This window comes from Taudactylus pleione, unplaced genomic scaffold (assembly GCF_031769625.1).
Source record: "Taudactylus pleione unplaced genomic scaffold, aTauple2 ptg000268l, whole genome shotgun sequence".
In the NCBI taxonomy this organism is placed as follows: Eukaryota; Metazoa; Chordata; class Amphibia; order Anura; family Myobatrachidae; genus Taudactylus; species Taudactylus pleione.
The window spans coordinates 4535151-4607239 of record NW_028284670.1 but is presented as its reverse complement, the minus strand read 5'-3'; the positions used below and the strand labels follow the sequence as shown (position 1 = coordinate 4607239).

Here is a 72089-nt window from a genome sequence, read left to right as displayed (position 1 = left end):
CAATACACTATGTTTGACACATATAATGGGTTACTGTGATCGCTGGTCCTGTATATGCTGGAATTATGGCACAAAATACACTATGTATGACACACAATACACTATGTATGACACACAATACACTATGTATGACACACAATACACTATGTATGACACACAATACACTATGTATTACACATATAATGAGTTACTGTGATCGCTGGTCCTGTATATGCTGGAATTATGACACACAATACACTATGTATGACACACAATACACTATGTATGACACATATAATGGTTACTGTGATCACTGGTCCTGTATATGCTGGAATTATGACACACAATACACTATGTATGACACATATAATGGGTTACTGTGATCACTGGTCCTGTATATGCTGGAATTATGGCACACAATACACTATGTATGACACATATAATGGTTACTGTGATCACTGGTCCTGTATATGCTGGAATTATGACACACAATACACTATGTATGACACATATAATGGTTACTGTGATCACTGGTCCTGTATATGATGGAATTATGACACACAATACACTATGTATGACACATATAATGGGTTACTGTGATCACTGGTCCTGTATATGATGGAATTATGACACACAATATACTTTGTATGACACATATAATGGGTTACTGTGATCACTGGTCCTGTATATGATGGAATTATGACACACAATACACTATGTATGACACATATAATGGGTTACTGTGATCGCTGGTCCTGTATATGCTGGAATTATGGCACACAATACACTATGTATGACACACAATACACTATGTATGACACACAATACACTATGTATGACACATATAATGGGTTACTGTGATTGCTGGTCCTGTATATGCTGGAATTATGACACACAATACACTATGTATGACACATATAATGGTTACTGTGATCGCTGGTCCTGTATATGCTGGAATTATGACACACAATACACTATGTATGACACATATAATGGGTTACTGTGATCGCTGGTCCTGTATATGCTGGAATTATGGCACACAATACACTATGTATGACACACAATACACTATGTATGACACACAATACACTATGTATGACACATATAATGTTTTACTGTGATCGCTGGTCCTGTATATGCATTAATTATGACACACAATACACTATGTATGACACATATAATGGTTACTGTGATCGCTGGTCCTGTATATGCTGGAATTATGACACACAATACACTATGTATGACACATATAATGGTTACTGTGATTGCTGGTCCTGTATATGCTGGAATTATGACACAATACACTATGTAAGACACATATAATGGGTTACTGTGATCGCTGGTCCTGTATATGCTGGAATTATGACACGCAATACACTATGTATGACACATATAATGGTTACTGTGATCGCTGGTCCTGTATATGCTGGAATTATGGCACACAATACACTATGTATGACACATATAATGGTTACTGTGATCACTGGTCCTGTATATGCTGGAATTATGGCACACAATACACTATGTATGACACATATAATGGGTTACTGTGATCACTGGCCCTGTATATGCTGGAATTATGACACACAATACACTATGTATGACACATATAATGGTTACTGTGATCACTGGTCCTGTATATGATGGAATTATGACACACAATACACTATGTATGACACATATAATGGTTACTGTGATCGCTGGTCCTGTATATGCTGGAATTATGTCACACAATACACTATGTATGACACATATAATGGTTACTGTGATCACTGGTCCTGTATATGCTGGAATTATGGCACACAATACACTATGTATGACACATATAATGGGTTACTGTGATCACTGGTCCTGTATATGCTGGAATTATGACACACAATACACTATGTATGACACATATAATGGGTTACTGTGATCACTGGTCCTGTATATGCTGGAATTATGGCACACAATACACTATGTATGACACATATAATGGTTACTGTGATCACTGGTCCTGTATATGCTGGAATTATGACACACAATACACTATGTATGACACATATAATGGGTTACTGTGATCACTGGTCCTGTATATGCTGGAATTATGGCACACAATACACTATGTATGACACATATAATGGTTACTGTGATCACTTGTCCTGTATATGCTGGAATTATGACACACAATACACTATGTATGACACATATAATGGTTACTGTGATCACTGGTCCTGTATATGATGGAATTATGACACACAATACACTATGTATGACACATATAATGGGTTACTGTGATCACTGGTCCTGTATATGATGGAATTATGACACACAATATACTTTGTATGACACATATAATGGGTTACTGTGATCACTGGTCCTGTATATGATGGAATTATGACACACAATACACTATGTTTGACACATATAATGGGTTACTGTGATCGCTGGTCCTGTATATGCTGGAATTATGGCACACAATACACTATGTATGACACACAATACACTATGTATGACACACAATACACTATGTATGACACACAATACACTATGTATGACACACAATACACTATATATTACACATATAATGGGTTACTGTGATCGCTGGTCCTGTATTTGCTGGAATTATGACACACAATACACTATGTATGACACACAATACACTATGTATGACACATATAATGGTTACTGTGATCACTGGTCCTGTATATGCTGGAATTATGACACACAATACACTATGTATGACACATATAATGGGTTACTGTGATCACTGGTCCTGTATATGCTGGAATTATGGCACACAATACACTATGTATGACACATATAATGGTTACTGTGATCACTGGTCCTGTATATGCTGGAATTATGACACACAATACACTATGTATGACACATATAATGGTTACTGTGATCACTGGTCCTGTATATGATGGAATTATGACACACAATACACTATGTATGACACATATAATGGGTTACTGTGATCACTGGTCCTGTATATGATGGAATTATGACACACAATATACTTTGTATGACACATATAATGGGTTACTGTGATCACTGGTCCTGTATATGATGGAATTATGACACACAATACACTATGTATGACACATATAATGGGTTACTGTGATCGCTGGTCCTGTATATGCTGGAATTATGGCACACAATACACTATGTATGACACACAATACACTATGTATGACACACAATACACTATGTATGACACATATAATGGGTTACTGTGATCGCTGGTCCTGTATATGCTGGAATTATGACACACAATACACTATGTATGACACATATAATGGTTACTGTGATCGCTGGTCCTGTATATGCTGGAATTATGACACACAATACACTATGTATGACACATATAATGGGTTACTGTGATCGCTGGTCCTGTATATGCTGGAATTATGGCACACAATACACTATGTATGACACACAATACACTATGTATGACACATATAATGTTTTACTGTGATCGCTGGTCCTGTATATGCATTAATTATGACACACAATACACTATGTATGACACATATAATGGTTACTGTGATCGCTGGTCCTGTATATGCTGGAATTATGACACACAATACACTATGTATGACACATATAATGGTTACTGTGATCACTGGTCCTGTATATGCTGGAATTATGACACACAATACACTATGTATGACACATATAATGGTTACTGTGATCACTGGTCCTGTATATGCTGGAATTATGACACACAATACACTATGTATGACACATATAATGGGTTACTGTGATCACTGGTCCTGTATATGATGGAATTATGACACACAATATACTTTGTATGACACATATAATGGGTTACTGTGATCACTGGTCCTGTATATGATGGAATTATGACACACAATACACTATGTATGACACATATAATGGGTTACTGTAATCGCTGGTCCTGTATATGCTGGAATTATGGCACACAATACACTATGTATGACACACAATACACTATGTATGACACACAATACACTATGTATGACACACAATACACTATGTATGACACACAATACACTATGTTTTACACATATAATGGGTTACTGTGATCGCTGGTCCTGTATATGCTGGAATTATGACACACAATACACTATGTATGACACATATAATGGTTACTGTGATCACTGGTCCTGTATATGCTGGAATTATGACACACAATACACTATGTATGACACATATAATGCATTACTGTGATCACTGGTCCTGTATATGCTGGAATTATGGCACACAATACACTATGTATGACACATATAATGGTTACTGTGATCACTTGTCCTGTATATGCTGGAATTATGACACACAATACACTATGTATGACACATATAATGGTTACTGTGATCACTGGTCCTGTATATGATGGAATTATGACACACAATACACTATGTATGACACATATAATGGGTTACTGTGATCACTGGTCCTGTATATGATGGAATTATGACACACAATACATTATGTATGACACATATAATGGGTTACTGTGATCACTGGTCCTGTATATGATGGAATTATGACACACAACATACTTTGTATGACACATATAATGGGTTACTGTGATCACTGGTCCTGTATATGATGGAATTATGACACACAATACATTATGTATGACACATATAATGGGTTACTGTGATCACTGGTCCTGTATATGATGGAATTATGACACACAATATACTTTGTATGACACATATAATGGGTTACTGTGATCACTGGTCCTGTATATGATGGAATTATGACACACAATACACTATGTATGACACATATAATGGTTACTGTGATCACTGGTCCTGTATATGCTGGAATTATGGCACACAATACACTATGTATGACACATATAATGGGTTACTGTGATCGCTGGTCCTGTATATGCTGGAATTATGGCACACAATACACTATGTATGACACATATAATGGGTTACTGTGATCGCTGGTCCTGTATATGCTGGAATTATGACACACAATACACTATGTATGACACATATAATGGGTTACTGTGATCACTGGTCCTGTATATGCTGGAATTTTGGCACACAATACAATATGTATGACACATATAATGGTTACTGTGATCACTGGTCCTGTATATGCTGGAATTATGACACACAATACACTATGTATGACACATATAATGGTTACTGTGATCACTGGTCCTGTATATGATGGAATTATGACACACAATACACTATGTATGACACATATAATGGGTTACTGTGATCGCTGGTCCTGTATATGCTGGAATTATGGCACACAATACACTATGTATGACACACAATACACTATGTATGACACACAATACACTATGTATGACACATATAATGGGTTACTGTGATCGCTGGTCCTGTATTTGCTGGAATTATGACACACAATACACTATGTATGACACACAATACACTATGTATGACACATATAATGGTTACTGTGATCACTGGTCCTGTATATGCTGGAATTATGACACACAATACACTATGTATGACACATATAATGGGTTACTGTGATCACTGGTCCTGTATATGCTGGAATTATGGCACACAATACACTATGTATGACACATATAATGGTTACTGTGATCACTGGTCCTGTATATGCTGGAATTATGACACACAATACACTATGTATGACACATATAATGGTTACTGTGATCACTGGTCCTGTATATGATGGAATTATGACACACAATACACTATGTATGACACATATAATGGGTTACTGTGATCACTGGTCCTGTATATGATGGAATTATGACACACAATATACTTTGTATGACACATATAATGGGTTACTGTGATCACTGGTCCTGTATATGATGGAATTATGACACACAATACACTATGTATGACACATATAATGGGTTACTGTGATCGCTGGTCCTGTATATGCTGGAATTATGGCACACAATACACTATGTATGACACACAATACACTATGTATGACACACAATACACTATGTATGACACATATAATGGGTTACTGTGATCGCTGGTCCTGTATATGCTGGAATTATGACACACAATACACTATGTATGACACATATAATGGTTACTGTGATCGCTGGTCCTGTATATGCTGGAATTATGACACACAATACACTATGTATGACACATATAATGGGTTACTGTGATCGCTGGTCCTGTATATGCTGGAATTATGGCACACAATACACTATGTATGACACACAATACACTATGTATGACACATATAATGTTTTACTGTGATCGCTGGTCCTGTATATGCATTAATTATGACACACAATACACTATGTATGACACATATAATGGTTACTGTGATCGCTGGTCCTGTATATGCTGGAATTATGACACACAATACACTATGTATGACACATATAATGGTTACTGTGATCACTGGTCCTGTATATGCTGGAATTATGACACACAATACACTATGTATGACACATATAATGGTTACTGTGATCACTGGTCCTGTATATGCTGGAATTATGACACACAATACACTATGTATGACACATATAATGGGTTACTGTGATCACTGGTCCTGTATATGATGGAATTATGACACACAATATACTTTGTATGACACATATAATGGGTTACTGTGATCACTGGTCCTGTATATGATGGAATTATGACACACAATACACTATGTATGACACATATAATGGGTTACTGTGATCGCTGGTCCTGTATATGCTGGAATTATGGCACACAATACACTATGTATGACACACAATACACTATGTATGACACACAATACACTATGTATGACACACAATACACTATGTATGACACACAATACACTATGTTTTACACATATAATGGGTTACTGTGATCGCTGGTCCTGTATATGCTGGAATTATGACACACAATACACTATGTATGACACATATAATGGTTACTGTGATCACTGGTCCTGTATATGCTGGAATTATGACACACAATACACTATGTATGACACATATAATGCGTTACTGTGATCACTGGTCCTGTATATGCTGGAATTATGGCACACAATACACTATGTATGACACATATAATGGTTACTGTGATCACTTGTCCTGTATATGCTGGAATTATGACACACAATACACTATGTATGACACATATAATGGTTACTGTGATCACTGGTCCTGTATATGATGGAATTATGACACACAATACACTATGTATGACACATATAATGGGTTACTGTGATCACTGGTCCTGTATATGATGGAATTATGACACACAATACATTATGTATGACACATATAATGGGTTACTGTGATCACTGGTCCTGTATATGATGGAATTATGACACACAACATACTTTGTATGACACATATAATGGGTTACTGTGATCACTGGTCCTGTATATGATGGAATTATGACACACAATACATTATGTATGACACATATAATGGGTTACTGTGATCACTGGTCCTGTATATGATGGAATTATGACACACAATATACTTTGTATGACACATATAATGGGTTACTGTGATCACTGGTCCTGTATATGATGGAATTATGACACACAATACACTATGTATGACACATATAATGGTTACTGTGATCACTGGTCCTGTATATGCTGGAATTATGGCACACAATACACTATGTATGACACATATAATGGGTTACTGTGATCGCTGGTCCTGTATATGCTGGAATTATGGCACACAATACACTATGTATGACACATATAATGGGTTACTGTGATCGCTGGTCCTGTATATGCTGGAATTATGACACACAATACACTATGTATGACACATATAATGGGTTACTGTGATCACTGGTCCTGTATATGCTGGAATTTTGGCACACAATACAATATGTATGACACATATAATGGTTACTGTGATCACTGGTCCTGTATATGCTGGAATTATGACACACAATACACTATGTATGACACATATAATGGTTACTGTGATCACTGGTCCTGTATATGATGGAATTATGACACACAATACACTATGTATGACACATATAATGGGTTACTGTGATCACTGGTCCTGTATATGATGGAATTATGACACACAATACATTATGTATGACACATATAATGGGTTACTGTGATCACTGGTCCTGTATATGATGGAATTATGACACACAATATACTTTGTATGACACATATAATGGGTTACTGTGATCACTGGTCCTGTATATGATGGAATTATGACACACAATACATTATGTATGACACATATAATGGGTTACTGTGATCACTGGTCCTGTATATGCTGGAATTATGGCACACAATACACTATGTATGACATATATAATGTGTTACTGTGATCGCTGGTCCTGTATATGCTGGAATTATGGCACACAATACACTATGTATGACATATATAATGGGTTACTGTGATCGCTGGTCCTGTATATGCTGGAATTATGACACACAATACACTATGTATGACACATATAATGGTTACTGTGATCACTGGTCCTGTATATGATGGAATTATGACACACAATTCACTATGTATGACACATATAATGGGTTTCTGTGATCACTGGTCCTGTATATGATGGAATTATGACACACAATACATTATGTATGACACATATAATGGGTTACTGTGATCACTGGTCCTGTATGTGCTGGAATTATGGCACACAATACACTATGTATGACATATATAATGGGTTACTGTGATCGCTGGTCCTGTATATGCTGGAATTATGGCACACAATACACTATGTATGACATATATAATGGGTTACTGTGATCGCTGGTCCTGTATATGCTGGAATTATGACACACAATACACTATGTATGACACATATAATGGTTACTGTGATCACTGGTCCTGTATATGATGGAATTATGACACACAATACACTATGTATGACACATATAATGGGTTACTGTGATCACTGGTCCTGTATATGATGGAATTATGACACACAATACATTATGTATGACACATATAATGGGTTACTGTGATCACTGGTCCTGTATATGATGGAATTATGACACACAATATACTTTGTATGACACATATAATGGGTTACTGTGATCACTGGTCCTGTATATGATGGAATTATGACACACAATACATTATGTATGACACATATAATGGGTTACTGTGATCACTGGTCCTGTATATGCTGGAATTATGGCACACAATACACTATGTATGATACATATAATGGGTTACTGTGATCACTGGTCCTGTATATGCTGGAATTATGACACACAATACACTATGTATGACATATATAATGGGTTACTGTGATCGCTGGTCCTGTATATGCTGGAATTATGGCACACAATACACTATGTATGACATATATAATGGGTTACTGTGACCGCTGGTCCTGTATATGATGGAATTATGACACACAATACATTATGTATGACACATATAATGGGTTACTGTGATCACTGGTCCTGTATGTGCAGGAATTATGGCACACAATACACTATGTATGACATATATAATGGGTTACTGTGATCGCTGGTCCTGTATATGCTGGATTATGGCACACAATACACTATGTATGACATATATAATGGGTTACTGTGATCGCTGGTCCTGTATATGATGGAATTATGACACACAATACATTATGTATGACACATATAATGGGTTACTGTGATCACTGGTCCTGTATATGCTTGAATTATGGCACACAATACACTATGTATGATACATATAATGGGTTACTGTGATCACTGGTCCTGCATATGCTGGAATTATGACACACAATACACTATGTATGACATATATAATGGGTTACTGTGATCGCTGGTCCTGTATATGCTGGAATTATGGCACACAATACACTATGTATGACATATATAATGGGTTACTGTGACCGCTGGTCCTGTATATGATGGAATTATGACACACAATACATTATGTATGACACATATAATGGTTACTGTGATCTCTGGTCCTGTATATGCTGGAATTATGACACACAATACACTATGTATTGCACACAATACACTATGTATGATACATATAATGGGTTACTGTGATCACTGGTCCTGTATATGCTGGAATTATGACACACAATACACTATGTATGACATATATAATGGGTTACTGTGATCGCTGGTCCTGTATATGCTGGAATTATGGCACACAATACACTATGTATGACATATATAATGGGTTACTGTGACCGCTGGTCCTGTATATGATGGAATTATGACACACAATACATTATGTATGACACATATAATGGTTACTGTGATCTCTGGTCCTGTATATGCTGGAATTATGACACACAATACACTATGTATGGCACACAATACACTATGTATGATACATATAATGGGTTACTGTGATCACTGGTCCTGTATATGCTGGAATTATGACACACAATACACTTTGTATGACATATATAATGGGTTACTGTGATCGCTGGTCCTGTATATGCTGGAATTATGGCACACAATACACTATGTATGACATATATAATGGGTTACTGTGACCTCTGGTCCTGTATATGATGGAATTATGACACACAATACATTATGTATGACACATATAATGGTTACTGTGATCTCTGGTCCTGTATATGCTGGAATTATTACACACAATACACTATGTATGACACATATAATGGGTTACTGTGATCACTGATCCTGTATATGCTGGAATTATTACACACAATACACTATGTGTGATACATATAATGGGTTACTGTGATCACTGGTCCTGTATATGCTGGAATTATTACACACAATACACTATGTGTGATACATATAATGGGTTACTGTGATCTCTGGTCCTGTATATGCTGGAATTATTACACACAATACACTATGTATGACACATATAATGGGTTACTGTGATCACTGGTCCTGTATATGCTGGAATTATGGCACACAATACACTATGTATGACATATATAATGGGTTACTGTGATCGCTGGTCCTGTATATGCTGGAATTATGACACACAATACACTATGTATGACACATATAATGGTTACTGTGATCACTGGTCCTGTATATGATGGAATTATGACACACAATACACTGTGTATGACACATATAATGGGTTACTGTGATCACTGGTCCTGTATATGATGGAATTATGACACACAATACATTATGTATGACACATATAATGGGTTACTGTGATCACTGGTCCTGTATGTGCTGGAATTATGGCACACAATACACTATGTATGACATATATAATGGGTTACTGTGATCACTGGTCCTGTATATGCTGGAATTATGGCACACAATACACTATGTATGACATATATAATGGGTTACTGTGATCGCTGGTCCTGTATATGCTGGAATTATGACACACAATACACTATGTATGACACATATAATGGGTTACTGTGATCGCTGGTCCTGTATATGCTGGAATTATGACACACAATACACTATGTATGACACATATAATGGTTACTGTGATCACTGGTCCTGTATATGCTGGAATTATGACACACAATACATTATGTATGACACATATAATGGGTTACTGTGATCACTGGTCCTTTATATGATGGAATTATGACACACAATATACTTTGTATGACACATATAATGGGTTACTGTGATCACTGGTCCTGTATATGCTGGAATTATGACACACAATACACTATGTATGACACACAATACACTACACAAAAAACACACACTGGACTTGCGCTTCTAGAAAATAATGACAATATTTAATATATAAATGGCATGGCCAAAATTGCACATATAAAATTGTTAAAAATAGCAATAGTTGCAACACAAATAAATAAACATACAATAAACCCCAACGAATATCCTAAATCTCCAGATGTATCTAATATTAGCTGAGTGTCATGACACTAGGTAAAATGCTGTCCAATTTCTGGTAATATTGTTCCTTGGAGGATATAAAGTGTCACTTATAGCTGAACAGTTACAATTGCTATAGCGTAATAACAATCAGAAACAAATGTCAATAGTGCTAATAGCCATAAGGCCGTCTGGACACCCGACAGTGAAAAATAGTCACTTGGAAAACCAGCCTCAGTGTATGTAACTCATGGTTGCAGAGTCAAAACAAGGATGTCCAGGTTTAGCCGTCTGATAACAGCCGCTGTTATGGCCGGAGAGCTCTCCCCACATAGGCATGCGTCCAGCAGGTCAGTCCACGATCCAAGCAATCATTTTTTTACACAATAAGAACCAACATTAAGTGGGACAATGGCAAGTTGTATATATTTAATGTTGTTGGTGCTCCCGAGGGCTTGTATTACTGGACTATACAGGTAGGTTTTGACAAGAGAGCAATTCAAAAGGAAAAAAGCTCTTTTTGGGGGGCACTCTTATTCATAATTCAATTTAAAATAATATTTTTATTAGGTATACATTAAAAAGAACAAAGTATATATAGACACACAGAAAATCCTTCTCAGTATCCTCCTTGGATGTACAATAAGGCAAATAAATCTTGTATTATAATAGGGTTAATTTCCCAATAATGCTCTATGTATGGGCAAGAATATTTATTAACAACAATGCTATAATGCAGGTGTTCATATATGGTAATACCATGGCACGTATAGTTAATATCTTTATTAATATACAATGTTTTTTTCACAGGCAGTCAAAATTATCCTTCTGCCATGACAAGCAATAGAGACCTAATTGAAATACAAATAAGCTTTAATCCAATAGTATTTTTCTCGTAAAAATACAGCACATTGATGAGACAATTTATTATGTGTCACTAGTAAAAATGTTACTGTTGTTTCTGATATGTGCCCATTAAAGCAAATGGCCACACAAGTTGTAGCTGGATGTGGCAAGAGCCATTCCACTGACGTGTAGACCAGCACCCAATGTCAGTCCCATCGAGAACATGGGTAAAATGAATGTAATGCTTTTAGGATAAAAACAGATGCTACAGATGGTCACAGAACTGCCCTTACAGCTCCTCAGGATGCTTCGGGCAATGCTGTAATCACCGGCGGTTGTGGTCCCGTCCTGTGTGACATCACATGGAGGAAGCGTGGCCTGCACCGGGCCCGCAAATAATGTTATAAATATTAAAATGGCCCTCGGAAAAAAAAAGGTTCCCCGCCCCTGCTCTAATGCATGTGCTTTCCTGTGCAATGAGACATAATGGCTTAAAATAGGCAAATTAAGTTACAAAACAGTATTTCCAAAGCAATAGCGTGATACTTTCATGGCTCTTAAGAGAGCAGGAAATTCTTTGGGGAGTGATTGTGGCCCTGATTCAGAGCTGAACGCTCTGAGCAGAACGCTCGCTCTGAATCAGGGCCCTCCTCCATGAAAATGGAGCGTCCTCCTGGACGCTCATATAGCTGTGGGTGACCACCCACAGCTATAGCGAGCGTCCATGATGATGGTCACGATGGTCAAAGACCATCGCGACCATCGGGCTTGCGACGAGACCCTGCGGTAGGGTCTTGGTGCCACAAGCACAGGAGTGATTTTGGCTCTGTCAGAGCCAAAGTCACTCCCACTGACATCATTACTGATTTCAGTGGGGCCGGACTCAGACGGTAGGAGCTCCCATGGGAGCGCCTCCGTCTACCCGCTACGCCCCTGGCACGTCCACCAAAGGGGGCGTGCTGTCAGTCACCATCGACAGCACACCCCCTTCTAGCGAGACCCCGAGCGACGTATTTCTCGTCGTTCACCGGGACTCGCGCATGCGCACAACGGAGCTCCCTCCATCATGCACATGCGCAGTCTCAAAACATCGACCCACTAGCGAGCGAACTTTGCTCGCGAGCGGGTCTGAATGACCCCCTGTATGCTTCCAGTTGGGCAGGAATGTGTAACATTAATGGAAATTGTATCACCAAGTTCCATCACCATAGTGAATGCAAGTGGTCAGGGATGAGATAATGTCCACTTGCATTTACTAAGATTTGATCCAGAAAATTTACTGGTGAGAATTGAGCCTCAATCCTTCTCTTCTCACCGTGTATTTCCCAGAACCTGTTTTTAAAGAGTAAAGAAATATGTCTGTAACATTATTTTTGTGTGAACTATATTTGTCAGCTCTTTAACAAATAAAATCTAAAAATGTTCCAGGCAGATGTGTCCTCTTGCATCTTTGCTGAGTACACGGCAAATCACATCACGCATGATGAAAGGCATGCGTCTATGCTTGGATACACATGCTGCTTCGTACTCATGATCCAAAGGATTGCATGGTGCGATTGCAGGGTGGGCCATAGCGTTTTCTTCTGCAGGTAATCACATGGCGGGATGCGTGCACACGTTTGTAGCACGATCGGCAAGGATATAACATGACACATCTGTACATTTTCTGTACAGTCATTTGCTGGGTTCTTTTCTGTTCTTGACCACTAGGTGGTGCTAAGCTTCTTTCAAATGACCAATGGGAGAACACAATGATTTAGTATGCACCCCATTACACAAATGACTGATTTCTGCCTGATCTATCTACAGTTAGCCAGACTTATTTCAGGACACCCCTACGTTATGTACTGGTCAAAGGGCTCATATGTCCCTCTGTGCTATGAGTTCATTTGGGGAAATCAGAACATTGGTGGCTTAAACATGCCAATTGCACAGCTGTCACTGTAGGAACAGATCCTCATATAGCAAAATTGGGGCCTGATTCAGATGCGCTCGCAAGCGGGTCGATGGTGGCCCAGTGCGCATTCACACGACGGAGCCGGCTCCGTCGTGCGCATGCGTGAGACCCGGATAGCGACGGCCAAGCCGTCGCTCCAGGTCTCGTACCAAAGGGGGCGTGCTGTTGATGTTGAGTGACAGCATGCCCCCATTGGTGGGTGGGGGCGTGGCTGCCCAGACGGAGGCTTTCCAATGGGAACGCCTACCATCTGGGGCTCTGTTAGAGACAAAAGCACTCTTGGGCTTGTGGCAACAAGACCCTACCGCAAGGGTCTAGTAGCAAGCCCGATGGTCGCGATGGTCTTGACCATCATGACCATCATCATGGCCGCTCGCATAAGCTGTGGGTGGTCGCAACAATAAAAAAAAAAACGCCTTGATTCAGAGCGGGCACTCGTTCAGAGCGTCCGGCTCTGCGTTCGGCACTCGTTCAGAGCGTCCGACGCTCGTTCAGAGCGTCCGGCTCTGAATAAGGCCCTCTGTTTGAAAGGGAAACTGTCTGAGGTAAGGAAGCAGCACTGTGTCCACCCTTTCACATACGATATATAATTTATAAGGAAGTATGTAGACAAGTCCTTCCATGTGAGATATTAGATGTGGTTAATGTGCAGGACACGGGCAGGCTTCTCTCACCAGCTCAGTCTGGGGAGTATACCCAATATTATTTCACTATGGTAAAGAACAGAGGGACATATTAAATTAGGTGCAAAAAGTCACATTTGGCGAAAAGCTTTCGCATGGCGAAGTAATTGCCGCATTCACAAAGTTTTGATGCAATATTTTTGTGTACTTTCTCAATGCGCGCTCCCGCTTTTTGCCCTATCCAATTGCAAAACACACAAAAATGCATACGTGCAAAAACTGCTCATGGTGAAACAAGCGAAAAGTACAGCACATTTTGGGGAAATCAGTCTGTACCTCATAAAAAGCCTAATTGAACCTGGAATGGCTGTTAAATGCATTTTTGTGGAAAAATTATATAAAGTGATTCTTAAAATATTGCAGCAGTTAAATTGGGGGAACATTAAAATGGGCGCTAGTGTTTTTTTGTGTCTATAAAGTGCTGTTTTAAAAAGTGTTAAATATACACCTGCTGCAGCCGCCTGCAATCCTAAAATCACCTGTCCCATCCATACAACCCCCCAAAGTACCTGTCCCATTCATACAGCCCCCCAAATACCTGGCCCATCCATACAGCTCCCCAAATACCTGGCCCATCCATACAGCCCCCCTAATACCTGGCCCAGTACTTTATACCCATTTTCCAACACTTTTTAAATTTTCACCCCAAAAATTATGTCATTATTTGGGGGAATTAAGCTAATTTAAATGTTATGTTTGCCTAATTAGTCTTTAGGGGGGTTGTCCAAAGGGTTCTGATCCAAGTCGCCTCATTTTTAGCCAAAAATAGAGATTTTATCACGTGTTCTGAGATGGTGAAAACTTTTTGCCGGTTTCTGCCTATGGAGTTTTCGTACATTTGAACACTCCGGCAATTGGATAGCGCGATACACACGTACAGTATGTGCGAAAAGTTTGCATCGGCAAACATTTCTCGCCAAACACAATTTTTTGCAGATAATTGAAAACGACCCTATGTATTAAAAAAAAAAACAATTATAAATGTGTGCAGAAGAACTTGTTCTTTGTGTCCTTTCTGTTTAAAATAATTCTTAAAATGTCCCTTTCTTTTATGCACAGGTTCATTACAGAGCTAAGACCTCCCACCATACACCCAGCAATCTGAGGAAAATGATTACAAAGTAGCAGATAAGTTTTGTACTGTACTTACCTCATGTCCTCTCCCATCCAGTACAAAAGATACGCTAGGTACAGTAACATAATTTAAATATTGTCCATTACTGTGATACTTGCAGTACACAAATGTTTTGCTTTACAGGACATCAGGAAGGAGCAGATGACACACAGAATGATGCAGGAACGATTCTCTATTTTGTCAAAAAGCAGTATGTCACATAAAAGATGGTCCGCACCCCCAACAGCTCGCTCCTCCATCTATCTTGGAGTGGGGTATGTATTCCTATTAATCTTTATACCCTAAAGTTGCTATTTAGCATTGCAAGTCGCACAAGAAATAATTGCTTTCCAGACTTTGAGTGTGGTTCCAAAGCACAAATATATATTATTATATAAAAAGCACTCACTTACATGCCTTGATCTAAACACAATTTAGCGCAAAAGATTATACATATGCAGTCGATACATACGCATGCGCTCTGGATCCAGATTTCCCGGCATCAAATGTGAAACCTCCGCCAACAGAAAGAAAAAGATGACTAACCACCAGATCTAGAGTGCTTGCATATATACCCTTACAGAGATAGGCAATACAATAGAACGAGTTGGCATAATCCCATTGGTTCTTCCTCCTGGTTTTTCTGTTACGATACAGTTCATAGGTCAGTTTGTACTCTAGTAGTTCAGCCCTCCAACGGCTCTTTGTGTGTATCTTCCCGCCGAAAAACAAGTCTAAACTGGCTAATAAACATTATATTACAGAGTACATATCAATGCCTATCTGTCTATGATCCATAACTTGCAGTTACATGTTGCGATCTCCTTGCTGATGGAACCGGAGATCTGCAAATAAACAGTCATTTAGAATGGCACCAAACATGGTCTGCTTATCATGTATTAAACCTCAATTACCAAATATATGTATTTCACAATAGAGTTGCTAATGAATAAAACCTTTAATATTAACCTTAATGCTAGGGAACCTTTCTGTGTAAGTATGCAATGTGTCGGTGTGGGGATATTAAGAAAAGACGCTAGTATGCATTGTGCATCTACGTGTTTGTGGAGTACACCGTGCTACGTGCTTTGCTGGGTTGTTCATATTATGTGTATCAATAAATGTATGTATTTGTGTAATCATGACTTTTAACAGTGTACTATTGTGTGGGAAGCGCACTACGCTATATAACAACACAGTGCCTTATATTACTGATACTGTATGGGAAACGCAAAATAGCGCTGTGTAGCCATAGGCAAAATGGAGTCGTGTAGCCATTTGCAAAATGGCATCGTGCAGATATTATTGTTACAATTTAGGTCTCAGCCAATCATCCTGCTTCGACAGTCCACCCTTTGATAGCAAACAATTCGCTATCACACTCTGGTCTGAAGTTTATTTTTTTAGTCTTACACAATGGCATATTATTTAATGTTATTTTATGGGATGGCACAATGTGGTCATTAAACCATCAATAATGTGTCCCAGGGAGGGACATAAAACTACCCTTATATGCACAACACGGATCTTGAAAGATCATGGGAAAGATGTGGGGATGCACCTAACCTATAAAGGCAGTCTTGAAGGGGGATAGGGGCTTACATTATTTAGGATGTTTAAAATAACATTTAGTAATACATTTCATACATGGCTAAATCTATACATCATCTGATAGTACACTCTAATTCAGGATTGTAATACAGTTCTTCCTTGACCTTGGTATCCATAATATCATTGCTCATCACCATCATCTTGGTTTCTCGGTTCGCCCTTGTGCATTTTCCAAACTTCAATACATTAGGAACACACCTGACACATTAGCCAATTATTAATATGACAATCAGTATAAGGATCAGGAGCTTACCCACAGTGGCAACCAGTTCCTGGACCCATTCTCCTTGGCCGGAGAACCATTTCACAGGGTTCAACCAAGTGAACCACTCTTCTACCTTTTCCTCAAATTCAATCAGTGAAGCATTATGGTTCTTCCAAAATTCCCATTTTAGCTGCAGAATTTCATCCTTCTTCCGGTCTATCACCTCCCTGGGGTCACTAGTGTTATTCGTGATATACGTGCAGCACTTGATACCAAATTGGGTGGCCAAAGTCACACAGTACCCTCCTGTGACAGCTGTTAAATAATTTAACACTAGCCTATGCTGCACAAGTTCTTTCTTATAAGCTTGTAATTCCCTACCGGTACACCTGAATGTGTCATCATTCATCTCGGTGATATTATCTATTGATTTAGCAAGGTCTTGAATATACCTGAAATTTAGAGTACCCCGAGCAATCCTGGTGGGATCCAATGCTACTAAAGCTTGAAAGCCAGTTGTTTCACTAATCAATTGTGTGGCTTTATGTACATCACCAGGTATCATGTTTCTCTTGTCACGGTGTTCATAATGTGTATGAAAATATGGGGATGGTGTGTTTTTATGGATACCAAGCATTTCACCATGTATAAGGGTCATAACCTCTGGATCTACTATTCCTAGATAGCATAAACCTTCTGAACTCGGAGAGAGACACATACGCTTTCCTTCCACATATAAAATACACATCATCAGGGAGAACGTAAGGAATAGAATACCTCAAAATCATCAAACACACTTCCCTAGCAAGTGATCCTATCTCAGGTTCTCCCATTTGACTCATACAAGTTTCTGGTTGTATAACCCTGGCACAGTACCCTTCTGGTACCCTACCAACCATTTCCTTGGTGGAACTAAGTGTATATTTATATCAGAAGTGTCTTCCACCTAGTCTAATTGTGCGTAAAAGTTCAAAGTTTATAGGTTCATTATCAGCTTTAGTGAGAAGGTCATCGTCTGGCTATTCCCAGTCACCTCCCAAATTCCTGGTTTGTTGAAGTTGGTGATATTCAAACATAAAAGTGATCTATCTACCTAGTACTGGTGGAGTTTAAAATGAGGTGGTTTGAACATAAGAAATTTTCCATCCAGTGCATCCCCTCTTTGCAATTTTAAAACCTACATTATGCTGTCCCTGAGGCATGTGAGAGCACACCCAACAGTCAGTTTGGTTCAAAACTGTGCCCACCATGGAATGGTAATCCTCTAAAGGATACCCACCGCAATATGGGTTATACTTAGGCTGACACCGTTGGATGCATCTCTCATCGACTAGGGACCCACAAAACTCACACTTACAATAATCCTCACATGATATACCTTCACATTGTCTCTGAGTTTCCAAAATAACAGATCTCTTAGCACTTACTGTACTGGGTTTGGTCAGATACTCACTCGATTGGTTTATCACTCCTTCTCCCAACTCCACGTCATCGATATCACCATCCGCTCCCCACTCCGTCATCTATCCTTCGTCACAGAAACCAGAAATCCCGAAACAAACTAGGATGATGAAAACTCTGGAAGAAAACACAAGCATAACCCCAACACACCACTCCATTGCTGGAACAGTGATCTACAAATTTCTTTAGCTCAGGTGTCTCACTGCAACTTTGAACTTTCCCAGAACAGGCTCGTAATTGACAGGTCTATGCTATCTGTCTCGACTCTGCCTCGTATCTCCACCGGTTGGTTGACCTTTTTGCAGTGAGTGGAATGGACCCAGGTATCTCTCTCTACCACTTTCAAGGAAGTTGTACTCATCAGCAACAGTTGATATGGACATTCCCACCAATCTGTCAGACAACCTGAACGTAAAAAATTTCTGATCATAACAAATTCTCCAGGTTTGACATCATGACAGTTTGTTTCAGGCATATCATGTGACAACAATTTCAGTTAGTTCTGTTGCTGCTTCAACTCTTTGCTCATTGTTATAAGATACCTTACAGTTACCTAGTTATTACTTTTAAAATCTTCCTGTGGACTTACAATCAACTGAGGTTGCCTACCAAACAGTATCTCAAAGGGGGACAGATCCTGATGCTACGAAGGACTAGCGGTAATGCTTCTGGCCATCCCAGTCCAGTTTCTGCCATGGTCTTACTTAATTTATTCTTAATAGTACCGTTTACCCTCTCCACCTTGGCACTGGCCTGTGGTCGGTAGGGGGTGCAAAGTTTACTATTAATACCCATCAACTTACACATGCTCCGGAAGATTTCACCTGTGAAATGAGTACCCCTATCACTTTCAATAATTCTAGGGATACCGTATCTGCGTACAAACTCCTGAACAATCTTTTTAGCAGTAAACACAGCAGTATTAGTGGCAGCTGGGTATGCCTCAACCCAATTAGAAAACACATCTGTACACACTAATACATATTTGAGATTCCTACAGGGTGGTAATTGGATGAAATCAATTTGTATTACCTGAAAAGGTCCGTCTGTCAGAGGAATGTGGGATGGCTTGGTTGGTATTGTTTTTCCAATGTTCTTCCTCAAGCATGTCAAACAGGACATTGCCCTCTTTTTGGCTTGGGAAGAGAAACCCGGTGTGCACCAGTACACCCTCACCAACTTGCACATACCTTGCTTTCCCAGGTGAGTCAGACCATGCGCTGCCTCAGCCAGGCTTGTGTAATATGCCTTGGGTGCCACTGGCTTACCTTGTCCATCTCTCCAGAGTCCAGAGGACTCTTGTCCATATCCCTTGGATCTCCAGACTGCCTTTTCCTGAATGGAACACAAATATTGCATCTCAATGAATTTCTGCATATTAATCGTTTGAAAAAGCATCATCATTTTATCAACTGGTATGTTAAATCTTAAACCTGCTGCCCATTTGGCAGCTTCGTCTGCCCTGTTATTGCCCAGTGACTCCGGATCATCCTCACATGTATGGGCTTTACACTTAATGACGTCCACTGCCTTAGGCATTTGGATCACTGTCAATAGTCCTTTTATATGTTTTGAATGTGTGACTGGTGTGCCTGCTGCTGTCATAAAATTTCTTGGATGACATAGAGCACCAAAATCATGTACTACCCCAAAGGCGTACCTAGAGTCAGTGTAGATATTAGCAGATTTGCCTTTTGCTAATTCACACGCTCTTCTTAGTGCCACCAGTTCCGCCACTTGGGCCGAGTGAGGTAGACCAAGGGGTTCTATGATGTCTTCGTCATTTACAACAGCATAACCTGTACATAATTCTCCAGTGTCAGTTTGTCTATGACAACTCCCATACGTGTAAAATGTCACGTCTACATTTTCTAAAGGTGTATCACGTATGTCAGGTCTTGCAGTAAAGGTCTGATTCAAATATTCCATACAATCATGTGCATCAATATACCTGCAGAACTCACCTCTCTCCAGCCTTTGTGCATCCTGAGGCACATATGGTAAATATGTTGTCGGGTTTAACGTACTGCACCATTTAATAATAATTATTATAATAATAATAATAATTTTATTTATATAGCGCTTTTTTCCCATAGGACTCATAAGAATTACATATGTTTATTACCTCCAAAACTTATCAACCTTGATTAGCTTACTTAACTTTAACTACAATTAAAGACACAGACACCATAGCTTGGCTAAAAAGGTCACAGCTTTTATTTATAATTGAATCAATTAACCTAACCGGGGTGGCAAAGAGATGCTGCAGACTCAGTTCTAGCTTTTTAACTTACTCCAAAATACTCAGGGGACAACTAACCTGTCCCCCCTTTCAGACGCACTTAAACCGTGAGGGTCTCACTTCCCTCCTGGGCCAATCCGAGGCGCTTCATGCAAAAACGCCCGGGTCCCCCCATGCGGAGCGGGACAATTTCGCCTTGTACATCGAGAGCAAGTGCTCCCAAAGTTATCTTGCGTCCCATAAAGCCACTGAGCTGCAGCATACTCCCGCCAAAGCCCGGCCCTAATAGAGACTGGCCCACCACCCAAAAAGAACTAACCAAGAAATGAAAACAAATCCTGCACAAAAAGATTCATACCCAGGCCGTTCAAATGCACGCCATCATGACGAAAGAAACGTACAAGAACACCCTCAAAAAAGCCATGACTCACGACCAAGCCACCTATAGACACGACATGCTTAGACACTGCCACATTCACCTTCCTCTGCATTCTATCCAAAGCCCCAAACTTTCTCACTCCTCTCCATGTCAAGCGGGGTGTCATCTCCGACCACACAATCTGAACGGATGGCCATTTCATACGAATCGTATCCACAATCTCACGCAGACTCACCATCAAACCCACACCTGTAAGCTGACCAACATCATTCCCACCAACGTGCAGAACCTACCATTCGGGCATTCCCCATTTTGCCACAGCAGAAACAATCAGAGCCAACACACCGTCCACACACAAACCTGACACTCCGATCCAACGCACCTTCCGCCTACCAAATGGCAAACCACTACTCCGACCCGAGACATGTTTTTCCGCCCAAAAAATGTAGGAGTGGCCTACCAACCACACCTGCCCGTCTTCTTTCACCAACACTGTAAAAGAAGAAACCCTGACCATGAGAAACCACACTAAACCTGAAACAAAACAACACAACTTAAGAACAACACATAGCAACTAACTAGCAGGGATGCCAAAAATGGGGGAAAACAGGAACCCGAGTGAAGAAGAGAAAAACAAAATCCTACCCATGAACCAAATTGGGCCAGGTCTTGGCTAACAGGAGGAAAATTAAAAAATCCCCTCACACTCCCAATTGTTGAACGCTAACCGTTCAACGATTGGCAGGTAAACAACGTTTTCGGGTTATCGCAAGGTGCACACCTACAGCTTATCGCAGCGCACATACTTCTTGTAACTCCCTGACTTCCAACGCCCCACCTTTTGAATGTCCAAAGGAGATGCCCCAGCAAGCGCTGCACAAGTGGCTGCCCCTATTCGAAATGAATGGGTGCCGTAAGCTGCATGGTCTAAACCCAATTCTGTTAAACCTCGTTTAAATACTGCAGAGAAACTGAAACTTTGTGAGAGGCCTGGAATCCGCATGAACCAACCATTGAATCCCCCCAACTGGGCGCACCATCATATACTGCGATGCTAAATGAACCGGGCAAATATTGCTATCCCGCTGCTGCGCAAGCGTGACCCATTTACCTCTACCTGTCTGATCCGTTTTAGAAAAGCGAAGCTTGCAAAGCACAGCTGCATCTCTGAAAACTGTCCTTGGACAACAACCCCGAAGACTCAGATGTTCTATTTACTGCCACTAATTCGCTAACCCTGAAAGCTCCAAAAAATGCAGAAGAAAAGGCCAAACGGAAAAGAGCAGCCTCAAACGTATCAGAAGCTACCTTCTCCATAATCCTAAGCAATGCTGCCAAAAGCTGGGTGTCCACCGGCCGACGGGAATTGGCGCGAGCAGGAGCCTGCCTCGCCCAACCTTTCAGAGCCTTAGCAAGAAGAAATGACTTGGTTGGGTCGTGAAAACCTTTAAGCTCGCAAAAAAGAGAGACTCCCGCAAGCACCGACCCTACGTAGGCCCTGGACCTCCCCTGTTGATACTTCTCCCAAACAAAGGATGACAGCAACTCCTTCGGAGACTTACCCTCCGAATCTTGGCGCGTGCAGTGACTGCTCCATTCCCGCCATGAAGCCGAGTACTTGAAGAGAGTTGATGGAGCGAGTGATTGCATCACCAAAGCCTCTAAGCCGGCCTGATGATGTGCCACACAAACGGGGGGCATATCAGACCAACAGCAGAAGCAGACGGTGCAAGCGCCCGAAAACGCTCAAATTGAAAATGAGACAATGCGTCTGTGATCTCGTTAGCAACACCAGGCACATGACGAGCTCTAAAGCGTATGTTGGCCTCTAAACAGCACAAAATTAAATGACGAAGCAAACGCAACACTAACGGAGAGGACGATTGCTGTTTGTTAATGGCGTGAACCACTCCCAAATTGTCGCACCAAAAAATTACATGCCGGTTACTCAGACGTGCTGACCAGAGCTCCACAGCAACAACAATTGGGAAAAGTTCCAAGAGCAACAAATTACTAGTAAAGCCTTCGTCGCGCCAAACTAAAGGCCAAGCGCACAATTCCCCATTGAAAAAAGCCCCAAAACCAGACGATCCAGCCGCATCAGTATATAGTTGCAATGACCCATTCGCTACCGGAGGAGCTGGCCAAATATGTTCGCCATTGAAATGAACCAGAAACTTGGTCCAAACACGAAGATCATCCGTAATCTCCGCTGACTAACGAATATGATGATGCGGCTGTCTCGACCCAGCAGTGGCCCTCTCCAATTTTCTACAGAAAACCCTACCCATGGGAATTATACGACAAGCAAAATTAAAGGAACCCAGCAGTGACTGCACCCCACGCAATCTGAACGTGTCCACTGCTAAGCAACTCACAATCTGCTCCAACAATCTGGCCACTTTGTCGCTCGGTAACCTACAATAACCCGCAACCGTGTCTATCTCAATTCCCAAGTACGACAGGCAAGAAATGGGACCCTCCGTCTTATCTCGCGCAATGGGAACCCCTAAAACGCGAAATAGAGCCTGCGCAGAAAAGAGGAGGTCTGCACAGACATCGCTCTCTCCTGGACCTATGAAGTGAAAGTCATCCAAATAGTGCGCCACGCCCGCTTGTCCTGTGCCTGCATGAACACGCCATTGTAAAAAAGAGCTGAATTTCTCAAAATAGGCACAGAAAACCGCACAACCCATAGGCAAACATTTGTCGACGAAGTAACCTGAATCTAGCTTGAATCCCATAAACTGCATAGCGTCTGGGTGTAATGGCAATAAACGGAAAGCTGACTCAATGTCTAATTTAGCAAGTAGCGCGCCATGCCCAAAACTGCGTACTAAACCTAATACTTCATCAAAACTTTGATATTTAACTGTACAAAAACTATCCGGAATGGCGTCGTTCACCATGCTGGATCAAACAAAACTTCCCAGGTGCCTTCTTGAGCACCACACCTACCGGAGAGATACAAAGATCCTGCAATGGAGGAACAGGGAAAGGACCCTCCATCCTCCCCAGCAGCACCTCGGCCCTAACTTTAGCCTACAAAACTTCTGGGTAGTCCCTGGCCGAGCGCAATTTACGGGGGGACCTGACGCATAAAGGACCCATTATTGGCAGAGAAAAACAGAACGAAAAACCTTCTAACAAAAAAGAAGCGTCCTCCTTATGAGGATATAAATCCAACCAGCAAGCCAATGCAGCTAAACAAATAGGCAAATTAGCCTTAAGCAGCTCATTTTGATCCCTCACGATCTTGGGTGGCACTAGCAGACCCTCTACGGCAATCTTTGGCCGGATGCTCCCCTCCACAGGGACGACAGGAGTGACAAAAATGACAGGCCGACCCCCGTGTACACCGGGAGTCGTTGAAAGCAAAACATTTGCCCTTCATAACTCCCATCGCACCTGGTTTACCAGTAGCATATCCCTTGCGAGGATGCATCACGTCCAAAGGGGGCCGACGCTGCTGCGATACCTCTAGCCACACCTATACATCCTTTGCTCTGAACGGAATAATCTTGCTGCCATCATGCTTTCTTCTAAATTGCACGTCATATTCACGCCATGCCAAGGCCCACGAATGGACAAACATGTCCAGAAATAAAAAAAATATATTTCACTATGTTTACATGTTCATCCACCTGCATCTCCAAATAGCACGCCGCAAATATCAGCATGCCCTTCAGCCAGCTGGTGAAATTACAGAAAGCCTCCTCGCCCATACCCCCCGCCTTCTTAGCCTGATCAAAAGCCTTTTTCATATCCTCAGTGAGTGTAAAGAAGTCGACAAATTTACCTTTGCGAATTCTCCCCCTCACACTTTTTCTCCGGCCGTGAAGAACGGCGGTGTTCGCACAATGCACTGAATCAGCCCCTGATGCCACTGTTGCTAGCTCAGCACTAACGCCCTGTGTAGCTGTACTCACTGACTTCTTGGCTAAATGCCTAGCAACCATTCTGGCTATTTTATGCGGGAGCACAGGGGAACCAGAAGAATGAGAAGAAGAGGAAGAGTCAGACATGGACGAACAAGACGAATCATGCTCACCAGCACCCGAGGGACCCGGAACAGCTTCCTCGACTTGCTCATTCGTCGTGGCCGAAGACTCGCCTGTCGGTCCCTTCTCCATGCCCACCAGATCAGCAGATGCAACATTGAATGGTTCGCTTGAAGGAGCCTCAGTCGCCCTTCGATTATCTGCAACTGGAGTAGACTGATGAACAGCAGGACCGGTAGGCACTACTGCCTGCGCGGGGGGGTTGGCAATGCTGGGCATAGGAGGAAGGGGTGCAGGCGCGGTTAACAGATGAACCGGAGGAACCAGCGCATGGTCGCGTGCCGCGGGCACACTGGTGGAGGTTGGACTGTACATGACAGGCGGTGCGGAAGGGAGCAGCGGCATGGGGGCCGTCGCTGCATTCTGCTGTGAAATTGGCAAATAAGGGAAATAAAGCTGCGGATGAAACCCTGAGAAAGGGTAATATCCAAAAGTGGCCCTAGAGTAGCTGGGATAAAAAGGTGAAGAGGACACAACTGAGGTGGAGGGATAAACGGGGGGAGCCATGATGCCTGATCCCAGGATGGGCCGGCTACTGACAAGGGGGGTGCATTATAAACAGGGGGTGGGGCACTGATGGTGGGGAACCATTGGGACTGATAGGTGGAAGGGTGTATACCACCTATGGCCCCTGAGACAGCTTGTCCTGGCCAACAATGGGCAGGGAGATGCTGACTGATTATGGGGCTGTGTGCCTGCCAAATTGCCGCAGGGGTGCTACTTAAAATGGCCGCCGGGGTTAAGATGGCCGCTGGGCCCGACAAGCAGCCATGCCGGCGGGACCACCCGTTCCCCGGGGACCGTAGCCTGATGCCCCCACATGACCCACAGCGCTAACTGCCGGCGGGACCAATGCAGAGTACCCAGCGGGATACGCGAGCACTCGCGCTCCCGCTGGTGCAGCGTAAGCGGCAGCCGCCACATGGCTGAGAAGCACCGGCAAGGAGCGTCCATCGGATGCTCCCGCCGGAGCTGCATGTGGGGTGTGCCGGCCCGGGGAGGCTGCCAAGGGCACAACCTCCGCGTGACCCGCAGCGCTAACTGCCGGCGGGACCAATGCAGAGTACCAAGCGGGAGACGCGAGCACTCGCGCTCCCGCTGGTGCAGCGTAAGCGGCAGCCACCACGTGGCTGTGAAGCGCCGGCAAGGAGCATCCATCGGACGCTCCCGCCGGAGCAGCATGTGGGGTGTGCCGGCCCGGGGAGGCTGCTGAGGGCACAACCTCCGCCAGAGATGCGGAACCTGCGAGGACCACTGGTGCAGCCGCACCAGCATGTCCGGGTGGAGGGGGAGCCTCCGGGGAAGACGGCTGGACCACTGGAGACATAGGGAGTGAAGGAGGACGCGAGGAGAGAACAGGTGGGGAAAGGGGGGGTGCGGAGGTGCAGGGGGCATGCTGAGCGGGCTGGTGTAATCAGCCAGCTGCCAGGGAGGGGGAGCAGAACGACGGGGGCGAGGCATGTTGTGTTGGGGGTTCAGCAAACTAAGCTATATGAAAATTTGAAACAGGGGCACTGATACTTAGTTTATCCAAAAATTCATGCAAAGAGGTTGATCCCAAGGTCCACAGGCTCCTAAATAGGCTGCCCTAACCACTCCCCCAAACTATATTACTGGCCCTTAGAAGCAGCTGATCACATCCAAGCTAAACTCAATTTACCCAGCAACAAGGCTGTCAATCAAACACAGTCAGTAAAAAAACAGTAATCTTAACACTCCTCTATCCTATTCATATTTCGTCATCCAAAGTCGCTTTACAGACATCAGAAAACATGTTTCATTGTACAAGGATTTGGTGTTGCAAAAAAAAAAAAGTAGAAAACCACACAGATAATTAAAATCAACCGAAACCTAGAGAGCACAATAAGCATATTGCAGGTTTGGTGCAGACATTTTGGGAAATAACTTCAATGGGTTAAATATTCCACACACAAAAGGTACCAAATGAGGCAGCTGTCTTTGGCGCACTACATAGGATTACCCTGGGTGGAATAAATGGGTGTGGATGCAGCATCCTGATGCTGGAGTAAGGTCCCACCATAATAGTCAGGTCCTTGTATTTTTCATCCCATCCATGAGTGTACCAGGTGAGGCAGCCATGGTGAGCGCACTATGAAGATTGCACTGTGGAAGATAAGCCATAAAAGAACCCAAGGCATATATGGGAAATCTGACATGTGTGGCAGTATGATATACCCTGTGTGAGTAGATCCACATAAAGTACATCCTGCCCATGGAGGATTCAGATCAAGCAGCTAATGAAACTGAAGTGGGCCAATTACCTTAATAACATCAGCAATGAGCCACAGGTCACCAACACTCATACCAGCTATACAGACCAGGTGCATACCAGATAGGGTGATGCCACTAATCCCAGTAGGGTTAATGAGCCAAACATTAGTAGTACCCAAGTGCACATTGATGGAGAGTGCCCCTTGGCCAATAAAAGCTGCAGCAAGGTGGTCACTGGACTGGTATTCTTTCCCACCAAGATAATGGCCAGTTATTAGTGATGCCATTTCAGTAGTGCAAATCAAGCATCCAATGAAACTCCAATGGGACAATTGTCTAGTAACAGAGATAAGGAACAGGTCTCCACCCCCATACTAATGACACATACCAGGCACATTGGGTGAAATCACCCCCCAAACATGTGTCTTAAAGAGGATCATATCTGGACTAACCAAACTACAGCAAGATGCCCACTGTACCGCAATTCTTTCCCACCCAGAAACAAATGCTACAAACCAACAATACAAAGAGGGGGGAGGGCAGAAAATTCAGGGATAAGGAGGCCTCAGCAAAGGTGCTAGTAGCCTATAAACCATTAGCCCCACTCTAACTCCGCTCTATTAGGATAACCCAACTTTTTGTTACACACAGGTACGGTTTTATATATATATATATATATATATATATATATATATATAAATATAAATAAATACACAGGTCCGGCACTCCAAGAAAAATAGCAGCCCTGGCCGGTACCCTCACAGCAAGAAGCAGTACACATGGAAAGCAGGTGCGGCACTCAGCACAATAAACAGGAAGAGACACAGGAGTCAGATGTCAATGTTTCAGTGTTAGATACACTATCGTCCTGACGATAGTGTATCTAACACTGAAACGTTGACATCTGACTCCTGTGTCTCTGCCTGTTTATTGTGCCGAGTGCCGCACCTGCTTTCCGTGTATATATATATATATATATATATTTACATGCAAAAAACAGCGGCACTCACAGGACTTTGTAAAGAAGACTCCAGACTCCCAAGGTCAAGTTCAACGTTTCAGTCAAACGACTTTTATCAAGTCGTTTGACTGAAAACGTTGAACTTGACCTTGGAAGTCTGGAGTCTTCTATACAAAGTCCTGTGAGTGCCGCTGTTTTTTTGCATGTATATATTTTGGCCTGTTTTGACCATCAGAGGGCACCCAGGCATTTGTATGTTATTTTACCTGTGGAGTGCCAGCTTTATTTCAATATATATATATAACCCTATCTCACTTCCCTGTAGCTCAACTGTAAGTGTTATACCACTTTTGAAGAATAAAGTCTGTTTATAAAAGTCCCTGGTGAGTGCCTTCTATTACTTTCTTTTAGATTATATTTGTGGAAACCCCAGTGATGACATTGGGTTAACTGATTTTTTTGTGTACACTAAATAAAAATACACCTTACCTTGGTGGTGGTTTCTTTGCAATGGGGAACTTCTGTAGAAGTTGATCCCCTCTGGGCAGAGAGTGTCTTTAGTTGGTTTTCATTCAGGTTGTCATTCATGTAGCAGTTCACATGGCCTGGAAGATGCCTGTTTTTTAGGAATGTAACCAATGTCATTATCATACAACAGAGGTTCAACCAGACTTTTTCCCTGTGTCACCTCCTGCTCCATGTCCTCTCCAGTCTCCTTTCCCCTTTTACTCCTGCACCTTACTAAGCCTCATGCCTCCTGTCACTCTAACCTCCTGCCCTATCAATCCAGCCTCCTGTCTCTCTATCCTCATACCCCCTGTCATTCCACCCTCCTGTATTGCCACAATGGTACAACCAGACTTGTGCCCCCTGTGTCACCTCTTGTCCTGTGTCCCCTCTAACCACTTGCCCTTTGTGTTTCTCCAGTCTAATGCCCTGTGTCTCTCTAGCCTTTTGTCTTTCCAGGCTCCTGACCCCTGTTACTCCAGTCTCTTTCCCCATCACTCCAGCCTCCTGCTCCCTATCACTCCAGCCTCCTGTCTTTTCAGCCTCTTGCCCCATCACTTATCTCCTGTCATTCCAGCCTTATGCCACCTGTCACTCCATCATCCTGCCCACTGTCAATACAGCCTCCTGTCTTTTTTGCCCCCTGTGTCAAATTTTGCCCCATTTCCCTTTCAGCCTCCTGCCCCCTGTGTCTCTCTATTCTCAAGCCCCCTGTGTCTCTCCAGACTTCCATCTTTCAAGGCTCCTGATTCTTATTGCGCCAGTCTCTTGCTGCCTGTCACTCATACTCCCTGCTACTCCAATCTCCTGCTCCTTCACTAACCTCATGTCTTTCCAGCCTTATGCTGCCTATCTCTCCATCCTCCAGCCCACTGCCAAACAACCCTCCTGTCTTTCCAGCCTCCTTCCTTGTCACTACAGCCTCCTTCCCCATCACTCCATCCTCCTGCCGCCTGTCACTCCATCCTCCAGCCCACTGTCAAACCACCCTCCTGTCTTTCCAGCATCCTTCCTTGTCACTCCAGCCTCCTTCCCATCACTCCATCCTCCTGCCGCCTGTCACTCCATCCTCCTGCCCCATCTTTTCAGAGGACTTACCTATGTGGAGAGCCACTGGGTGCTAGTGTTCAGGACTGTTTGCAGGCACTAGTCTAGGTAAGAGACAGCAGCGGTGCTGGTGGGTGACCTTGAGCCACCTCATGATAACACGACAACAACAAATGTCCCAAGACCACCAAACTGACATTAATTCCAAAATCTGTTTCAGTCTTGGGGTTAAAGGGTTGTCAGGCTTAGGATCAGCCATCCAATCATTTATATCCAGGCATTATTTAAACTTAATTATAAGGGTTTTTTTCTTTTCTTTTTTTTCATTTTGAGGCAACAGTTTTAATCTTTGTAATTATCAAATTCATTGTGTGAACTGTAGATCCCAGTAATATTGGCTTTTGAGTATTTTACTTGCATTAAGATGAGCCAGTCTCTGACCTCCACTAAGTAGAAATCTGAATAATTTTGTGGATAGTGTCAGTCTGAAAATAATAGTGAAACTCCAGCAATGCAAATATTCATATTTAAGTATCTCATCCAGCCCCAGGAGTTTGCCACTTTAGAAAATAATGCACTTCCCATTAGTTACAACGTAGTAGCACAAATGATATTGATGTACAGAGGTGGGGAATCTGCATCTCTTTTCTATACAGTAGGAATCATCTCAAGTTTTGCTAAAAAGAGGAAGAGAGGCATCCAGAATCCTTTCTTGGTGAAGGAGGAACAAATAATTTTCTCTTGGGTGCAGGTTTTACCAAAGAGTAAAATATAGTTCAGTCTGGCAAAAATTAAATGTTATTAATAAATTCTGCCCTCCTGCTCTACCCAATACCACCCTACCTCTGTTCTGTTCTGTTTTACCCCATTGGCTGTTTTAATCCTCCCCTGCCCTGCATGGGTTTCAGACCTCCTGTCTGTCTCCAAACTGGACCTTCAGCTTCCTGCCTCTTACATATATAGCCTCTCCAGCTTCTAACATGACTCTCTCTTGGCTGTATCCTATAACACCATCTACAAATGATATTAGCTACTGGTAAATTGCACAATATTGCAGTCTCTTGTGTATATACACTATGGGTACTGCTTTTGCGACCAATGTCTTTGATATCTGCTGCTATAACCTCATTATAAATGATCCTGATGCTTCAACAATGTGATAAGCTTCCAAAATTGTCCCCTTTTTAAGGTTTGTCTGCAAAGAGTGTTAATAAATAGACTCCACAGTCACATTACCCTAATAGTGCGCAATATTATAATGACATAAATAATGTCTGGACAGTGCTGCTGATAAATGTGAAAGTTGTACAGGATGTCAATAGGTGTAAGTAAATAGGAATAGTACAGTAATTACATTTACATATCTGTTGTTGTACCCTTTAAGGGGGTTATCCAAAACCCCAATTTTTGGCTAAAAATGTTGGGACTTGTCGAAGAACTCCTTGGACAACCCTTTTTATGACTAATTAGGCAAAAACACATTTTTAATTGGCTTAATTTGGCCAAAATGACATGTCATTTTTGGGGTGAAAAATTAAAAAGTGTTGGAAAGTAGTGGGGCAGGTATAAGGGGGGCTGTATGGATGGGACAGGTGTTTTAAACATTGCAGGTACAGTACAAGTGACATGTGTATTTTTAACATCATTTAAAAATGACCTATAACGACACAAAATTATACTTACATCCATTTTAATGTACACGTAATGTGACTAACACATTTATTTATGCCAAAAAATATTTCTATCTATAATTTTTTCACTAAAAGAGAAAAATGCATATAACAGCCATTTGACACAATTTAAGAAACCCAAACCCTTTAATAATGGGCACTAACACACTTCTGTACCATTAGCCTACCTTAGTTTACCTTATTTTGGGGTACAGGCTGATTTCCCCATTTTCACCTGTACTTATGACCTGTCATCCATGAAAGAACTATCATGCAAATTAGTTATATCCAGTTTTTGAATCAGATAGCACGATAAACGGGAGCATGCAAACAAGTGACAAATTTGGGCGAATGGTCCGAAAAGTTTTCTCCTAGAAAACTTATCATTATTGCAGCTAATTGGATGCCCCCTAAGTATCCAAAGGGGTCTTATACTTGTAGTAGTCCAAATTTCAATTAAATCTTATTCTTGCAGTAGTCCAAATTACAATTAAATAGTTCAAATATAAGGCTGAGACTTCATATAATGCAGTCACAGCTTCATTGGCTAAAAAATTATTCGCTGGAGGAAATAGTACAAAATCAGCAAGCCAGAAGTAAAATCAACCAGCCAGAAGTAAAATCAGTCAGCCAGAAGTAAAATCAGCCAGCCAGAAGTGTAATCATCCAGCCAGAAGTAAAATCAGCCAGCCAGAAGTAAAATCAGTCAGCCAGAAGTAAAATCAGCCAGCCAGAAGAAAAATCAACCAGCCAGAAGTAATATCAGCCAGCCAGAAGTGTAATCAGCCAGCCAGAAGTAAAATCAACCAGCCTGAAGTAAAATCAACCAGCCTGAAGTAAAATCAGCCATCCAGAAGTAAAATCAACCAGCCTGAAGTAAAATCAACCAGCCAGAAGTAAAATCAGCCAGCCAGAAGTAAAATCAGCCATCCAGAAGTAAAATCAACCAGCCAAAAATAAAATCAGCCAGTCAGAAGTGCAATCAGCCAGCCAGAAGTGCGATCAGCCAGCCAGAAGTGCAATCAGCCAGCCAGAAGTAAAGTCAGCCAGCCAGAAATAAAATCAGCCAGCCAGAAGTGGATAGCTAGTGATAACAATGTCATCATCATACCCCATGACGATAACCCTCCAGCATTCACAATGAGATACGTTTTCTAAGAGTTGTACCTGCAAATGCACCCACATCTAATTGTGTAACAAATACACTCTTACAGTACTCAGCTACGCTTATTGGCAATAATATAAATCACAATCATAATTGTTTATTTGCATGATACCTCAAATTACTCTACACTGGATAGTCAGCATACAAATATATGAGCACAATTTAAGCATAAAATGGATATGGTATAAGTATGAATTACATACAGTAGAGACAATGACAAGTGGCACATACAGTACAGATTCCATACGTAAAAGCTTAAATAAAATATGAATATGCTAAATGGGTATTCAAAATATGCATTTTAAGATTAATCTACAGGAAGAAAGCCACGTTGGTGTGGACCCACCACCTGCAACATTCCCCATTAAGGACCTGAGATAGATGCAAATCCTGGTGCTGCAGCAGCTGTATGCAAACAAGCAAATGTCTCAGCCGCTGGAAATTCTGTCAGTATGCCTATCAGCGACATTGCAGACCCTTTGCTTGTGTACTAGGATGCAACCATCAGACGCAAAATGGTTGATCATCAGACTACTCTGTAACCCTATAGTTGTGCAGACCTGCATACGGGATTGCAGTTGCAGGATGTGACATGCCCCCAAATATGGTCTAGCGTTGCCTGCGTTTGAGTCGCTACCCCCCCAATACTGGCCGCAAATGGACCCTGACTATCAATCACTTTGCAAATAAATGTTCTCAGCGACCGCCGTCACATGACCATCATGGCACAGTGTCAATCCAAGTCATGTGCACTATAAAGAACATTGCAGGCACAACATGCGGAATAGTGTGCCTAATTTGTGTTGCCTGTCTTTTGAGATCTCTCGAACCACGTGCAGCATAAGGGATTATGGGAGTTTTTTCTGTATTTCTGAAAACATTATTTTTTTAATGGTATATGACGGCTTATTTACTATAATTAAAGTGTGTAGAACTATGGCATCTAGTCAGAGGCGTATCTATAATGGGTGCAGGGTGTGCGGGGCACACAGGCCCCTGGGTCCAGATGGGGCCTGCACCGCACACCCTGCACCCATAATATACTTACCTCTCTGGAGTCCCACGTTGGCGAAGGGGGTCCAGCGCTGTAAAAACATCTGGAAATGGGCGCCCTGGCCATTTTCCCGGTGACCTGCGCTTGCGCTATAGACTCGGGCGCACTCTAGTTCCCAGAGTCTATAACTCCAGCGCTGGCCGCGCACAGCTCAGTGTACTGCCGGCTGCCGAAAGGAGAGGAGGGGGCCCATGTTGGAGACTGCACGCGGGCATGGATGGGACCAGTGGCTGGAGGGTATGCTGATCCTTGTGCCATGTTGGAGAATCCTGGTGTGCCTCTGGGTGAGTTGGCTATCAATTTTGAAATACATAAATGTATGATGCTATTATCATGTGGCGTAGGACCACCAGTAGCAGAGACGCCTTGTCATGGCTGGTGGCTTAACATATGTTTGCAAATGTATGTAACTGAGATTTCTGATTTACTATTATTGTGTAGTATGTTATACATATTTTCTATTAGACTGCCGGGTCACCCCCGGGACTATGGGCCTGATTCTGACCCGCTCACGAGCGCTGGATGCCTAAGTGCGCATGCGCACGACGGAGAGAGCTCCGTCGTGCGCATGTGCCACGAGACACGGCGAGCGACAGGGAATCCGTCGCTCGGGGTCTCGCACCAAAGGGGGTGTGCTGTCGATGGTGAGTGACAGCACGCCCCCTTTGGTGGGCGTGCCGGTGGCGTGGCTGCCAAATGGAGGCGTTCCCATGGGAACGCCTACCGTCTGAGTTCGGCCCCACTGACATCAGTAGTGATGTCAGTGGGAGTGTGATTTTGGCTCTGATAGAGCCAAAATCACTCCAGGGCTTGCGGCAGCGAGACCCTACCGCAGAGTCTCGTCGCAAGCCCGATGGTCGCGATGGTCTTTACCATTGCGACCATCATCATGGACACTCGCTATAGCTGTTGGTGGTAACCCACAGCTATGCGAGCATCCATGAGGCCGCTCCAAGTTGAGGTAGGAGGGCCTTGATTCAAATAGAGCACTCTGGTCAAAGCGTCCGGCTCTGAATCAGGCCCTATGTTCACAAGGTCATTCTGGGTGAGATCGGGCTGAGGCCTCGGAATTATGTGATGAGCCAGTGCATGGAGATGATCTATCTTACTTATGTAGAGAATGGGAATCGGGTCACATCGACCCAGGTTACCCGTTCACACTGTATCCTGAGCATGGTTGAACATGCGAAACCCTTCTCGTGACCAGGGTTATTTCCACCCTGCCCTTTCACACTGCACATTAACCCAGGTTATTGCTGCTAGTGGAAAAGGGGTATAAGTCACTTTTGCTGGCTCACTGCAGTGTGCTGGGGGAATTCTTTGTTTGTTTTTTGCTAGTCTAGATTCAACTTGTTGGTGGTGGTTTTTGATCTAGTTGATGGGGAATCCCCTGTGTTCCATAGAAGATGCACAATCAACTAGCCCCATTAACCGTCATCTACACCTCTCCCTTATATACACCTGTGATGGATCAATACATTGACTTGAGGAATTACCATTCTGTGAATCATACAAAAGATCCATAATATCTATAAGGCTGGGCATACATGCTACAATTATCGGGGCGATCCGCCTGATATCTGTGTATCGCCCCAATAATTGTAGCATGTATGTTACAGACTCAGGGCCTGTTTCTTTACAGATCACTATTGCAATCGCAGCAGCTATTACGCATGCAGACTCACTGCAAAAACATTCTAATATCTGCGATTGCAATGCCGGCGCAGTCTAACATAAGGTCACCCACATCCCCTTACCCACAATACATTGCAAGTCTGCAAAACCATCGGTAGCATCGGGTAGCTTCAAGTACCATCGGTGCCTCACGTACACTTACACAAGATCTGACTTTACTCAGAAATTGCTAACCTCATCTCACACAGCTAGAACTCAGGCTGCATATGACATCTCAGTGGCTAATTTATGACATGCCAGCTATTTGCCGACCCCCCCTTGTCACCTCCCTCAAATGGTCACTTCCTATCAATCACTCTGCAATGAGTCTGCATAGTCGCTGCGATCCCAGTACGATCGCAGTGGTTCCTTTGCACACTGCGATGCTTGAGCAGTACGCAACAATTGGCCATTTGCGTGCGTAATCGCAGCTGCAATCTGTAATACGTCATGGTCTCAGATCACTGCACTGATGTTTTACTCTTTGGTCTCCATAACTAAAAGGAGTATAGATAATCTCCAATGATTCATCAAGACTGCAGTGACCCCTTATCCAACATTCCCTCCTCCTCAGACATAGGAACATCTTGGGCAGTTTCCTCCTAGGAGGATCATGCTTTCCACTTTGAATACAGCATTTATAATATTTTTTTTAATAACCCAAGCAACAAAGTGCAGCACGTATGTCAAAAACACGGACTTCTACATCATATATGTTTGGAGTATCTTCCCTCCTGCACTGCATAATAATCTCTGAACATTGAGCAGGATAAAGCCTGGACTACACACTTCTATGCCTCCTCTGGAAGCATTATATGCATGTTGCAGGATAGGAAAGGTGTTGGCTCACTCCCCACACTTTGGCTTTCTATGCAACAAATCTTCCTATTTCTTCTACTTAATATGAGCGGATGGACTTTGCAGCACCCTTGCCGATATTGGAGTCTTCCTCTCCGGAAATAGCCCAGGGAGGATAAACAGGTGGGAGTTGTTGGGGAGGGGGCTGGATGGGTCATTAAGCCTCGTCCCTAGTGGCACATATTTAAATAAGAGGCAGAGCCAAAATGACGCTATTCTCATAGAATCACATCATTAGGTCACGCCACCTACTCGCGGATCCGCGGATTTGCTGTTATCACTGTGGAAGACAAATTTACAAGAAACATATTTACATAATTCCATATTTACATATGCTGTATGCTTTATAGTGATTATGGCTTTTGCACAGCCATTTAAATGGAGAAATTAGGTAAGGTGTCTCTAATGCAGCTCCCAAGGAAAACTGTTTATCTGAAAGAGTGTACAAGAGCTTGTCCATTTATGTATAATTGTGTGCTAGAGAAATTTAGTGAAAGAGTCACACCAAATATAGAGATACTGAACCATGATCATCTCATAAAGGAATCATTTTCTCTTTAACTGCCAAGCACAGGAAGAAACTATAAGACCATAAGAGCAAACTTTGTCTATCTGATAATGTCAGTGGGGGCGTATTACCTGAAGATTGTAATAAAGTATAAATACTCTGTAACAATGTTAATGGGGGTTGATTGCTGCATTAACCCTGAGAGATATGTTCTCCCAGATAAGGGCTAGATCTATTTATTTAATTAATTAATAAAATGACAAATTCTTAAGTATACTGGATTGGACTTTATTACTATATGCAACAATGGAACACCTGATAAAAGGTAGACTTATACAGCTGGAGGCACTGGCTATTTCTTTGCAACATCTACCTGTGCACCTGTCAGGTTTCTTCACTACCTCAACAAGGGGAGAGGAGTGGCTGTACCTGCTGTCTGGCCAGCAGCTGGGACATCCAATCTCCCAAATCTTTGTGAGTATAAGAATTAATTATGTATATACATTATGTGTGTGTATATATATATATGTTTCTGTGCTCCGAGATGTTATTTAAGAGTGAGAGTAAACAGGTGACCAGTGGGTGTAGCTAAAGGTGAACTCAGAAATGATTTTATATTGTGTGTTGTTGCATTTAAGTAATATTGCTAAAAATAGAGTTAATTGTTTAGAGATGCTGTAATAATTTTAGACTGTGGATTGATCACCCACAGTTCAGGTTAAAAAGAAAACAATTATTTAAACATTATGTATTTAATATTTGTGTAGTGAAGAATATAGGAATCATGAATATATGAAATGTGGAGATGTACCTGTATTTCATTAGACAGACGTGTCGCAAGAGGTAATACAGGCTGTACAAATCAGTGCTGGTATTTGCTTGGAGAAAAACAGGTGATCATACAAAGCTTATTCTGTTCTATGAATGGTGTTAAAATGATATGAGATGATAAAATGTGTATTCCAGTGGATGGAAATAAAAAGCGCAGCATAAAGTGTGAATTTTAATGTTTACATAATAGGTATAAGTAATTCTAAATTAAGTGCAGAGATCAGCCCGCGCGCTTGTGTAATTCATGTCCTTAAACTCTACACTTTCTTAAACAAATGCATGTTGTTGGGACGAGCACAGCAGACTGCAGGCTGCTGCTATTCCTATGATTGTGTCTGTAATGTTTAAAAACAATCTTAAAGTCCTTAAAATAGTGTTATCAGATAGTTATAGAGACGTAGTTCCTGTGAAAACACTGTCACAGTATCTGCATCAGTGTAAGTTAAAGTTTACATGGTTAAATAGAAGAGGAGAGGAGAGAGAATATGCAGGCTGAATTTAAGATATTGTTGCCAAGAAAAAAGTGCTTAGAAGTTCAGAATGTCCCAGACAAAAGATAGAGTTTACATAAGAAAAGAGCTGTATATACTGTACTTAGAAATTTGTTACATTATCATTGTTAGATGAACAAATAGAGAAAGTTAGGAAACAGCTACTTTTTAGTAATGTGATTTTTGAGATAAATAGTGTTGATATTATTACTGACCATAAGCCAAATGTTTAATGCTACGTTATACCAGACTAAATAAGAAATGTTTGAGACAGTTGCTGATAATCATAAAGGATTCAACAACTGGAGAAAGAAGAGATTATAAGAAAAATCTTAAAGATTACATAGGTTGCTTACATGGTTTGTGGACTTTTTTAGGATAGGTGGAATGATGCACAACGTAATAGAGTAACATTTTAATATCTAGAGTGAGAAGAACTAACCTTTAACATAATTGTTAACTTTAAAAGTGAGATGAGAGTCGCAGATCTTGTGCAGAGCGGAGATGTTGGATTGGAAAATATTGTGAGATAAGTGAAGAGATGTATGTTGGTGTGGTTTGGTTAATAGCTTTATGTGTGAGTGTAAGTATTTTAATTTGAATACGGTAGAAGACCGGCAGCCAATGGAGGGACTGACAGAGTGGATTAGCAGACACTGAACGTTTGGTGAGAAGGATCAACCTCGCAGCTGCATTCAAAATGGATTGTTGTAGGGAAAGCCTGTTTTTGGGTAGACCAATAAGCAGACTATTGCAATAGTCAATGCTGGAAATAATGACTGCATGTGTTAGATTTGTTGCAGTGTCTTGCATAAGATATGGTGGAATTTTGGCTATGTTTTTTAGATGTAAGTAACAGGATTTTAGAGACAGATTGAATGTGGGGAACAAAAGACAGTTCGGAGTCAAGGATCACACCTAGGCAGCGAGCTTGTGGGGTGGGGTTGATTGTCGAGTTGTCAATAGTTTATAGAGATATCAGTTGGTAACTACTATTGGCTGGTAGATATATCATTAATTCTGTTTTGGATACATTAAGTTTGAGGTGGCGAGATGACATTCCAAAATGAAAAGGCAGAGAGACAGTCAGTGGCACAAACCAGTATATATGGTGACAATTCTGGGGAAGATAGGAAAATTTGAGTATTGTCCGCATACAGATGATACTGAAAACTAAAAGAGCTAATTAGTTTGCCTTGTAATGATAACTATTTAACTTGTTCTTTCAATATTTTCAGAGTGAGAAACTGTCTGTCTATGTGCTTTGTACGTCAGTGTGAGTTTATAACTCTCTCTGTATACCCCTCCCAGATCGAAAAATTGCTCCGAGAGGAAAAAAAAAAGTTTTGTTTCAAGTAGAAATGCTTTAACTATCTCAGAGCATGAGACTGTGTCTGTATTCTTGTATCATGATTTTCTTTTGTACATGAGCCAAGAATACTGATAAAAGAAGGGTATGAGACATACTTTTTAGTAGATACGCTGTATCTACTTAGTGTTTTAAAAAGACGGGTAATATTCTAAATAAAAAAAATGTCACAAACAGTTTACAATATTTGATGAATAATCTTAATTTTTTTTATGTTCTTACAGATGACTCAGGGCCTGAATCAGAGCTGAACGCTCTGACCAGAGCGCTCGCTCTGAATCAGGGCCCTCCTCCATGAAAATGGAGCGGCCTCCTGGCCGCTCGTATAGCTGTGGGTGACCACCCACAGCATATGCGAGCAGCCAAAAAGATGGTTGCGATGGTCTTGACCATCACGACCATCGGACTTGCGACGGAGACCCTGCGGTAGGGTCTCCCTGCCACAAGCCCTGGAGTGATTTTGGCTATATCAGAGCCAAAATCACTCCCACTGACATCACTAGTGATGTCAGTGGGGCCGGCTTCAGACGGTAGGCGTTCCCATGGGAATGCCTCCGTCTGGCCGCCACGCCCCCAGCATGCCCACCAAAGGGTCTTGCGCATGTGCACGACGGAGCTCCCTCCGTCGTGCGCATGCACAGTGGGGAACATCGACCCACTTGGGAGCATACTGCCACTCTTGAGTGCGTCTGAATGACCCCCTCAGTCCTTATCTAACAGTGATCTGTGGTTATATTCAAAGTTATTTTAAACTTCATTAAGAGATACTAACAAACAATTGTGTTTCTTTTGCAGAAGCAAATTAAAAGTTTAATGGGACAAAATCCAACTGTATACTGATAATTTTAAATATACAGGACGTTGTTTTCCAGCAGGTCGAAGACATTTATATCCTTAAAGGGTGGCATTTATTGTTAAGTTGAATTGCATCTATTTGTTTTACATACTGTTATTCAGATATTTAATAATACTCAACTTAAACATGTTCCTACAGCCAGATTTTCTCGATAGGGGATAATTTTTTAGACTCATATCAATCTAACATATGTCATATTTTGAATTGTGCTACATTGATCTTCTTTATCCTCAACAGGGGGGAATATGGTTGATTATGGTTACTGGTAAGGAAAATGGAAGACAATGAACATGTTTGCAATAATGAAATATAAAAATATTTTCAGTAATGGAAAGTTCATTAGATAATCATGACTTAGTTCTCTTTACTGATGATAACTGTTACAGACAGATACATAATGTTTTTGGTTACAGGGAATGCATTACAGTAACTACCACATTCAACGTAGTTAGCTGGATGTAATTTACAGCATTGATTATAGCATAAGGGTTACTGCATAGCTCCTGGGAACTACAATTTCACATGCATAAACAGTTAAGGAACTGAAAGAAGTGATATGTTTACTAATAATAAGTTGTAGTAATTAAGTGTCGGTCACAAACTAAAGAGATTGATATTATTTTCAAGGGTAACATATTAGCTGACAGGGTTGTATGAAAGGTAATTTTAAGTAAATATGATGAATCAGTTATAGAAACTCAGTTGATGTTGTTTAGGAATATTACAATTTGACCAATTAAGACAATATCAGGAAAATACTTCTCACAATGAGGTCAATGTCTGGAAATTAAAGCATTGTTACAAGAGAAGATGGTATTTGAGTGGAAAACAAATATATATTATTACAAGTCTTATAGAGGGTGTTCATGGGTTAGTACATTTAAGAGCTGACTATATGAATCGCATTGTACAATCTTACTGGTATGCTCGAGTCAGAGATAAAGTGAAAATGTGAATGTTTATGTAATTTGGTTGATAAACAATGTAGAGATAATGGTACCTACTAAAACATTTTCAAGGTACTATTGATAATTGATTTTATTCAGTTACCAATGAAGAAAAAAGAAGGATTGAAGTATGTTGATTAAAAAGAAGGATATTGCAGGAGTGTGGACAAACTTGGTTGGCTTTAACCAGGACCTCCTCATATAGGGATGAGTATATGGTAGTGAATGAGGTGTCCAAAAGTGATGACACAATGAAGACAGTCTATTTTATTAATAAATTGAGTTGAGAGATTAATAATCTGATTTGACAGAAGTCCGATATTGAATAATATAACTTGCTTTGACAAGAGTCCTATGTTAAATTACAATTATTTGATTTGACAAGTCTGATGATGAAGAACAATGACCTAATTTTGATAAGGATTTGATGTTAAAGAATAAAAAGTTGATTAGTTGAGGATCCGATGATTGAAGAATAGTATTTGATTTAATGAGGATCCGATGATAATACTCTAATGTAGTTGCTCGTTGAGAACTGATAGTGATACTTAAATGAAGTTGATTGGTGAGAACCAAGGGTGAAACTTAAATGCAGTTGATCAGTGAGAACCAATGGTGGGTGATATTGGCTGGGATCGATGGTTGGTGATCTCGGCTGGGAACAATGGTTGGAGCTCAGCATAAGTCTCAATGAATAACCCAGATTGGAGCACAGATGGAATGTAGACTTGCAATAAGACTTGGAACTGGAATCACATGGACTGAAACCTTTCAGATACAAAGTACCTGGGAACTTAGCACAGAGCTGTAACTTCAGCAGAAGTGATAATGTACTGGCAATAGAGGCCATCAGGAAATGTAATTTATAGTGATGGATCACCAGGGATTGGATTCTGCAATCAGCTGGTCTGGAAGCAGCACTCTGAGTGGTGGAGGAGAGTCAGGTGATTGAATCCAACATAGCAGCACCCATACAGAGTGGTTGAGGGAACTCTGGTTTGCAGCCGCCTGAGTGTTAGCATGCTGAATAACATATTAAGAGCACAGTAAGCGTGTGGACAGACCTCATAGCCAGCTAGGTGCAAAGTACAGTGCAGGCAGACCTCTGTGTCATACGGGAGTGATGTGTGGTCACAGCGCGAGAGGACTCCAGTGCAAGCTGGAACAAAGAGGTAACAGAGGTAAAACATAGGAAAATATGGAAAAAATTAATCTGGATCGTGACATAGAAGTTGTGATCAAATGTTCAGGGAACATGAAAAATCTTTGACATATAAAATCAGGACATGATGAAGTATCAAAACAGAACTGCCAATAATTAGCATGAACAAAAAGTAACATCATGAACAAGCTAATAAAAGAAGACTGTTTATAAGCATGCAATAAAGTTATAAGAATTCAAAGTTTGGATAAAGAACAAATTCCAGAATAACAGACATGTTAGCCAACATCTCAGGTAAATCAGGGCATCAAATGATATATTATCTGGGTAAAGATCCAGAGCGAGATAAGTTAACACGTGCAACTGATATAACCTGGGAGTGGGAGGGGTCGGAGCTCTTTAGAAATTAAATTAAGAACAGAAAGACATAACAAACATTATATATACTGATATGGGAGAATCCTAAGATGCCAACTAATATAATATTTTAAACAGGATGATTACGTGCCTGATGTCTCAGATCAGAACAGGAAACCTGTAAGACATTGGACCACTCCAGGGTTGGAGCAGTGGGACTTTGCTGTGGTGTGGAGATCTGCTTCTGAATGGCCTCTGGAAAGTCATCAATGATTCCAAAAGTTTTGAGTAGATTGTAGTCTTGCGTAGGGGTTTTAACCACTTAAGTCCCTCTTTCTAGTGACAAGAAGTTGAAAAGGAAAGCCCCATTTATATCTGATGGAGTGGTTACGTAGGGCCTTGGTAACATTAAGAAGGTTGCAGCGTTTCTTGAGGGTGGATGGAGCAAGATCCTGGATAATTTGTAGCTGGGATCCGGAATATAAGATTGCAGGAGTCCCCATAATCTGTTCTTTTCACTTTGTAGTAGTGGATGCACAAGATAATGTCACATGGCGGTTGATTGGGAGAGAGTTTTGGACGCAATGCTCTGTGTCTAGGTAAAATAGTTCTTTTGAAATGTCTAGAACCAGTTGAAGAAATAGACCATCTAAGAATTCAGGTAGAGATTCAATAGAGACGCTCTCGGGTATATTGTGTAATCAGACATTGTCCCGATGGTTTCAGTTTTCAATTTCCTCAAGATAATCTTTGTATGTCTCAAATTCCGAGCAAAGATCTGCGAGTTCTTGTTCCGCTACACTTTGATACTGACAGACCTCATAAATTTTTTGTTCCAGAGTGTCTGTACGAGAGCTGAGTTCAGCGAATTCAGATAAATTCCACCAAGACTGATCTCATCTCTGATTGGATGGTCTTAGAATTTATTGCACTAATATCTTTTGTAGATAGTGGGATATCTGTAGGAGAAATAAAATCTGTAGTTGGTGAATGATGAGTTAAAGAGCCATGCTCACAAGATATTAGGCTTAGGAGCTGCAGAACTCTTGTGATTCCTTTACGACATGATAAATCAGTAGTTAGCAGAATGTAAGCACAGTAAATGAATAGAGGTAATTTGGTATTTTAGCTGCAATTATAATACAAATTTCTAGATCAGCAGGTCGCAACTTGGTTTAATGGATGATAACGATCTTTTCAGAGAGATATCTCAAAAATAAAAGTAAAATTGTGCTGCATAGTACAAGTAAGCACTTATAGGGAAGTGTATGAATTATTAAGGACACTTAGTTATCTTGTGAGGGCATAGGGAACTGTGCAGCAGTAGAGCTCTGTATATAATTGCAGGATATCAAAGATGGCCACTGGCCCTTAGCAGTTCCAAGTTCCCCAATTGAGTGGAAATGATCTCCCCTGGGCAAGGGAAATAATCTGAGGTTTTAGCGAGCAGTTCTGCAACCAGCAGCAGGAGTCACGGTAACCAGAAGTTGCCAGCTGGGGACCACTCTGTAGGAGAGACCGTGGCTCAGGCGACTTGCCAGGGCACAGGAGCTGGGCTTGGCTGGAAGTGCAGTGCAGGGACAGATACCTGGGGACTCCATGCACTGAAGAAAGACTGGTGAGTCAGCTTCTAGGGAGATACTCCCTCAGTTTAGCTACTAACAGTACCCAGAAGCGGGAGAGCAGCCAGGAGACTTATGCTCTTGTTAGTAGCTAGGCTACGCACCCCTAATTTAAGCATCTTTTATTTGCAACAATTTTAGCATAGGTGTATGAGGAAATAATCTGTACTTATAACTGATGTTAATTTAAGTTTATTTTAAAATCCAGGTCACAGCTGAAAAATGTTGCAATGCATGTTCCAGTGACTAGAGAGGTACTCCAGGGCATCTGTGCTGTGTGCATGGTGGGTGGCATTCAGGCAGTGGGACTCCAATATGCGGCTAGAACCTGGTGGCCCTACAATGCGCCAAGTAAGAATATATAGTTATATATGTGTATATATATTCTAGAGGTAAGCAAGTTGAAAGGAGATCGCACACATGATTATGTGAAAAATAACAATTTTACTCATAAAATTTGCTCATGTACATCAAAGTTTAAAACATTAAACTCCACCATGGATGGTCCTCTGGATCCTGATGCAATCGACAGGCCACGCTGCAGACAGCAATTCAGCGGACAACCACTGGCTCTGGGAATACCGGATAAAGTCACACGTCCATGTCAGTAAGCCATGCCCAACATGTTTCATCACTTGAAGACTTCTTCAGGGGGTGTGGCTAACCTCAAAACTGTGAATCCTTATATACCCATCTCCTAATTGGAAGATTGGATAATTCCATTTCACAATATTAAAACATAGACGATATATCTGAAATAATTTATATGCATCAATTTAAATTACATCATTTCCATAACAAATATAAAATCTATAAGAACAACATTTCATGTTTACCAAAATGTACAAAACAGCCATAAAAAACATCAGAAAGACACAAAATAGGCATTTAATCAATTAGGTGCTGTTACTCCTAGAAACAGCTACCTATGTAACATTATACATCCTTATAACTGATTGACATATTCTTACAGCACACCAGATATCTAGAAGAGATACATAATCTATGTTCCCAAATAAAAATTAATAAGAACTATATAAAATCGTATGGAATTAAAGCCAATTTCTATAAAAAGAAAGCATACAACATATTAGACAGAATTAGGAGGAACAAACCCAAACTATATAACATAATATTCATGTGGATCAATGAACGGATATCGCTGCAACATTGGAGATATGCACGCTCGCGGTGGTCAGCAGGCACTATAAGTATAGCGCAGAAGGGAAACTAATCCAACATCACCTGCGTTACATAGATACCAGCCTCGCAGCACTAATCATGCAAAAAGGATTCATTCATTCCACTAGGTGCCAGGGTATTTAAAGTGTATATCCAGAAAGTTTCTCGCTTTGATAACTGTAACAGGATATCACCTTTCCTATCATCTAATTTCACCAGTTCTATAGCCTTAAACTTACATTTTTCTAATTTGGAGTTGCAACAACTTTGAAAGTGTTGAGGGACACTATGATTAGACGCTATGATTAGACATTATGATTAGACACTCTGTTTAAAATATTTCTGGTATGTTCCAGAATTCGTATTTTTAGCTGACATTTTGTCTTACCGACATAATGTTTACCACATCCACATTCCTGCAGGTAGATGACATGTGTGCTAGTACAACTCATTTTTCCTTTTATCTTCCAAGTTTTATCATTCACGGAATTTGAAACTACTTTATTATCTTTATTGATATACTTACAAACTTTACATCTGTTACAGGGAAAAAACCTTCTGTTTTATTAAGCCAACATTCATCTTCAGAAATGACCAGATTGCTCGGAGCTAGCCTATTTTTCAAACTTTGTGCTTTTCTATACACACAATTGGAACAGGAAGCACTTGAGGCTCTGGAACAATAAGCCGCACAGATGGATACACCCCCCAAAAATGCAAGACCCATATGCAAGAAAGGTTCCACCTTCTTTCCTCCAGAAAACATATGCCCGGAGGTGGGTGTCTTTTTCAGATGTGTATCCCGAGATTTTGATAATATCTACAAACAACAAAAATATCAAAAACCATACAATAATCTTAGCTCACAACACCGTCTAGCTCTGGATCAAATTAGGAATTGGAATGATGTGATAATAAAACCATCAGATAAAGGTGGAAATATTGTCATCTGGCCATTGGAACTCTATTTAAGAGAGGCAAATAAACAACTACAGGATGTTTCCTGTTACACCACCACCTTATTCGATCCTACAGAGAATTTCAGAATTCTTTATTCCAGAATTATAGACAGAGCATTCTATGACGGTATCATTACAAAAATAGAATATGACTACCTGTGGGTCTCACATCCAAAAACTCCAGCTTTTTATCTACTCCCTAAGGTACACAAGAATTTGGAAAACCCACCTGGCAGACCCATTATGGCAGCCAATGGAGGCCTTCTGGAGAAAGCTAGCTGCTTCCTTGATGTCCATTTGAGGCAGCATGTAATTAGTCTCCCATCCTACACCAAGGACACATCTGATGTCCTGAGGAAAATACACGATACAATCTTGGATGCCACTCATCTTCTTGTCAGCCTGGATGTTGAATCTCTATATACATCCATCATTCATTATCTAGGGATCCAAGCAGTGAGGTATTTCCTCAGTATGGAAGGTTTAGGCGACTTCCATGAATTCCTGTTGGAACTTCTTGAATTTGTCCTCCATCACAATTATTTTACTTTCAACAACCGCTTCCATATATAGGTGAGAGGCACGGCTATGGGGGCAGCATGCGCACCCACATATGCAAATCTTTTCTTAGGGTGGTGGGAGAGAGAACATGTTTTCCAAGACTGTAATGACAACTATACACGACATATCATCAATTGGATGCACTATATTGATGATATTTTGATGATTTGGGATGGTACACAGAACGAACTGGACATGTTTGTTAAACATTTAAACAACAATAACATCAATCTAAAATTAACCTGTATCAGCAGTCCTAACAGCATTGCGTTTTTAGATCTCAGAATCTTCAGAGGAGAGAATGGAAACATTTGCACTGAACTCTATAGGAAGGAAACATCTACCAATAGCTTGCTTCATAATAGCAGCTCTCATTTCCCTCCCACCATAAACAGCATTCCCAAAGGAGAATTTCTGAGATTAAGAAGAAATTGTTCAGATGATAATTCATTCAAAATTCAAAGTAAAGATCTTATCATGAGACTTCGTGAACGTGGATATAGTAAGAGATCCATTAAAAAAGCCAGTCATGAAACATCACAAACCAAAAGAGATACTCTGATTTTTGGTGAAAAAATAAAAAAAGATACTACCAATGTTATCAGATTCATAGGTGACTATTGCAATAGTTGGAAAGAAGCTAGAGATGCACTTCAGAGACACTGGCATATTCTGTTGTCAGACACAGATTTGGCGGCAAGCCTAGATACGAGAGTCAATATGAGCTGGCGGAGAGCTCCGAATCTTAAAGATAGACTTGTCAGAAGTCATTTTAATATGTCATCTAAGAAGATACCCAGGATAGTTGGCAGCCACCCATGCGGCTCATGCAAAGTATGTTCACACATGCTTAACACAAATACAGTTATTGATAAGTTTGATCAAAATGTTAAAATTAAAGAATTTTTTAATTGCATGACCACCAATGTTATTTATTGTATCACATGTTCCTGTGATATAAAATACATAGGTATGACTTCAAGAATGCTCAAAGTCAGAATTTTAGAACATCTTGGCAATGTGAGAAATGCTGGATTAGACATCAGAAAAATGAAGCAGCTCACAACAGTGGCTAAGCATTTTCATATCAAACATTCGGAACGGTTGCAGGATTTAAAGGTCTTCTGCCTCGAAAGAGTAAAATTAGGTTTAAGAGGAGGAGACCTCAATAAAGCCTTACAAATGAGAGAAAGTGAATGGATCTTTCGATTGGGATCTCTCACACACAATGGTTTAAATGAACATATCAATTTTGGAGTATTCTTGCCAGAATACCCAATATAAATTGTATTATGTTTCACTCCAGTTTTTCTATTTTTTTTTTTTAATCTAAAACATCTATAGTTTGTTTAAATTAATACTATATTCACATGCCCTATTAACATTACTTCTTCACAACCCCTTTTTTCACCCATCACCCATACCTTGGAACATATTTCCTCACTAATACACTTACTCCCAACATTCACATATTAAACAATTTACACTGCTCCACATTTTGACTCCTCATCATCATCCTCACTACTGATTTCATTATCATAATATATAATCCACTTTCCCCTGTTCCCTTATTAATTTGTTTCACTATATAGCACAGCTCACCTTGATTATTTTCCCCACCAATTTCCTATCACTATCATTTTACCATGTTTGCATTATTGATGCCAATCTAAATAAAAAGGGAGTTGAAGTCATGTTATAAATATCTATATGCAAGACATATGTCTCTTAGAATTGTGTACATGCAGATTATAATCCTACTTTATTCCATTAAGAATAACTCTTAACTTATAATTATGTTTTATACAAACAACATTTCTCCTTTAGAATTATATTTATAAATAATCTTCTGTTTTCCTAATTTATTTTAATAATTGGCTATTTCCACAACCCCCCCTCCCCATTTTCCCTCCCCCCTTCTCTCCTTTTTCTATTTAATACTCAAATTATGTGGTCTTATTATTGATCACCAGTGTTTTATTTTAGCATATATATCTTTAAATTGTTCAATCGATCTGACTATCATCCAAATAATCTATTTCATTAAGATCGTCTCTCCGCCGTTTACACTGTTTATATATGCTAATTTCCACAATCTCGACACCCACTAATACTGTTCTTAACATTGATAGGCTCAAACCCGCTAGACTATGATTGACTGTAATCACAGTCAATCTCCAACACAGTTCATTGATTGGGCACTTGCCCTTTAACAAGCAGGAAGCAAGAACACTGCTTTACTATCAGGTGACCAAGCCACATACGGCAAAACGCGCGTACTGACTGACTGAACGGTGCACGGCACCAGGGTTCCCTCACACAGCTCATGCAGCTTTGATCACCTCATTCCTGGGCAAGGTACTTTTACTACCATCTCTTAACGCACTCTCTCATTTGAGTTCTCTGCTCGTGACTCCCCCTGCAATGCCGCTCAGGTAACAGGGGAGAGACCCAGCTTTTTCTCAAACAGTAGAAGTGCTTACTGTTGTTTCCTCTGTGTGTCACACTGTACCACTCTCTCATCCCTTTTCTGATGTAGAAAAGGGAAAGTAGAAGTGGTTCTCCGTTTCTCAGTACCACAGATCTTACTTCCTTCTATTGGGATCTCTTTACATTGGGCTATTTTGGCCAATATACCATATATATCTCTTATATATTATCTGTGTATATTATCTATTAAGAGCATTAGATATTTTATATGCTGTGTTAATGGTTATTCCCTAGACTATACTAAACTACATTGTGAATCAATATCTGTACTTACAACGAGGTGAATACTGCCCTTTTGTGCAGAATAAAAACATTCATCACTTTATTATTTTCAATCTATTGATGTTGAGATACAATTTGGAAATAAGCAGGGTTCAGGAGTATGTGTATGATCAATCTCACTTATAGAGGTATTATTTATGGTTAACTATAAAGCTATTACCTTCAATGCCCTAAAAAAATAATGAATTATTAATTTAATTTTTATTGAATAACTAATCGGATGTCAAGGTCAGGGGAGGGTGGAGAAATTTGGGAGGAGTGGGCAGGGGAGAACATTGTGGGAGTTGGGGAGAGGGGTCGGGCAGGCCTCCTTCTCTGTCACTGGATCCGCTCCTGACCTAAATGATGTATAGTTTGGAATATTAGCAAATATTCCCCTCCATTTTCCTTGGTGACTTCAATATTCCAATTGATATCCCCACAGAATCCTCTGCCTCCAAACTCCTTACCCTCACATCTTCATTTGGTCTCTCACAATGGACCTCCTCACCCTCACATGTGAGTGGGCACTCACTTGATTTAGTCCTCACTCACCGCTGTAATATTTCACATTTTTCCAACTCCTCATTCCCTCTCTCTGATCATCATATTCTCTCTTTTAACCTCTCTCTCCCTCCTCTCCTCTACCTCCGAAGGCCACCATCACTAAGTGTAACATTGAGGCTATCAATGCTGTTTCTCTATCTTCCCTGCTTGACTCTCTTCTCTCACCTATCCCCTCTCTCTCCTGCCCAGAACAAGCTGCTTACCTATACAATGCCTCCCTCACTTCTGCTCTGGACTCTGTTGCACCGGCAATCACTACTCACCTTCGCAGATCCAAACTACAACCCTGGCATTCCAAATGCACCAGATATCTGCAAAAGTGTTCAAGAACTGCCGAGTGACAGTGGGGAAGATCACGCTCTAAGGCAGATTTTCTCCACTTCAAATTTATGCTCTCATCCTACAGTGTTGCCCTTTCCCTATCCAAACAGTCCTATTTCAAAAACCTCATTTCCTCCCAGTCCTCAAATCCTCAGTGTCTCTTCACCACCTTCAACTCCCTCCTCTGTCAACCCCCTCCCTGCCTCCCCTCCTCACTCACTGCCATTGACTTTACTACCTACTTTACATCCAAAATCGATTCCATACGTCAGGACATCACATCCCACCAGTCCCCCTGCTCTACACCTCCTTCTTTCCCTGATCACCCATCTCCATCCATTTCACCGACTCTGACAGCCTTCTCCCCTGTATCTGGAGAGGAAGTCATGGCTCTCATCCGGTCTTCCCCCCTTTCTACCTCCCCCCTTGACCCTATCCCTATCCCCTATGTCTCCTCTGCTACCTCTCTCCTTGTGCCTGTTCCCATCTTGCCCACCTCCTCAATCTCTCCCTCTCATCTGGCACTGTCCCTTCTGCATTCAAACATGCAATAGTCTCCCCCATTCTTAAAAAACCTACCCTTGATCTCCACACTCTCTCCAACTACCGTCCCATCTCTCTCCTCCCTTTTGCCTCCAAGATCCTTGAGCGTGTTGTTTACAAACGCCTTACCACCTTTCTTTCCTCCCACTCCCTCCTTGATCCTTTTCAGTCTGGCTTCCGTTCTCTCCACTCCACTGAAACTGCCTTCACAAAAGTCAGCAATGACCTCCTTACTGCCAAATCCAAGGGCCACTACTCTCTGCTTATTCTCCTTGACCTCTCTGCTGCCTTCGACACTGTTGACCACCCTCTCCTGCTGCAAATCCTTCACTCCCTTGGTTTACATGACACTGCTCTCTCCTGGCTGTCATACTACCTCTCAGACAGGTCCTTCTCTGTCACTTCTCATGACTCCTCTTCCCCACCACAGCCTCTTACAGTAGGTGTTCTCCAAGGTTCCATTCTTGGATCTCTACTATTCTCCCTCTATACGTCCTCTCTAGGTGAACTCATCAGCTCATTTGACCTCCATTATCATCTCTATGCTGATGATACTCAGATCTACCTTTCCCCCCATGACCTCTCCCCCTCTCTCCTCACTCGTATCTCCAACTGTCTCTCTGCTATTTCTTCCTGGATGTCCCAGCGATTTCTTAAAATTAATATGTCTAAGACTGAGCTGATCATTTTTCCACCCTCCAACATTACCTCACTTCCCACTATTTCTTTAACAATTGATGCCACAACTATCTCTTCTAGCCCCAAAGTGTGCTGTCTTGGAGTTATCCTGGACTCCTCCCTCTCCTACAAACCACATATCCAGAGCCTCTCACAGTCCTGTCACTTCCATCTCAAAAATATTTCCAAGATTAGACCCTTTCTCACCCAGGATGCCACCAAAACCCTCATACACTCACTGGTCATATCCAGATTGGACTACTGTAACCTTCTCCTATCTGGCCTCCCATCTCTCACCTCTCCAGTCTGTCCTCAATGCTGCTGCTCGACTCATCTTCCTCATCTGCCTCCCCTCTCCTACAAGCCCTCCACTGGCTCCCCTTCCCTTTTAGAACCCAATTCAAGGTTCTCACACTTGCTTACAAAGCCCTCACACATTCCTCTCCCATTTACATCTCTGACCTCATCTCCTTCCACTCTCCTGGCCGCCCCCTTCAATCAACCAATGCACACCGCCTCTCATGCTAACTGATTACTTCCTCCCACTCCCGCCTCCAAGATTTTGCCCGTGCTGCTCCCAACCTTTGGAACTCTCTCCCTCTCCCCATCAGACTCTCCTCTTCTTTACAATCCTTCAAACGGGCTCTCAAGACCCACTACTTCATCAAAGCCTTCCAGCTCCCATCCTAACTTGCTGCAACATGCTCCTTCCTCTGCTTAACCCATCTGTGTCACACCTGTTTGTCTGCCCCTACCCTTTAGAATGTAAGCTCTTATGAGCAGGGCCTCTACCCTCTTGTGCTTCTCCTTACTTTACTTTCGCCTACTTCTTACCCCCCTCCAGGGCACCTAACACTTGGTTGCTTACACTCTGTTGCATATCTAGGTGTTATGGTCACTTATGTATCAATGTATATTATCCATGTCCTTGTCCTATTTTCTACTGTAAGTCAGTTGTCAAATTATTTGTTCATGGACTTTGTAAGGTGCTGCGGAACACTTGTGACGCCATATAAATAAAGGATAATAATAAATAATAATAATATGTATTCTCAAAAATATTTTAAATGTAAAACGTTAACCCAAAAGAAAAGAAAAATGAAAAATAAACAACATTAATAAGGTCTCATTTAGCCAAATAAAAACACATACTGCACACTTGCACATGCATTAATGCAAATTTACATTAGCAAAGACAAAAATTAAAAACAGATTTACATAGATATATAAACATTCAAATATCCACTTACGCCGACAGATCCGCATCTGAAGATGCGCAAGCAGGTGTGGGGACCTGCGCCGTAAATCCAACCACTGGCACTCCAATTGGCCGATGTTCCTCCAATACCCCATTGTACGCAGCAGGCGCCGCACCTCCACGTACGCCCGTCGCTTGAGCATGTTGGTGACGGGGGGTGGCCTGTCCATTATATGGCGATCTATAATGTCTGTGAGCACCAGCAGCTCACGCCGTGTAAAAGCACTGGCTCTCATGATGGCAATGGTTTTTTTTATTAACACAAATCAGTTTTATTACAGGGACCCTAACATTTTGATTGGCTAATGTACTTTCATAAATAACATGAACAATTCTATTGGTTAATGTGTGAGTCATGTGAACAACCCATAAAAAAATATTTTGACTTCGGATTGGCTTGCTGCATTTTGATGCGTTAGCAACAATCCGGAAAAACAAATAAACATTTTCTATATTAGAAACCAAAATAAAACCCCCCCAAAAAACAAACAAACACCCTTTGGATTTAAAATAAACAAGTTTGCCATTAAAAGCGGACGGAATCTACGGACCAAAATGAACACAAAACAAACAATAAAGTTTATTGACATTCATAAAAGAAACAAGATTGAAAACATTAGACCAACAATTAAGTAAATTAAGGTAATGATTGGCACCAATCGATTCACGGATGTTTGCCGACCGAGAAACGAGGCAATCGACAAATGACAGGCCTACTTCCGGTAGTACTTGTGCGAGTGAACACTTCAAGAAAAAACGAGTAGAGCGCTCGCTATTTCGGACGCTCATTATCTAGAGGGAGGGTTGGGGAAATATGGGGCGGAAGACTCGCTACGAGCGACCACACGTACGAGCGCTTGGTTTGACATTTGGATGGACGTACCTACTGCGGGCGAACACTCTTTTGCGTCCGGCTCTGAATCAGGCCCTATGTCTTTTAGCAAGGGGTCCAGACGTAAAACGTCCCAATGCTTATTAAAAATCCTCTCTATGTCTTTTGACCCAGTGTTGAAGGTGATAACAAGTGGAATAATATTTTTCTCTTTTACATGGTTATTATCCTTATTTTTATATATTAGAAGTTCAGATCTCTCTCGACTAGCTGCTTTACATTTACACTCGGTGATAATATTTGCAGGATACATTTTGTCCCTAAATCTTTGTCCGTAGATTTCAGCTTGCTCATTACATTACTTAAATTCAGAACAGTTATGGCGTATCCTCACAAACTGTGAGTAAGGGATGTTAGAAACCCACTTCTTATAATGACAGCTTTGAAAATGAATGTAACTATTATGATCTACTTCCTTGATATAAGTGTAGGTATTTATTTTATCACTTGTAGTAGTACAATAAGTACTATCCAGAGTTAGATCTAGAAACTCAATCTTATCCTTCTTAATGTTAGACGTAAACCTCAGATTATAATTATTTGTTTTCAAATTCAACATGAACTCATTAAAGGTAATTTCATCCCCCTCCCAAACAATGAGTATATCATCTATATATCTAAAAAATATTTTAATATGGCCCCTAAAATGATTATTAGTTTCTATCATGTCCTTCTCCCATTTACCTATATATAAATTTGCCAAGCTGGGTGCATAAGGGGTCCCCATTGAAATTCCACAATCCTGGTTATAAAACACATCTTGAAACTTAACATAGTTGTTGGTTAAAATAAATTGTATACATTCCAAAATAAAACACTTTTTGTCCTCACTGACCTCAAGATCATCATCCAGAAACATTTTAACTGCCTCTATACCACCATCATGTGGTATACTAATATACAACGCCTCTATACCACCATCATTTGGTATACCAGTATACAACACCTCTATACCACCATCATGTGGTATCTAGTATACAACGCCTCTATACCACCATCATGTGGTATACTAGTATACAATGCCTCTATACCACCATCATGTGGTATACTAGTATACAATGCCTCTATACCACCATCATGTGGTATCTAGTATACAATGCCTCTATACCACCATCATGTGGTATCTAGTATACAATGCCTCTATACCACCAACATGTGGTATCTAGCATACAACGCCTCTATGTCACCATCATGTGGTATCTAGCATACAACGCCTCTATGTCACCATCATGTGGTATCTAGCATACAACGCCTCTATGTCACCATCATGTGGTATAATAGTATACAACACTTCGACACTATTGTAACCCATTTATACTCAGACTGTCATATAAAATCTTTCAATTCACACAGTATCCGTGTAGAGTCTTTTACATATGAGTTTAGACATAATACATACTTTTTTAATCTGGAGATCTACAACTGCAGACATTTTAGTGGAAGCAGAATTAATTCCCGATATATTCGGGCATCCTGGTGGTCTAGTGAGGCATTTATTAATCTTAGGAAGACTATAAAATATTGGAATTCTCGGATGAGGATTGAAGATATATCCAATTTCATCATCATTTAAACAGTTCATATTACGGCCTTTTTCTAACATTTTTCAAACTTCCCCCACAATTCTCTCAGTTGGATCTGTGTCTAATATTCTGTATGTCTCATTATCCCCTAACAATCTCAAACACTCTTATCACATAATCACTCCTATTTAAAATCACTACGCCTCCACCTTTATCCGCACTTTTAATTACTATTAACCGATTTTTCTCTAACCATTTAATAGCACCCCTTTCGTTCTTACTTAAATTATCCTTAAATCTATTATCCTGACATAGTGCATCAAAATCTTTCCTAATTAGATTAAAGAATGTAATGAAAAATTAATAAATGCTTGCAATCCTCACTGCACCAGGCTGCTGATAACCTGCGTGACAATCACCAATCACAAAACAATAGATACATAGAATATAGATGGTTAAACAGCGCTCTGGTTAGGGTGCAGGTTGAATAGTCTAATATATCGCATAAGTGTGCAAAAAAAATAAAAAAAATTATATTGATAGTCACTTATTGTAGTCCACTTGTTTATATTCCGATTCCAATTCTTCTGTAAAGTAAAAAACCTGGTCTCTCCATTGGGTTCTCATACCATTACCCCTCAATGTCAGTAAGCCATAGAAGATAAAAGTGGGGAAAACATATAGTGTAAAACCATTTACATTTATTTCAAACAAAGTATAGATAAAAAGTGGTCGCGTACCATCAGGGACCTTTAGATGAAAGGCACAATATAAAGCATATTGGGGTATGTTATGCTCCCCCTATTAAGCAAAACCTTTCCACCATTACAGGATCTGAATGGCTGCAACTCAGGATACACCAACGTGTTTCAAACAGTAAGTGGTCTTTCTCAAGGTGTGACCATCGCAACCATCAACCTGGTCGGTCACTAAAGCTGTGGGTGGTAACCCACAGCTTAGCTAGTGACGAGGAGGCAGCACTTCAAAACCCAAGGTTTTTTTGCCCACATTCATTTTTGGGGGGTGTATCCGTATGTGCGGCTAATTGTTCCAGAGCCTCAAGTGCTTCCTGTTCCAATTGTGTGTATAGAAAAGCACAAAGTTTGAAAAATAGGCTAGCTCCGAGCAATCTGGTCATTTCTGAAGATGAAAGTTGGCTTAAAAAAACAGAAGGTTTTTCCCTGTAACAGATGTAAGATTTGTAAATATGCCAATAAAGATAATAAAGTAGTTTCAAATTCCGTGAATGATAAAACTTGGAAGATAAAAGGAAAAATGAGTTGTACTAGCACACATGTCATCTACCTGCTGGAATGTGGATGTGATAAACGTTATGTCGGTAAGACAAAACGTCAGCTTAAAATACGAATTCTGGAACATACCAGAAATATTTTAAACAAAGTGTCTAATCATAGTGTCTAATCATAGTATCTAATCATAGTGTCTAATCATAGTGTCCCTCAACACTTTCAAAGCTGCTGCAACTCCAAATTTGAAAAATGTAAGTTTAAGGCTATAGAACAGGTGAAATTAGATGATAGGAAAGGTGATATCCTGTTACAGTTATCAAAGCGAGAAACTTTCTGGATATACACTTTAAATACCCTGGCACCTGGTGGAATGAATGAATCCTTTTTGCATGATTAGTGCTGCGAGGCTGGTATCTATGTAACGCAGGTGATGTTGGATTAGTTTCCCTTCTGCGCTATACTTATAGTGCCTGCTGACCACCGCGAGCGTGCATATCTCCAATGTTGCAGTGATATCCGTTCATGAATCCGTATGAATATTATGTTATATAGTTTCGGTTTGTTCCTCCTAATTCTATCTAATATGTTGTATGTTTTCTTTTTATAGACATCGGCTTCAATTCCATACGATTTTATATATTTCTTATTTATTTTTATTTGGGAACATAGATTGTGTATATCTTCTAGATATCTGGTATGCTGTAAGAATATGTCAATCAGTTATAAGGATGTATAATGTTACATAGGGAGCTGTTTCTAGGAGTAACAGCACCTAATTGATTAATTGCCTATTTTGTGTCTTTCTGATGTTTTTTATGGCTGTTTTGTACATTTTGGAAAACATGAAATGTTGTTCTTATAGATTTTATATTTGTTATGGATATGATGTAATTTAAATTGATGCATATAAATTATTTTAGATATATCGTCTATGTTTTAATATTGTGAAATTGAATTATCCAATCTTTCAATTATTATGTGGAGGAGATGGGTATATAAGGATTCAGAGTTTTGATGTTAGCCACACCCCCTGACAAAGTCTTCAAGTGATGAAACGTGTTGGGCATGGCTTACTGTGATGGACGTGTGACGTCATCTGGTATTCCGAGAGCCGGCGGTTGTCTGCTAAATTGCTGTCTGCAGCATGGCCTGTCGATTACACCAGGGTCCGGAGGACTGTCCATGATGGAGTTTAATGTTTTAAACTTTGATGTACGTGAGCAAATGTTATAAATAAAATTGTTATTTTTCACATAATCACAAGTGCGCTCCCCTTTCAACTTGCCTACCTCTAGAATCTATCGCTCCAGATCATTTCTGGACATTTCAAGCGAAATATTTTATGTACATTAGTAGGATTTCTTCCTTATATATATATATATATATATATATATATATATACTGTATATGTATATATATATATTTAATAGTTGTGTATATATGTGTAATACAGTTCAAATGTTCATATGTATGTGTATATATCTATCACAGCATTCTGGGACACTCGCCAAAATCCAACAAGGAATATTTATTAGTGTTTTGCTGCATAATCATGTCTTTGTTAAGACGTTTCAAATCAAACTAACAGGGGACAGAAGTAAGCAAGATAGAACAAGATCCTTCAACTTAAAATTTATGTGAGTCTAGCTAATAAATACACCTTGCGGAGTGGGGGTTCAAGGATTTTTAGGCCAAGGAGGATGGTGTTGGTGTAGGGGGTTTTAATGGGTGGCCCCCAGGGACATCAGTGTACCACAATTTCTGTTGCCAGCCCTGTTATCATCCTAAACACTCCAAATTTTCCAAGAATTCTGTTTAGCTGGATTGTGTTTTTCAAAGGTGTATTTGATTATGTTTCCAACTCGTAATCCCTGTGTTACCCATAGCCAAATAATGCTGAACATGCAGCCTGCAGACATTAGTTAGATACATGCAGGATGCATGTTTGTATACTGTTAAGCATAGAAAGTGTTAAGCAAAAAACAAACAGTGTGGGGTCCCCCCTGAGAATAACCAGCACCCAACTCTTTGAGCTGGCACTTGTACACAAAATACATAGGACAAAGATCTTAGGAGCCCCACGAATTTCATGAACCAGCACCAGGCTCTTGGCCCCAATGCTGGTAGTAAAGTTATGGGGAAAAATCATGTGGGGGTCCCCTGTATATTTACTGTTAGCACCAGGCTCCACTAGTCTGAGTGGAATGCCACAGCCAGGGGACCTTTTCCAAAGTATTAATACCCTAAACTCATATATGAATACCCTCTTTCTCATCTCACTTTAGCTCTATTCTCAGCGTTTTTCTCTCCAGCTTTTTTCTCTTCCATCCATGTTTCTGTTCCCCTCATTTATGTCTCATTCCCTTCCTGTTGCTCTCTGCTTCCCGCTTCTAAACATTTGATTGTCTCTCTTTCTTTATTTCCTGGAACCCTTCTTATATCCATCTGTTTCGTCTGACTCTTCCTTCTGAATCTTTACCTCATTATCCCTTTCTTTCATTACAGATTATCCCATTCCAGAAGTCTATTAGAAGCTGTTTTGTGGTAGGAAATGGGGGCATTTTAAAAAAACAGCTTCTGTGGTGCTGAGATTGACCTGGCTGACTTTGTGTTCAGGTAAGGAGAGAAAGCTCCATAATGAACATGTTTGTCCATAGCCCTGTCTTCACATCAGGTGTAGCAAAAGTGCACCAACAGTACAGGTCTAGTAAATATTAGTAGTGCACTTTTATGCTCTTCTGTGCACTAATTGTCACTGATTACTCCACATTCATAGTCCAGAGCAGCACAAATTACTCATCCCCTAGTATCCCCCCATTTATTTTTTCAGGGTGAATTTACCTCTGTTGAATTTCACAGATGACATCAGCACAAAAACAGATATTGTTTCTGCAAACCCAAGTATCCTAATAGACAAGTAAGTGTGCTAAGTTTATTCTTATAAATACAACCTACTGTACAAACTTGTATTTAATCAATAGCTAATGTTCTGTTTTTTCAGATAGGTGAAGATATTGTTCAATTACGTCACCTCAGTGTCTGCCATCATCTGACTGGCAGAGCATTCTGGGAATTATATGTGAGGTTCTGAATGTGTTGTGGACCCGGGGTGGTGATAGGAGCAGACACAGAAGCAGATTTAAATGAAAAAGTGGAGTTTTTAATAAGTGACTTAGAAGACATGAGAATGGCAAATGAAAAAGTCCAGGTATAGCACTAAAGTGCACTTGATAACTGTAGTGGGGTAAATAGGAGAATGTCCAGATAGTGACAGGCAGGAACAGTCTAGTATGCAAGTATGGTGAGCTGTAACAGAATGCAGGCATATGTAATGAAGTCCAGCTGGGTGTAAGTGGAAGCAATGTGCAGGGAAACAGCAGGTTCAGGTACTCAGGCAGGGGAAAAAGTAAATGGAGGGGGCAGGGGAATCCAGCATGGTTGGAGCAGGTCAGGTGAAGCAGGCTTAGGCAATGAATCCAACAGACAGGTTAAAGCACAGGAACTCTCTCTCTCAGCTCTCACTGAGAAACACATTGCACTGGCAATGCAAGGGAGCTCTGAACTCCCTTAAATCCCCAGTACTAATCCGTGACTGGTCAGAAAGGAGCACGTGACACACCAGGATAGGGCAACTAGGTCACATGTCTGAAGGCAATATGGCGGCGCCCATGCCAGAACAGAACGGAAGCACCACCAGGCCTGACCAGAGTGACAGTATGCCCACACAGAACCACACACAGCCAATGCTCCCTGCCAGGCACCAGCACCACTGCCAGATGCCCCACGCCATAGCGTCCTCACAGGTATCCCCTGCCAACCGCCATGCTGGTCGTGACATTATAGTTCAACATCTGGAGAGCCACAGATTGCCTCAGCCTGGCCTATAAATTATCACTGATCTCCCTTTGCAAGACATAACAATTACTTACATTAGATATATGCAGTAGATGCAATCTTAGACATGACTGTAATTACATAAGTGTTCTGCACTTGATCAAGCATTTGGCAATACTGGTTAAAAAAAACCCTCTGCCCGAAAGCTGACATGCTGTAGCAAATCTTTGTATGGAGCCCATTGATGCACTCTTTCACCCCTGATCAGATAACATAGTCACCTTTAGTTATACCTGGGATGACCAACTATGACACATAGGACAAGTCAGGAGTACAGTGCCTAGTGTGCTGGAAGATGGGTTAGGCCAATATTACAGAAGTGTGACAATCTGGGATAATTTAGCTTGGTAGAGAGGGGGTCAGTGGTGCAGTGTCTAGGTGCACAATAAGGGTCCACACAAAGCGTTACAGGTTAAATAAACAAAATGGAGCTCTATTGTCAGCATTCAGGAAGAATAATAGCAAAAACCTAGACCCCATTCATGGCACTACCTCACTGCTTGACCCCTAACTAATAGGTAGCTAGTATGCAAACATAACCAATCTCGTATAGTCCTGATTCTCACAGGTATAGACATGGCCTACTGGCCTGGCTTGGCTGCCAAAAAGTCTATCTGTTCTCTTGTGGTATGTACACTGGCCTCCAGGCCTGTAGTTTGGCTACTATAGCTTCACAATAACAGTCTCAGAGATTTGTGGTCCTCCCTGCCTTGCAGGTCTGGACACTGGCCTCTAGACATACTGGGCTCTATAGCTGCCAAAGTCCCACTTAGTGTGTCTCCTCTGGCAACCTCATTGTTCTGACACTTACTGTAGGTGTGGTCGCACTTCCTTTTTCTTCTCTGTGTGGGCAGATCCTTCCAGTCTCACACATAATCTGTGGCTCACTATCGCCACTGGATCAGCTGGTTGTGATACCGGTGCACCTTGGTCACTTACCAAAATAAGCCATTTCTACTGCCACCATGAAAGATTTTTTCTGGAGTCTTTCCATTCTTTGAACAATTATTAATAAATGACCTTCAGTTACACACAGGTATGTAGCATGGGCCTCACATGCTCGCGAGCTCAATAAGAATCATGGAGATTATGCTACATTAAATGTGTTTAATCCAAAAATATTTCCAAGGGTTAGTTACAAAAAATGTTAATAAAAATGATACAGATTATATATGGAAATAATTTCAGAAACTCAAATAAAATGGAGGAATCAGAGAATACGAACTTACAAGTAAGACATAAATCTCTGAGTGCAGGAGATCACGGAGTTAGTTTCAGGTGCATCTCAACCCCAGAGGGCTGCTTCCTGGAAATGGACAAGCTGGGGAGGGAGAGTTGCACTCTTATTCTGCACAGGGGCCCCCTAGCCCCCAACTTTCTGGTTAACTCTCCTAGTGCCAGCTGTTAATAAATTGTGTGACTTATGCTGGCCATACATGGCACGATATACATTCTGATCCGACAGATCGGCATGATATAGGTGCTATATCGTGCCGTTTATGGGCACAATATCTTACCTGATATCATGCTGCGCTCTCCCGGTGGATCATATATCGCATACCCAGATCTTCCTGCGGGTTCATCTGATCTGAGATATGATGTATGATCCCATTCAGATGGAGGACGGGAGGGCTGGCATATTGTGCGGTCAGCAGGTACCACACGATTGTCAGCAGGGACAGCACGATCCATCTGCTGACACGTATGGGCACCATTACACACATTCTTCTTTTAAAATGACACAGGACAGCTTTTCACATTTTACTAAGTTGGTCAAAGGGTCCCATAACAGTCTGTATAGGAGATAAGACACAGTTATATAAACATTCCTCAAATCGCAAGAATGAACATTGATGGTTATCTAATACTTTTTGCTGGGATGGCTGGATTCAAAGGACTCAGGGGTCTTAAAACCTCTGTTTACCCATCAGCCCCTCAGCAAGACAAACCTAGGTCAGCTATGGGGCATCAAATGCAGTTGCTTTATCCTACAAAGTTCATGAAAGCTAATATCTGGTGATTATTTCAGGGCCTATTGGCTACATCGGATCTTTTAAATATGTTCTTTGAACTGCTAGAGTGCTGAGAATGAGTGGGCCTTATACTCAGTATATACCTTAAAAGTGCTGAGAATAAGTCCCACTCATCCTCAGCACTTGAGGAGTTTATTGTTTCAATTAAAAACTAATGCAAAGTGATGCCTTGAGATCTCACATTTATTAAATCCTGAGCTGCCTCAGGACGTAATAGTCATTTTTGGTACCTGAGCAGCATGCTGTATGTGTTTTGGAATCTTAGGGATATATTTACTAAAGTGTGTGTTTATAGAAGTGTTGGTTTTGCCCATAGCAACCGATAAGATTCTATCTATTATCTTCTAGTTTGAAGGTGCTAAATATATGATAAGTAAAACCTGATTGGTTGCTATGGGCAACAGCTCGACTTCTATTAGCCTGCACTTTAGTAAATATACCCCTCATTATATTATGTACAGTAAAATATAATTAATTGTCTTCTTCACAAAACACTGCTGTCTCCTTTAGGCCACTCTACACTATAGAAGACTTTGATATGAGCAGCAGAGCTGTGTTCTTCAATCCACAGTATGTTGCAAACCTGAGTCTACACTGGAAAAAAAAAAGCTCAAGTTCAGACGGATGTCATCTGGGCTCATGATGGTGAGCGCCGCCATTGAACTATGCGAGAAAGTGACGCTCTATGGGTTCTGGTCATTTTCTCAAGATCTTAATGGAACCGTCATCCCTCACCACTACTATGATAATGCTCTTCCTTTGCCCGGCTTCCACTCTATGTCTGATGAATTCTACCAATGCTTACAGATGCAAAGTAAGGGATCTCTGCAACTCAACCTGGGGCCATGTTAAAGCCTTTTGTAGCTATGGGCCGTATTCAATTAGTTTGGCATCTGTGGAAAAGTTTCGCCTGCCCGACTTTTCACCGACATCACGTGTTTTGGATGTGGAAATTTATCGTGCGCGTCCCCGCTATTAGCCGTATTCAATTACAAACCAGGCGAAAATGGAAAGTGGCGAATTCAGAACAGGCGGAAAGTGCTGTCAGAATTCAGGAAATCAGCCTGAACCCGCCAAAAAGGTGCCCTAACATAAGGGATCAATGTAGATGTGTCCGAATAGCCCTAATAAAAGTGTTTGGGGTACTGAAGTTGTTTCAATAGCTTCTTATTAGCGCCTTTGCACAAGTGGTGAAGAATGGCATCTTGCTGTATTTTTGGTGAAAATAAGTAATCCTGTCAAATTTGGGGTACTTGAAAATGGGTGCTAGCATATTTTAAAGTCTCTAGAGTGAAAATCATAATAACACATGACCCATCCTTGCAACCCCCAAGAAGTCTATTTCACTAGTTTTTATGCTTGTCACCCACTTTGTGCTTTTTCGTCCCCAACATGAAAGTACTTTTTTTGGGTGTTTCTAAGTTTTTCCCCAGGATTTTTTGACACAGTTGTCCTTTGGGGGGCTGTCCCAAGGGTTCTGAGTGGTTTCCCCACGTTTGCACCCCAAAATGAAAATTTTGCTATTCAGAGGCAAAACTTTTTCGCCTATTACATTGTATTGATTTTCCACATAGGCGAAAACCAGCTGGAATTGAATACAAAGATAAGTACCAACTTCGCGAAAAGCCGTGATCCGCGATACTTTTTCATGGAAACAGGCTTTTCTAGTCTAATTGAATATGGCCCTATATGTCATGAAGTTAGATGACAACATTCTCAGTCACAGGAAGAAAAATGTATTATATATTTTCAATTAAAAGATTACTAAATCCCAAACATTTAAATGTGCATATATGAGCCATGATGGTAAATCACATTGTTCAGTTTCCCCAACATCGCTCTGCAGCTGTGATTAATAATAAAGTGTCAACTCCCCACTCTACTAGAGACAGCTGAAGCCCCTGCCACATATGTCCTGGTGCACAGGTAACCGTGTCCAGATGGGATATCATCAATAGATGAAGACCAGTATATCATAGTATACCATACAAACCTTTTTCCTACTGCTTGGATGTACTCAATTCTAATAATCAAACATTTAGCAGAGAAGCTAAATAAAAGAAAATTCCTGACATGGGGCACTTGTTAGACTAGAATCCAGAAGTGGAAAGATTATATATAATAAAATGTAACCTTTATTGTTGCTATTTAAAAAATAGGGGTGTCCAGACTCAAATTATGAATGGCTAGTGTGCCCCAGAACACAAATGTATTACTATAAAACTCAATTGATTTGGTGGTGAATTTATAAATCACAAATAATTAACTTTTACATCACAAACCAGTATAAAACTTAATTAGTGTAACAGCGTATGTATAAACCACAAAAATTCACAGTAATATCACACCACCAGTATAAAACGTAATTGGTGTAATGGCGTATGTATAAGCCACAAAAATTCACAGTAATATCACACCACCAGTATAAAACGTAATTGGTGTAATGGCGTATGTATAAGCCACAAAAATTCACAGTAATATCTAGCCACCTAGGAGTTTATAGAGGTGACACAATGTACAGAGAACTCTTTAAAATATAGTAGTTGATATGTCTCCGTGTAACAGTCTATGTTATTATAAAACAAGACACAATCACAATAAAGATACAAATGAAAACATATCCCTGTTGTTGTGTAACAATGTAAATACATATGTTCCAAAGAAAAAAGATTGAGTATCACAAAATATAATCCTCCTTAGGTACAGAAGTACCTTAGCTATAGAGTTTATGGTGATGTCTAAGAATGCTGACCCTCTTTGTGATAAAAATACTGAGGATACGGTCTCAGGACAAACTGGTGACTTGGATTATAAACCTCCTAGCCTGGTCTTTATGCCTATGCTGACCCGATGTGGATGCTGTCTTTAGGCGAAGTTTATGCCCCTGTGTTTCTGCTACATCCAGACGACCCGCTGAGTAGCTGCAGTAACGCATTGGACTTGCCGCCCTCCCTCCATTATAATCTGGCAGGCCTCCCAGGATAACCCATCGTTTCTTAAATATCCTACTGTATGTCTCTCCCTTGTTTGTGACATTTCTGCCCTCTGTGCCCCTATTTTTAGCCATCTTGTTTCCCCCCATCCCCAGTCTTAGTCCTGCTTATTCCTAATTTGTTAGCCCCCTTTCTCTTCCTTAATATCTTTAAAAAGTGAATCATATTCCCACAACCAGTGGTTATTATTATTAGTGGACCTTTATGTGTCTGCAGTTACAATCACATCCCTGGACGTAGGAGATAAAGTTTTCAGTGTTTCGTCGTTTGAATATTGAAATCAGAACTGTTCTAGCTGGACTTGTTCTCAAAAGAACCACCAAGACACCTTGTACTACAGGCGAATGGGCTTATTCACTCTACTGGATGAGGCTTGTATTCGCTATAATTATTCTGATTATTTTATGCTGCAAGTGTATTCTTTATGCATATTTGATATAAATGTAGGTTACATACCCCTGCCCTCTAGAGATTCATTTGGGCAACTTTATGTACTTATTCTGTGCAACTATTGCTGAATACATTGGTTTCTCATAATTAGTGTCATTTTTGTGGCTTCGTTTGGCTTGTTCTTGGGCAGCCTCGAACCTCACAATACGAATTTGTATTTATTCTATTGTCACAATACCATGTATGTTTATTACATTGTGTAGGTCTTGATGTGCTATAATATCATAATTTCTGTATTCTGTGACTTAATACAGGTTATATATTGTCCTGCAGATCTAGCTACTGTATAAATTGTTTTGTCATTCTTACGTTATAATTGCTCAACACTATCATCTAGTGGGCAATTGATACAATACCAGGATAATGTGTTTCTCTACTCAGTGATATAGTTACACAATTACAAAAAAGTTGCTTAATACAAGTTACTTTAATAAGCTTTTATAACTGGTATGGTTAGGTGTTGCTGAGCCCTTTGACCATTCGGATAACCCTATGTATTTGGGATTTTGTCCTTTATTTGAAAGAAAACTGTTTATTGATTTAGAGTTTAGAGGTGCTTTTCTGATATTCACTTTTGTAGGAACTCCTGGTTCAGGAGTGTATGGTTAACTTCTACCAATGTGATTGTCCCTTTTTTGTGATATTGGGGATGTTCATTCCAGGTTTAATTTTTTTATTTTTAAATTCTATTAGACAACTGCACTTTTAATTTGTTTTCAATTTTTGACTATTCTCTTTTTGGGCAGGTTGGAGTGGGATGGATCAGTTCCTATTGAGATCATCCCTAGCAAGTGATCTCCAACAAATCAACTAACAACAAGACTGTAACCTCTGAGGGAGCCTCCTCTTCTTTGGGCACTGCAGAGCTCCCCCAGCTTGAACATGGAGTTATTGTGGCTTCGGCTTCTATTGCAGAAATGGTTGAGTCAATGACTAAAGCCTTTATGCTGAAAATTGATAAAAAGTTTGAAAACATGCAAGCTTCGCTAGATGTGGCCATGTCCAAAGTTGATTCAAACACGTCTAGGACTTTGGGCCTGGAACAGCGGTTGAGTGATGCCGAGGATACGATTCACTCTTTACAAGCCACAATTGAAGCTCAAACGCACTCCCAAAATTGGATGACCGATAAACTGGACGATTTGGAGAACAGGAATCGGAGGAACAATTTGCGATTCATTGGGATCCCTGAATCTGTTAAAGGCCAACAATTATTGGACTTTCTTAGTATCACTCTGCTCCGAGCTTTGAATCTTCCAACTGAAGCATCTCCGCCACAGATTGAGCATGAGCATCATTTGGGCCCGGAAAGGGATGATAATGGGAATCGCCCTCGACCTGTTATAGCCAGATTCTTGGACTTCAGGGCAAAGGAGAAGATTCTTTCTACAGCTAAAAATTGCCCTCAGCTCTTGGTAGAAGACAGACACATCTTGATCTTTCAAGATTTCTCGGCCTCAGTGGCACAGAAAAGAAAAGCTTTTTCACCAGTCTGTTGTCATTTGGTGGAGAATAATCAGAGATTTGCTCTTCTATTTCCTGCAACACTCCATGTAGACATGGATGGTCACACTCAATTTTTCACTGACCCTGATAAGGCTGAGGCTCATTTTTTACATACCACTCCATCTCCGTGGTCACCTAACAGCTAAGCCCACAGTTCATTATATGTCTTATTTTTCACATCTAGTTTGATTGATATACTGAGACCCCGAATGACCCCATGATTCATTACTGTCAGCTGGATACTGACAGTAAATGGCCTCAATGGCATTTCTTTGGGTTCACACTCATAGTTATATTAATGTTTAGTAGTGAATCCTCTCCCTCTGTTTGGGAGCTGATTCCATTATATTTGGAAGGAAAAGTAAGACAATGGTGAATTTTGAAGCATTTTCAATTTATTCTCTGAAATTTCACAATATTTCTTATTGCATCAGTGTTAGGTTAATATTTTGTATTTTGTATTTGGGTTTTTGTTTTATAAGGACAAAATGTACACTGTTTTTGGACGTGTTCGGAGTGATACGCTGTGTGAGCTGCCTCAAATTATTGGATTTCCCTGTAGGCTGGGTTGGGGGAATGTCTTATATACAATCAGTTTCTTGTAATACTCTACCCCCACAAGGCATAGGTTGATGCCGTCCTTAGATTTACAGGCCTCTACATCCCCTGCTCATAGTCCTTGCCTCGGACTGGTCTCGTGGAACATGGGAGGCCTTAATTCACCTAATAAGAGAAAGTATTTTTGCAGGAGACTCATTGGAGAGCTGGGGACGACTCTACCTTAAGGGACACTTGGATACATGAGTGTATTTTGGCTCCGTTTTGTACTAAAGGATGTGGAGTAGCAATTATATTGAGTCGCTCATTGCAGTATACCATTTCAGATTAATACTGAGATTCTGGGGGTAGGGTTATTTTACTAGATATTGTCTTCTCGAATGCTTGCTATACTTTATTGAATATATATGCCCCTAACAACCCTGCAGAATTCTTGTGTTCAGACGGCCCGCGATCGTGCGGATCACGCGGGTGCAGTCGGTCCCACTCTGCTACGGGGATGAAGGCAGCAGAGATCAAGTGGATAAAGGAGGGTCCACTGTTAACAGTGAAGAATAAGGAGGAGTCATTTTCGCATGGACCGGAAGTAGCGAAGATGCCATCTTTTGGATTCCAGCGGGACTGGTATATAAACTGGAAACTCAGCATTTCACCTTTATGCCTTGATAAAGAGACTCGGTCTCGAAACGCGTTGGCTAGAAGGGGACATTCTCACTTGGACTACTGCATGTTGTGGACATACTGGAGGTAGGTGCGGAGGGGTGTTTATTTATTTGGACATGTCTTTGGGATCCACACCATATTTATACCTCAGCTGTTCACAGTGTGGTTATATCCCTCTGAGAATGTTTTAAATATTTTGATGCTATTTAATTAACTCTATTTGTTATTATAATAAATTTATTTTTATGGAAACAATTTGCAATACCAATTGTTGATTATGGAGGAATGAAAAGATACCTTTATAAGTGGAGGACAACTTACAGTCTTGTGAGTACTGGTACGCTTCTCTGCTTTCAAGTATTCTGTATGAGACTAAAGATACCTTTATACGTTTTGCACCGCTTGATAGGACTGTAGGTTCTAGGTGTGTGTACATACCTTGTGATAGATCAAAGATACCATTATAGGAGTGTACCCATCTCTAAATTCAGTGAGTTGGGGTACGCCTCATCTTTCTTTTTCTTCAAATTAAGTCTTGAAGAAACATTGTATATCATAATTTAAAAGAATATCTCACACTGACATCATATATATACCCTTTTTCCCTATATCTGCGGGACCTCTGGTAAAGATAAAGAGAGGACCTTAGGAGTGACGTCTATAACTTCATTTATACGTATAAGTATATTTATTCTTCCCACCGTTCACAAAAGTACTATACACAAGCAGCGCCATTTTTTCAATATCTTTTGAACACTAGATATTCTTTTAGATTTTTGGGGAAAGATCTTTATTGAATAGGCTGCAGCTTGTTGATATTGAAGCACCCAAGATTTTTTTCCAATCTTCTTTTTGTATTTACCCAGAATTCTTATTGGAAATGTCCCATTATCTAGCTCAGAGAGATACCCTGGGTTTGATAGTGGGTGGGAACTTTAATACAGTGGATGACCCTCGCTTGGATAATTCCTACCCTCCTGCCTCATTGCATCATTCAGCTTGGCAACATAATACTAATTTTAAATCTTCTCGAGGCCTTGTGGACCCGTGGCATTTGTTTATCCCACTGATCGGTCTTACACTCACCTATCTGCAGTCCATCGTACATTGTCTAGAATTGATTACATATTGGTGAAGGACTCTTTATTCTCCTCTGTCCAAGACACCATTTTAGGCGATATAATAATTTCGGATAACACTCCAATAAGTGTGTCCCTCTATTACCCATCTCATATGTTGTCTTCTAGTTTCTGGTGATTTCCCACTTATCTCTCCCAATCGGAAGACAGCAAAAAGGATTAGATAACCATCAATGTCCAATCTTGTGACTTGAGGAATGTTTATATAACTGTGTCTTATCTGCTATACAGACAGTTATGGGACCCTTTGACCATCTTAGTAAAATGTGAAAAGCTGTCCTGTGTCATTTTAACAGAAGAATGTGTGTAATGGTGCCCATACAAGGTGTGATGCACCATCTAGGGTAACTGCCGATCCATCGGCAGATGGATCGTGCTGTCCCCGCTGACAATCGTGCGGTCCCCGCTGACCGCACAATATGCCGGCTCCCCCCTCCTCCATCTGAATGGGATTGTACATCATATCTCAGATCATATGAACCTGCGGGAAGATCTGGGGATGCGATATATGATCCCACGGGAGCGCACAGCATGATATCAGGTACGATATCATGCCCATACATGGCACGATATACCACCTATATCGTGCCGATCCGTCGGATCGGACATATATCGTGCCGTGTATGGCCAGCATAAGTCACAGAATTTATTAACAGCTGGCACTAGGAGAGTTAACCAGAAAGTTGGGGGCTAGGAGGGCCCCTGTGCAGAATAAGAGTACAACTCTCCCTCCCCATTTCCAGGAAGCAGCCTTCTTGGGTTGAGATGCACCTGAAATTACCTCCGTGAACTCCTCTTACT

At 40.9% G+C, this 72089-nt stretch overlaps 1 pseudogene; it reads left to right on the top strand.

Annotated features, from left to right (window-relative positions):
- Positions 1-58135: 58135 nt before the first annotated feature.
- Positions 58136-64831, top strand: LOC148513907 (alpha-N-acetylneuraminide alpha-2,8-sialyltransferase-like; annotated as a pseudogene).
- Positions 64832-72089: the final 7258 nt, after the last annotated feature.